This window comes from Pseudoliparis swirei, chromosome 19 (assembly GCF_029220125.1).
Source record: "Pseudoliparis swirei isolate HS2019 ecotype Mariana Trench chromosome 19, NWPU_hadal_v1, whole genome shotgun sequence".
NCBI lineage: Eukaryota > Metazoa > Chordata > Actinopteri > Perciformes > Liparidae > Pseudoliparis > Pseudoliparis swirei.
Genome location: NC_079406.1, coordinates 12,126,410 through 12,196,312, shown reverse-complemented (window position 1 = coordinate 12,196,312; position 69,903 = coordinate 12,126,410). Strand labels below are relative to the sequence as shown.

The window sequence follows — 69,903 nt, the reverse complement described above, 5'->3', positions numbered from 1 at the left end:
TACGATCACAGAGAGGTGTTTTTTGTGCTTTAACTCCGTTTCGTCAGAGAGCTATTGAGCCGGGAAGTCCGAATCTGTGAATATCTTTCTAACTTTACTGAACTGGCGCTGTGTTCGCCGTCATCGCAGTGAAATCCCCTCCGAGAGACCCTGTACCAGGTACGCAGGATGGACTACATTCCCAAGTGCCTCCGGATCCAACGTCGGACAAACCAATCACGTTGGCAAATAAGGTTTACAAAGTTTCTACACCATCAGTGCCCACTTTAAATCCTATATTTCCAGTTTGCAATAAGGTGTCACGAAGTGACTCCCAATGTTGGAAAACCCGACTGGCAGAAGACGTGAAACCCCCCGGTGCCCCCCTGGTGAGGCCCCAAAACAAGAGAGATGATGGAAGTACTCAGAGTGCGTCCCCTTGGAGCCTTTAGCTCATGAGTGGCTGGTAAAGTGTGCGGCCGGGCTGTGGGGACACATCTACGGTCTGCTGCTGCAGGACACGCGGTTAGCGCAGAAGAAAGACTTCATGTCAGGTTTCACTGCCCTGCACTGGGCTGCAAAGAACGGCAACAGCGAGATGATACACCTGCTCGTGGATATCTCCAGGAAAAGAGGCACGTATGTTAACATCAACAGCAAAGCGCATGGAGGATACACGCCTTTGCACGTCGCAGCCATGCACGGGCAAAGTGACGTAATGGTTTTGCTCGTGCAACGTTATGGAGCAAATGTAAATGAGAGAGATCATGACGGCAAGAAGGCCCTCCATTACCTTGGCGATGGTGTGTCAGCTGAGGTCAGAGCACTTATGGGAGGACTGCAGCAGAGCAAGTACGGGGAGAAGACAGAAGATGATGAATACAGAGAGCACTCAAAGGGCTTCAACAACATTAGTAAACTGTTCCAGCCTCACAAGAAGCAAAAGACAACTACATTTGCTCATGAAGGGTGAGAATCACAAAAGCTGCGATGAACAATATTACAATTGTGGTATAATACTATAATATAAGTCTTATTAGTTGTATTATAATAATATAGAACAACATAAACCATTGTTTATCTTTTAGCCATTTAAAGTATATCATTTAATTACTTATTCAGTACTTATTGTACCTCTCTTTTGCAGAGTTTCACTGGATGTACGATTGCTGAATGTTATTTATAATCTAATCATCTTTTCTTTCTTTAATTGAATTCCATGTATTGGCAATGAATATGTTACTTTGATCTAGTTTAATGTAATTAACAACACAAACAATCAGTAATATTCACACATATCTTCCTGACTTTACATCTTGATTAGTAACTTCAAAGTTAAGGAAATATAAAAACAGACCACACCTATAGGAGACAGTTGCTATTAACACTCATGTGAATCATGTGAATCGATGTGTGTTCCTGTGCAGAGCAGATCATGGGTTTATGGTATTCTGATCCTCACAATCAAAGTTATCAGGCAAGGGCTGGATATTTGGGAAGAAAAAAATAGTGGAAACATTTCGAAAAATCTATACTTCTCAAAATAAAGGCAAAAGAGAGCTTTGTGGGGGCTACTTATGCAAAGCAGGCCAGCAGCATGGGTGGTGGAATGTCTCCTCGTCAATCTCTTTGTGAACTTGAATGAGAAAGGCCTCCCTTTGTGGGACAACATGGTTTCATTCTGTGGGCTAATGTGGTAAATAAAAAATATAGAAATAGGTCATTGTAATCAATCATATATGCATTGATGAGACAATATACTGCCAAATATTTGTTATTAAATGAATTCCCATTAACTGAAAAATAGAAGCCAAAGATTAAATGTAAACCCTTGAAGCACATTGTATTGGTCATGTTGTCATTAATGAATGCATGGTGTTTCTCCCACATCAAAAACAGAAATCTGCTTTTGTTTGTATTGTGTGTCCTTAACTGACCCAGTGACAAACAGTCCCTGATGACATGAAAAGTGTTGGAGCTCAGACAATGAAGCCATAAGCAACACTGCCAGAACAAAGTCCTTTGTCTTGTTATCTGGAAAAGATGCTGCTAACTTACATAACGATCCTGACAAAGGACAGCTTCACTCATACCAACAAATCAACAAAGTAGACTGCATTGTGTTAAATCCCACCACACAACTTATCAATGTAACTTAAATATCATGAATGTGTATCTATGTCTTCCTATTGTTTCTTCTTTAATATTTCAGACCAAAATGTCAAGCTTTTAAGACAACAATACTGTGGAGAGGGCCAAGTCTGTATCGACTACTTGAGGAATATGTAGATTTGTATATCTTTTAGTAGGAGTACATGGTTTGGAACTGAGACACAGCTACAAGCTAAGTTTAAAGCCCAGCTGAAAGTCCCAAGAGGGTACAATGAACTTTCTGAAAGTGTTGGACGGCACAACAATATTTTTTTAGAACCCTGCAAGTAGTGAGGCTAAATATTTTAAACCTATTCTGTGGATGGCATCACAGGAAAAAAATGTTTTTATTCATCCTCTCAAATCAATCAACATATCAAAGGTAATCCTATCGCAAACAATGTGCTGATAGCATGATAATGGAACTTCACTGGTGTTTGAAAAAACAAGTAAGGCAGCAAAGTCATGATAAACATAAACACTATGTCTGTGTCTAACCACACTGAGGGCCATGCAGCTATTTCCACCACATAACATGATCATTGCTTTAGCTGACAAAATGTATTCATCACATGTCTTCATTTTAAGTATTTAATTTGTTACATTACATGTTATATATATATATTAAATGATGGCCAATGTTGTCTCTTTATTTGTTCTTCATATTTCAGGCCAGTAGAGGGCAGGGCTTGCTAATATTATCATCCACAGTTCAAATGGTCACTGAAGTAGGTAGTTAAATGTGATTTTCATACAATTTAAAATACTTTTGCATAAGGTAAGAAAGCCTATATTGGTAACCTTAATTCTTAATCCTTGCCCATATTAAAAAGGTAAACGTGTTATAAGATTGCGAAATGCAAACGTTAACAGTATAAGTAAGATTATGTGTAATATGAGTTTGAGAAAAAAATTGTGAATTTAACCTGTCTTTACAGTAGCTATAAGTTTCTTTCATTTTTCAGGAATGAACATTGTTTCGTAAATTTGTGATCCAATCTTAATATCTCAAATTTTCCTTAATTCAATTCAATTCAGTTTATTTGTATCGCCCAATTTCACAAATTACAAATTTGTCTCGGAGTGCTTTACGATCTGTACACATAGACATCCCTACCCCAAAACCTCACATCGGACCAGGAAAAACTCCCAAATAACCCTTCAGGGGGGAAAAAAGGGAAGAAACCTTCAGGAGAGCAACAGAGGAGGATCCCTCTCCAGGATGGACAGGTGCAATAGATGTAATGTGTACAGAAGGACAGAGCAATAATAGATGCACACATCTATTATCCATAAACTGTAAGTTAATACTGTAAAATAATTGGATACATTAATGTTAACGTTGAACAGCATGGCAACAGTAATGCCCCTTAGCGTTAAATGTTAACATTGCTCTTACAGGTGTCCATTTTCAAATTAGTTAACGTTCATTTATATTGGCATACTATTATACCAACCCTGTATCACAAAAATTACGTTCCCCCAGACCTAAAATGCAATTTGCAGTTACGTTTGACTGAAACATATTTCTCTCCAAATTACGTTTGACTGAAACGTATTTCTCTCCAGATTACGTTTGTATTTGACGTATTATAATAACAAATACGTCTCTGATCAACGTATGTTTGCCGTTTGTTATCTCTCTTTTCTACAATGCTGTTATGAATTGTAAAAAGCGTCCTCTTGTCTTATTTATTATTATGTTATATATGTTGTTTCGCCTGCGTATTCTGACAGCAATAAGCGTTGTCGGATCATATGAATTGGCGTGAAGACTTGCTGCTGGTGACTCTCCTTTATTTTCTTTTTTTAGGTGACAATACATTAATTAAAACTCGTAAACTATCACCACCTCATCACCACCTTAACAGAGTCAGTCCCATACGGGTCAAATCAACTATTAAACTTGTTATAAAATGCGCATCTGTCCGTAATCTATACCATAAAGTTCGCATTTTAACCTAAAAAAAGTGCGCTTCCTTGTTACCTTTCAAAATAAAAGTCCGATTTGTCTGTTAAGCGGAAGTAGTATAAAACGTCTATATTTATTCAAACAATACAATATAAAAGGCATACATCAAAATCAATAAGGAAAATGCTGAACAGTCAAACAACTCAAAACAATAAACCCTTCATGGGGTTATTTACAGGGCGTGTTTACTTCTCATCAAACAAAAAGAGCAGGTATCTGGAAAAATCTGGGAAATAATTTGGGAATTGTTAATAAAACATGATTTACCCTTCAACTTCCACTGATATGCATGCAAACTAATACATCGCTTCACACACACACACACACACACACTGACAGAAACACATAGACACTCACATACGTACACACACACACACAGGCAGAGACACACACATACTCACACACAGACACACACTCACACGCACACACACACACACACACACAGACACACACACACACACACACACAGAATGACAGACACACACTCACACACAGACACACACTCAGACACTCACATACATACAAACACAGGCAGAATCACACACACGCACACACACACAAATACACATGCACACACACGCATACTCTGCAGACTGACCTTTGACCTACCAATTGTCTCTCAGATATAACCCTACTGCTATATATTAAATATATTATATTTACCTAACTGTAAGACTTTGAGGTCGTGAGGGAATCCCCTCCAAAAGATTCACAAGAGAAAATTGTCACCGTGCCAATAACCCTTGTACGATCCTTAAAACCAGTCTTTTAGTTAATTTTTCATACTTTCAATCAACTTAAAGATCTGGATTCTTTTCAGATGAATACCCTACAGTTTTGGATCGATAGCTCTGAGCTAAGGGCCCCAAAAACAGGTCCAAAGGGTCAAATTGGGTAAACATGTCAGAGCTTAGCTTTCTTTTCCAGGTTGTAGCCACTCCCAAATGGGGTAGAATACAATTAAAATTGTTCATATAGTACAAACATTTGAGGAGTTGTTAACCTTTGAAGGAAGGAATTTTGTTTTTTTCCGGGTTTTTAAACCCTTCCCAAGCAGGGATGCTAAGTGCTATATGTGGCCAGCCTACATGGTTGGGACCCATTTGGGAGGGGCTACAACCTGCAAAAGAAAGCTAAACTCTGACATGTTTAGAAGAAGAAAAAAGCTAAAATCAGCCCAAACTCACAACAGGGTCTCAGATTTGTTAAACCACACACCCTCTTCAAGTTCTGGATTTCAGACAGCCAATTAACTCTTGTGGGTGTTTCGGAGGAAATTTCACCCCATCACCTCATTGTAGGCTCTGTCCTGAGTGTCTGTGTTCAATTTGGGATTTCCAGGACTAATATTTAGGAGATTATGGCCATTTTTGCACTTGTCAAAAAATATGCCAATTTAAGAGAATAAGGCCCAATTTGACCCTTTAGACCTGTTTTTGGGGCCCTTAGCTCAGTGCTATCGGTCCAAAACTGTAGGGTATATCATATTCAGATGCCCTTCTTTGAATCTGAAAAGAATCCAGATCTTTAAGTTGATTGAAAGTGTGCAAAATTAACTAAAAGACTGGTTTTAAGGATCGTACAAGGTTATTGTACGGTGACAATTTTCTCTTGTGAATCTTTTGGAGGGGATTCCCCCACGACCTCAAAGTCTTATATTTAGGTAAATATAATATATTTAATATATAGCAGAAGGGTTATATCTGAGAGACAATTGGGAGGTCAAAGGTCAGTCTGCAGAGTATTTGTGTGTGTGTGGGTGTGTGTGGGTGTGTGTGTGATTCTGCCTGTGTTTGTATGTGAGTGTCTGTATGTGTGTGTCTGAGTGTGTGTCTGTGTGTGAGAGTGTGTGTCTGTGTGTGTGTGTGTGTGTGTGTGTCTGTCATTCTGTGTGTGTGTGTGTGTTTGAGTGTGTGTCTGTGTGTGTGTGTGTGTGTGTAAGAGTGTGTGTGTGTGCGTGTGAGTGTGTGTCTGTGTGTGTGAGTATGTGTGTGTCTCTGCCTGTGTGTGTGTGTGTGTGTACGTATGTGAGTGTCCATGTGTTTCTGTCAGTGTGTGTGTGTGTGTGTGTGTGTGTGTGTGTGTGTGTGTGTGTGTGTGTGTGTGAAGCGATGTATTAGTTTGCATGCATATCAGTGGAAGTTAGATAGATAGATAGATAGATATATACTTTATTAATCCCCAAGGGGAAATTTGTCGAGCCAGTAGCAGCAACACACAAGAATAAAAATAAAAATAAAAAACACAAATATAAGAAGGGTTAGGGTGATCTGGCAAGAGGTGAACTGTTGTAGAGCCTCATAGCCGTCGGCAGGAATGTTCTCCTGTATCTCTCCTTGTGGCAGCGGAGCGTGAGGAGGTAAATCATGTTTTATTAACAATTCCCAAATTATTTCCCAGATTTTTCCAGATACCTGCTCTTTTTGTTTGATGAGAAGTAAACACGCCCTGTAAATAACCCCATGAAGGGTTTATTGTTTTGAGTTGTTTGACTGTTCAGCATTTTCCTTATTGATTTTGATGTATGCCTTTTATATTGTATTGTTTGAATAAATATAGACGTTTTATACTACTTCCGCTTAACAGACAAATCAGACTTTTATTTTGAAAGGTAACAAGGAAGTGCACTTTTTTTTAGGTTAAAATGCGAACTTTATGGTATAGATTACGGACAGATGCGCATTTTATAACAAGTTTAATAGTTGATTTGACCCGTATGGGACTGACTCTGTTAAGGTGGTGATGAGGTGGTGATAGTTTACGAGTTTTAATTAATGTATTGTCACCTAAAAAGAAAATAAAGGAGAGTCACCAGCAGCAAGTCTTCACGCCAATTCATATGATCCGACAACGCTTATTGCTGTCAGAATACGCAGGCGAAACAACATATATAACATAATAATAAATAAGACTAGAGGACGCTTTTTACAATTCATAACAGCATTGTAGAAAAGAGAGATAACAAACGGCAAAGATACGTTGATCAGAGACGTATTTGTTATTATAATACGTCAAATACAAATGTAATCTGGAGAGAAATACGTTTCAGTCAAACGTAATTTGGAGAGAAATACGTTTCAGTCAAACGTAACTGCAAATTGCATTTTAGGTCTGGGGGAACGTAATTTTTGTGATACAGGGTTGTATTATACATATTGGCTTCTTTGAGTGGAGTAACACAAAACTCACTTACATTAGTCACACTAAAGAAATAAAATAGAATATAAATATAAAATAGAATATGTATCCCTAAATATATAATATGAGTGATAGATTATGTCAGTGATGTTAAAGTTGAGCTATTATTACATTAAAATAGTCACGTTAATTTTTTTAATGGAGCAGTTAGCTAATGCCAACCAGGCATGCACAGATATACCCCTAGTGGTGCTCAAGAACCAGCCCTTTTGCCCTGAATGAGAAAAGTGCCCTTTTTGCTGGAGCCACATTTTTTCATTCATCAGTATTTAAGATTAAAAGTCACTCTCTCTGTCATCAATTCCCCCCAAATGTGTTTTGATATCTGGCAGGGCATTTATTTGAGTTCTTGTGAGAATTTCCCCGGACATGGTCCGCGACGCTCACAGTACGGATCCGTATCAGGCCGGCGAGGAGGGCGATCGTGGCTGGCATGACGACCCATTAGCCAATCAGAATGCTTGTACTGTTGTTGCCATATACTAATTCATTTTATTCATAAAGAAAATGTAAGCTAGCTGTCTAATCCTGCCCAGAGGAAATGCAGGTCGAGGACAGTTTCACTAGTGTATTGCTGCTTATACTTCAACTCTGTCCGAATTTTTTTTATTGGCAATGGGTGCCCTTTTTTGGGGTTTGAGCACCTGCCCCCCAAAATGTCTGTGCACGTGCCTGATGCCAACAATCCCAAACTCACTTCTTTTCCACCAATATGTTTATATTTCTAAACGTTATCTCCAAAATAACAGGTTTCTTTTAAATAATTGGCTTGGTGCTTGGAAAAAAATATGTGTCTAAAAGTAACTTTTTGGTCTTTAATTGCATTATTATTGTAACCAAGCGTTATGGGTTTGTGTATCTGGTGCACTTATCACATGTTTATTTCGAGTGTTGCATTAAAATGCCAACATGCGTTAAATATCTGATAATATTCTTGGATCCAGGATCGGCTACTACACAGTTTAATTCAACTAAATTAAGCTATCATTTAAAACTAGCCTCTTGTTGAATATGACATCGGGACTGAATCTGAACAAGTTATAAATGCTGTCCCTTTACCCGAGAAAGGAATATGAGCGATAGCGTTGATTGCAAACACCTGCGTCTGTTCCTCAGCAGCAGCACGTGCTTGTAGTCCTGTTTACCTCGAGCTCTCAGCAAGAGCCTCTATACGCTTGTCCTGGTTTTGTTATTTATCATGGAAAAACAAACGCTTATGTCAGCTGTCCTCGGTTGTCTCCGCACTGTTTTCTTCCTGCTGCTGCTCGCCTGCAGCGGCCCGCTGTTGGGAAACTCTCTGGCTGCCTCTAATGCGCTGCACGAACTGGATCACTTTACCTACCCGTACGGCAGTATCTTCTCCCCGCTGCTCAAGGCCCTTTCGGAGCACGGAGGGTCGAGGTGGAACCCAGGACTGAAGAGAAAGATAAAACCCGAGCACAGGTACATGCGATACCTCACGGAGGTTTACAAGAAGTCCTCCAGAGTGCAAAGGAGTTTGGACGGGAATACCGTCTACAACACAGTCCGACTGATCAAGCCACAGGATGAATGTCTTGCGCAAAGTAATGCAGGTGAGCAAAGCGCACCACTGACCTCGCACACATTTTAATGCACACAAACATAATCTACAGGGTTGAGGCATGACGGCACAGTTTTATTGTAGGATAAACTTTGTCAATCTTGGTTTAAAAATAAAAACATAATTATATCCAATCTTTTTGTTGCCATAAATAAAAGTAAAGTGTAACTAAGGATGGTGTGTGTCTTTCTCCCAAAGTTCTATTACCTACTGATCAAGGGTCTCAGACCTTCACTGTGCTTTGACTGGTTTGGTCATACAATTAACTGCATATGTCTTAGGTCCATTGCACCATTTAAGGACAATATGAACTACGAATGGGCCTGCATTCTTAACTATGTGGCTCTTTGCAAAATGGCCTCTCTCAAACAATTTCCACAAACTTGGCATTCAGAAAATCTGGTGATACTCCAGTGTGTAGAGAAGTATGTGATGAAGCTACAATCTGAGGTCTGATTTTCTCTGTGCTTAAGCATGGATGCTACAGAGATGGAAGGAGGCTCAACAGGGACACAATGGTTTTAATGCTGTCATGTCACTTTAACTAAAACAAACGTCACATGTAACATACACTTTTAACTTAAACACACATCACTTGAAACACACACCTAAACACTTTAACATTATTTGTTGTCCGAGCACTTTATCTTTATCTTATCTTATACTTAAGTTCACTGTTGCTGTCGCGTTGATTGTTGTTTGTCATGTCTAAATGTTGCACCTTCCGCCAAAAAAAATCCTCGTTTGTGTAAACATTCTTGGCAATAAAACTGTTTCTGATTCTGATTGGGCCATAAGAACAGATATTGTTAAAGTGCCAGTCTGAAATTTATTCAGACTGGCACATTTATTTCAGACAATACACCATTCAAAGCAAAAGCTGCTTGTCTTTTGGTCCTTTTTAATGTGTTTGAGTAATGCAGACAAAAACATTACAGTTGGATTAAGAGGATGCTATTTTCAACTCTATGGCAAGAGTAACAGTTTTTGTTTTATGACTGATATCTAATATTTCATAATTTCAGAAATAAAGCTTTTGAAGCTTAATAGAAATTTGATCACGGTTAGCATTTTTACCTGTGGCGCCTCCCTTAAAACTCATGCGTCCTGTTGTAAAGGCATCAGTGACATTGTGCACATAAACAGTATTATGTATCAAATAGTCCTGTTTATTCTGGATTTTTAATATTTTGTGTATTCATGAACATGACATTTGTGGGACTGACTTTAATGGTGACACCGTGTCTTTGTTTCCTCATTTTCTTCAGGGAATTTTATGCAGGATCTTTCCTACAGCCTTGATCAAGTAAGAAGAAAAGAACAGCTTCTGAAGTCTGCCCTGCTGTACAATTTTGACCATGCAGCACCTGTTGACTCAGTATGCTACCTGAGTCTTGGGGAGCAGGAGCACTCCAACCAGTGTCAGCTGTGCCCTGGGGTCCATCACGCTCTGAACTTCACAGTCAGCACGAATCCAAAGAGCAAGAGGAACTGGGTGGAGGTTGACGTCACCTCGTTTCTCGAGCCTCTAGTAAAGTTTCAGAAGAAGAATGTACACCTGCTCGTCAATGTCACCTGTCCAGAGGCACAAAGGGCCAGTGGTGATTGGCGCAAAGCCCCACTGAAGTTCACCCTGCGATCTCCTCTTCTGCTGCTTTATCTCTATGTAACCAGCAAAACCGCCCACCAGAAGTTTCTAGTCGATGCCAAAGCAGGTCAAAGGCCAGCCACTCCGGCAAACACTATTCATAAGCAGATGGTCTCCAAATCAGAGCAGAGGATTGGCCTGAAGAGGAGATGGAAGCGGGAAACTCCAAAGAGCAAGCGTGGTGCTAAAGGTCTAGATGGCCACCTGCCGGAGCTTCTTTCAACCTCTGTATTCCCAACAAGCGACTGTGCCTTGTACGATTTCAAGGTGCGATTCAGCCAACTCAAACTGGATCAATGGATTGTTTTCCCACCAAAGTACAACCCCAGGTACTGCAGAGGCGTCTGCCCGAGGACCATAAGCTTCATCTACGGCTCTCCTGTCCATACCATGGTGCAGAACATCATCTATGAGAAGCTGGACTCATCTGTGCCCAGGCCCTCGTGCATTCCCTCCCATTACAGCCCCCTGAGTGTCATGATCTTTGAAGAGGATGGCTCCTATGTCTACAAGGAGTTTGAAGACATGGTTGCCACCAGATGTACATGCCGCTAAGCCAGCTACCAACATGGCTGTGCTTTCCCCCCCTTCCTTCTTTCTTACAGGCTGACTAGAACATCACCACAAACCTCCTCAACAGTCACCACATGTGGACTCTATCCTAGTATTGGATATTCTGACCAGGCTCAGTGATTTTACATATTGTTTTATTCTAGGAGATTAGAGACAACTGTCTAAATGGCAGCTGCCTTCATAATGTCCAGAATGAAAGTTGTCATGGTTTCAGTGTGTATTTATTACTTCTGGTGACTGGAAAGATATGAATTGAGTGCATACTTATGAATTTGTAATGGTTGAATGGGAATAAATGCCTGCCATGTAAATTGAATGAATTCACTGTCTGCTCCACTCTGCGGTATTTAAAATAGTAAACGCATCTAGCCTGTAAAGTTGGAAAATAGAAATAGCACGCATTAATCTGGTCTGTACAGCTGGCTTAATTGAAACTAGGGGACAATTCTGCACAAAGAAAAAAAAATATTTTCTTGCAATGTTGTGTTGAGTCTAAATGCTCCTGCTAAATACACACTATTAGAAAACTAAGTATCTCAAAATAAAAGCCAAATATTCGGACAAGATGCTTAGTAGGCTATATGAACCAAGTAGTGAAGCTCCGTAAAAGCCTCATTCCCCTCGGCTTCCTGTGGCCTCTACCTTTTTTTTACCTCTGATGTCAACCTCTGATTGTGGTTCCATAAAATGGTCATTGGCATAGGCTAATGATGATCAACAGGAACCATAATTATTGTCGATTAAACGGGTCTCCAGGATATGTAAAGACCTGTAAATAAATCCTAGGTGGCGCCATTATGATCTTTAGCGTAACGCAACGTCAGTCCTCCAGGAGGCAATAAAGCCCTCAGTGTTGGCAACCGTCCGACGCCTGAATAAAACGGAAGGACACCGGAAGTGTGCAAAGAGACTGTTTTGAGACTACACGGTAAGCTCCAATGTCACGAATAAGGTTGTAGTTGTTCCTCCATTAGCGTTTATTGTCGTCATATGTGAGATTTCTTTGGTTTATAATAAGTTTCACATCATTTTGTGTTGCTCGTTCGGCTAAACGACAACGTTAACCTGCCAGACCCGGAAGAGTGTCAAGGACTTTAGCAGCTAACCGGAGCTATCCCGGTGTGGGGTACGGGCTCTAACAGATGCAGCTCGTTTTGGATTGTGGATTTGCAATCATGTATTTAGATAATCTAGCGCCTGAATCGGGCTTTCCCATTACTATCTATCCAAAGAAGCTTTAATGAGCAATGTACGTTTTCAGGAACGTTGCGGATTCGCTCTTATGTTTACTGTAAAATCTGTAAAAACATCTTTTAATTTGCTTCGTACAACTTTATATTAAAAAACGCATACACTTCACATCATAACCTGCAAAGAGAAGTACCACCCCAAAGATCATTTAAAAGTCAATGTCAAAGAAAGTCGTACTCGCACCCCGTGGTGACGTTAGATAAATTAGCTCGTGTTTTATTGCCTGAATTATTACAGCTGATAAGTTCTGGGTGGAAACGGACTGAGCAAACGGTGAACCCCATGCTTGTATTCTAAAGTTGTTTATCAGCCCTAATAGTTCAGCTGTAAATGAAGTGTTTTTTATTAAACAGCCACACATACTGAGACCCACTGAACATAATTGTGCCATGAGTGTCGATGCATTTTCCAACTATTTAATTCTAGAATTCAAAGAATGTATTGTCATTATGCATTGGAAGACCTTTTGCATTTAGTACAATGTTAACTAAATGTCTTATCATTTCAGGTCAACTCTCTTGTAAACATGGGCCACCACTTTGGAGACTTGGCCAGGATCAGGCATATAATTACATATAGTCTGTCCCCCTTTGAGCAGAAGGCCTTCCCCAACTACTTCTCCAAGGGAATCCCCAATGTGTGGAGAAGGATCACAAGCTCTTTCTTCAAAGTTGCCCCCCGTGAGTTTGAAACTTCTATTCAGTATTTTACATGCAGTGGCATTAGTGATAGACTTCAGAATTGTTTGTTGAAATATTTCAACAAGACACTTGTTATAAACTAGATATCTCAAGCATACTTTTGTTTCATATTCTTGTAATATTTAGATTAAATTAAATGGCAAGAACTATGCATAACGCCCTGTATCACATTGTAGGCAGTGAAAATGGTTTTTTTTGCCTAAACTGTCTCTAAATGTTAGGATTATTTTTGAACTGACATATTTCATAGTAGTTAAAATTTTGCTAAACTACTTAACATGTCGGACTAAAAGGGGGTTGTATACATCGAATTGCAAACTTAATTTGGGGTTTCAGATAAAATGTGGGTGTGAATAATATGGATGCAATCCATGTGTTATGCTGTGTATTCACATACAACTTGTCTTTATTGTTGACTTGACATTTTTCTCATGTAGATAATGTGTCTGTTTTGGATAAGGGATTGAATTGCATTATATTTTCAGGATCTGTGCATGGATTATATTTAATAATTGGTATTCATATTGTACTGCCTGGTCTTTCTTGCATGGTGTGGCTAAACTCAATACATATTGAGATTCTCCTGGTGTTCATTTGTTTTATACTCTTTCTGTTGCAGCAATGACCCTCATGTACCTGACATACACCTGGGGCAACAGTACCCACGCGCAGAGCAAGAAGAAGAATCCAGCTGACTTTGAGAATGATAAATGAACTCCAGCCACCTTTAAGAAAGCTACCCTCTGTTATTAATTCCAGCTGTATGTTTCACCAATAAAGAAAACAAATATTTATGTGAAATCAGTCTTGATTTATTTAATTCAGCCATCTCTCTTTTATTGGATTAATATGGGTGTCAAATAATTACATTTTGTGTACACTTAATAGTACATATTCAGTGCTAGTCAATCATCATTAAGAAGATGACCGTTTTGATAATTGCCAATTCATTTATCAAGCAAAAATGCCAATAAGTGGTAGTTCTAACATCTCCGATGTGGTGATTTGCTTTTCTAATGTTTATTTTTGTGAATTTAATATTTTCCGATATTGGACAGTGGATGAAATAAATTAGGAGAACACCTTGGAATTTCGGGAAGTGTGATGAGGATTTCCATTTATTTTCTGATATCTCAAAGACTAAGAGATACATTAATGTGAGGACATATTTTAACGGTGAGAGACTGGGTATCCAATACATCTAATTTCATTTAAGCAATACGCATTTGCAATTATCGTGGTTAGAATGATCGTTGTGGTTGAAATGTATATAGCAACTTTGTACGAGTGCAGATTTAAAGCTGCTATTGTATTTCCCCGCCACTAGGGGGCGCGTCGTCGCAGGGTCTCGAGCTCCGCAGTCGGACGCTATTGGTCAGTGGGACGTACAAAATTCCTGAACGCTCTCACGCATCAGCCGGCGCACCGCATGCTGCTAACCAGCTTCATGGAACAAGAACACGGGTGTCTCACCGTCCGCTGACTGAAAACCCACCGTAGCTGCTGCTGCTGTCACCGGTTTCACACCCTGTTGCCGTTCTCCAGTGTAACTACTGTACTTTACGCTGGTCCATTAGAGCGTCAAGATGTCGGTCGTCGGGTTTGACGTCGGGTTCCTGAACTGCTATGTCGCGGTAGCCAGAGCCGGGGGGATCGAAACGGTCGCTAATGAATACAGCGATCGGTGTACACCGTAAGTACGATAGGAAACATTGTTGTGGTTAGTTTGTGTTGTATTGTCTGCGGATAAGAATGTGAAATTAGCACATCTTTCCCCTCCATCAAAATATGTGGTTTAGCTACTATGCTACGTAGCTAGCTAACCGATTTCGAAACAGGAAACGGCATGTTAGTGCTAAAGCTAACGCTAGCTGAGACGGGACCTTTGTGGGTTAAAATAAACAAGTGTACCACGTTATGGGACCGTTATTGTGGTTTATTATTTCAATAATGTAATGGGAGGTCATAGGAAGAAGATAAATTGACCTGCTCAGTCATGTGGTGATGTTTTTTGTGTGCCCCATGCATGAATGAGCGCGTGATTGGAGGAGGCCGGATCGTCCTTGTCAAACGGCTCGATCGATCCATTGTGCTTTCATATTCAGAACCTTAACTCACAGAATAAACCAATACAGAAACATAGAATACCTATTTTTCAACATGAATTGCATCATGACGCGAACTCGTCATCACAGTCAAGTGCCATTTTGTTATTGGGTGAACCATCCTTTTACGAAGCTGCATCTTTCTGAGATTTTTTTTTGGTGTTTTCTGTTTTTAGAGCATGCGTTTCTTTCGGACCCCGGAATCGATCCATCGGTGCGGCTGCTAAAAGCCAGGTATGTTTCTATGGGAATACATTATTATCAGATATCCATTGTCCTCCACACTGGATATTTGATAATTAACCTGTAAAAAATAACCAGTTATTTCCTTTGACTTGAGCATGAACAACTGGAAGCATATCACAGCACATCAAAGTAGCTCCAAGAGGGGAACAGTTTTTAAGTCAGAAATGCATAATTTGTTTGCACATATTTTATTTAACTAAGAATGGCCTTTTTTTTAATCTCCAACAGATAGTCACAAACTGCAAGAACACAGTCCAAGGGTTCAAGAGGCTTCATGGCAGGGTGTTTTCGGATCCCTTTGTGCAGCGCCTCAAAAATAGTTTTGTGTATGATATTGCAGAACTGCCCACAGGAACGACTGGCATCAAGGTAAGGGAAGAACCATGGACATTCACAGTTAAATGTATGCGATAGAATGTTTAGTAATGGCCCAGAAACACGCAATATATTTCCAATAGTCCTTGTAAATTTCTATATTGAGGATAAGAGACCTGTAATGATTCCTGTCTTTTTATCATTGGGCCAGGTAATTTTCAACCTGCCAAATAAATTTTTGGAGAAAAGAAACACTCCTCAGGCACTCTATAAGCAATGAGACAAGTCTTTATTGGTTTATAACAATAACTCATTTCTACTTTGACAGTGACTCGATGAAGCAGAGATAATAATCGCTTTTTTTCTGATCTTGTAGATGATCAACACATTATTGCACCCATGAAGTTACGAAATGGCTGTCACTAGCTGACCTAAAGTTTTATATGTAGCCTTGATGATTCATTGGAAATATAATGAGTTCATTGGTATTTTGGGCCCATCATTCAGGCACTTTATGTAAAGAACACTTAGTTTGAGTCGACATTCTAGGAATCATCTGGAGCAATGTATTAATGTCCTCATGTCTGACCATTTTTAAAGGTGAATTACATGGAGGAAGAGAAGGTGTTCAGCATTGAACAGGTCACCGCCATGCTGCTGACCAAGCTGAAGGAGACTGCAGAGCATGCACTCAAGAAGCCTGTGGCTGACTGTGTTGTGTCTGTAAGTGTTGCATATTAAGGCATAGTTTTGGATGCTTACTGTAAGCGAAGTGGGTGTGTGCGCAGGAATAAGTCAGTCCAAGCCATTCTGGGTTTTACTCATAACTTTAGTTATCACTCCACTTCCATCTGTACCGCCAAGTCCCCTCCTCTCTTCTTCTCTGCCTCTACCCTCACCCCTGCTGCCGCCTGAACAGCGCTGACTAGTGGTCATAACTCCTACATGTAATTAGGTTTATATCATAGAATCTACTCTTACACATCCCCCCCCCCCTTACAAAAGACCAACCTATACTAAATATGAATATAAACCGGTGATGGTAATAAACAGGAGTAACAGTGAGTACTCTAACAAGTAGTAGAACAGCATACTTTCCCCATTCATGTTAAAATGCTCGTTAATCCAACAGAAGAAAAAAACAACAGTTAAGACAACAGTTCCATAGCGTACTGGGGGACGCACACAGCGGCCAGACTTGGTCCTGACTCCATCAAAAACTGTATACAGTTCACCGGCAGCTCCTGTGGCAGCACTGTGTCCTACAGGTGTTAGGGTAGTGGCAGCCCCTTGCGTTGGAGGACAACCATTAGTCTGACCCCTATCTGGAGGCACAGAGCATCTTGGTGTGGCTGGGCTCCTGTGAACATACGGCCTGGAGCCTGGGAGTGCAGTAGGCCGTGAGGCAGCTGGACTGTTTGTTGTTGCAGCGCCTCCCACAGGTAAAGGCGGATCTTTTCCAGTTGACCAGGCAGAGCGATAAGGTTTCAGGCGGTTGTAGTGAATGACCTTAGGCTTTGCTCTCGGATCCCGCTGGTCCAGCAGTTTATAGTCCACTCCGATGTCACCCCCGTCTGAGCCTAACCGTTTCAGTATTTTGAACGGGCCCAACCACTTTGGTGACAACTTTTGTCGAGCAAAGGCTGGAAGGTCAACCCACACCAAGTCACCTGGCTCATAGGCTGTGTGTTTCATCCGACGATCGTAGTAGTGCTTTTGTTGAGCACCTGCTGCTTCAATGTTTTGTGCAACAGAGTGAAACGCACCACACAGTCTCCTTAATACAGAATTGGCATATTCACTCGGCGTACCTCGAGTGGCATTTGAAACTGTTGGGGAGTCTCCAAGTAGGACATCAGCAGGTAGACTGGCTTCTCTACCATGTGCCAGGGAGAACGGTGTGTGTTTGGTGGACGAGTGAACACTTGTGTTATATGCAAATTCAACCTGTCTCAGGTGGTCGTCCCATTCACCTCTAGTGTACAGGTATTTTGCCAACTGGTCCTTGATGGTCCTGTTTGCCCGTTCCACCATGCCATCTGACATAGCATGACAGGGGGATGTCCGTGTCTTGTGTATTCCCAAGCGGGAACATAGGTCTTTGACAAGATCCGAGTCAAACTGACGGCCTTGGTCAGTATGCAAACTTTGAGGGACACCGTGGTGGCTGATGTAATCTTCAAACAAACATTTAGCTACAGTGGTTGCTCGTTGATCAGGAAGTGCATACAAGTTGAGGTACTTAGTAAAATAGTCCATTACCACAAGCACATAGCGATTATTACTAGGGCTGCAACTAACGATTATTTTGATAATCGATGAATCGGTTGTAGTCGACACAAAACCGCCATGTACCATCCTTTTTCCTGACCATAACCACAGGTGCTGCCCAGGGGCTGTGACTCATTTCCACGATTCCTTTTTCCAACATCTCATCGACATGTGATTGAATCACTGTTTGCATTTTTGGAGAAGTACGATATGCACGCTTCCTAACTGGGGGTGCACCAGTGCTGGTTTTACTGAAGACATCATGGTAAGACGAGAGCAAGTTGTGTAGGTCGGAACTCTCTGCTTTTGTCAGATTTCCACACTTGACATCAATAGGCAGCTTGGTCGACTGGATGACATTAGTTGGCAGACTGGATGACTGTACTGGGCAGGTGGACACATTACATACAGGAGCTGCATCCTCACTTACGTCAGTGTCTGACACTGGAGTAAAATGTCCCAACTGTAAACCTGAATGCAGTACCATAGGAGTGTGTGTGGGGTTGATGATACGTGCAACAGTACATCCATTTTCAGCAGTAGACAGCATTCGGGCAACCGCCATACCATCCATCTCTGGTTGCCGGGGTTCAAGGCAGCCGCTGTAACTGCCTGGGATGCCTGCATTGATTACAGGGGGAATCAGGGCCACTTTACAAATCATTTCACAGCGTGGGGGGACAGTCATGTTCTCCATTATTTGTGCTGTACACCTAGCAGGTGCTAGATCACTTTTTCTAAGAAGGGGCAGGACCTCATCACTTATATAGCACAGCCCCCTCCCCATATCTAAAATAACACTGAGGAATGAGAAAGTCACACCCTAATATGAAGCCTTGATTTACATTTCTGATGACTTGTACTTCATGTTGCAGAGTTTGTGACCCTAGCCTAAAGGTGACATCTACCATACCTAATGTATCCAAGCTTTGGCCAGTCACAGCTTGTGACCTGATGAATTAATTTTTTATGGGTCTTCTTGCCAGAGAAGGTATTGACATTTTGGTCTGCTCACTTATAAATGAGATTGTAGAGCCTGTATCCAGCATGATGTGCATATCAGTGCCCTCAACAATGCCATTTACATAGGAGGTGACATCTTTACTTACAGTCGCGTAATTATTCTCCATTTCAGCCGGGGGAATTTTCGTATCTGTAACACCACTAGGGGTTGTCTGTTGTCGGACGTTGTATGTTATTTCAGTGAGGCCAACCTCTGGGGCTTCCAGGGGAGTAGCTGATGGTTGCCCCGCTTCATCAGCTACTGTCCGTTTCCCTGTTCAAATCTGCCACGATCTTTGTACTCGGCGTTGGTGGGGCTCCGCCGACCTTTGTCCTCATACTCTTGGAATGACACATGTTTGGGACTTGGGCTTCGGTGACGCGAATCATAGCGGTGTCTTCTGGGAGAAGGTTGTCTCCATCTTCTCTCTTCGTGGGGGTCCCAGGCATGGGCTGAGTAGCGAGTATCTTTGTAAGGCTGTCGGTACCCGTCAGATTCTCTGTGGGTGAAATCCTCATGGTGGTGCTTTACATGAGGGAAGCGTTCTGGAGAAAAATTATGGGAACGTGAATATCTGGATGGGGAATGCCCATAACCTGAGCTCCATGCCTTTGTGGGTCTATCTGGACTCCTCCCATGAGGTGAGGGAGATCGACCAGGACGCACCTGCATGCTCCTTTCATAGTGGTGCCCACTACTCTGATCATCAAGCTTCAGTTTCAGAGCACCCTGATCATTACTTAAATATTGTACAGTAGTAGTCAGATTCTGGACAGCTTTTCTGAGTTAAGTCATTTTCCCGTTCTGAATTTACGGACTGTGTCTGATCAACATCTCCGAGAGTGACATTAGCTGGGGACACTGGCATTACCAATCTTGCTGCTTGGGAAGCAACTTCGCAAGCTTCGGTGAAAGTTTTCACTCCTCTTTCATGACACTTCACTTGAAGTTCTTGATCCAGACCAGCAATGAAGCGAGACATTTTCATATATTCAGTAGCGTTATGCTCAAACTCGGGGAATGCTTCTTTGACCAGCCTGCAAACATCAGCAGCATACACTTCCATTGCTTCATGAGGCAATCTTGGATGGGCATTGGGGAATGCTTGAAATGATGCAATTATATCTTTCTGTCCAAAAGCTGTCTGCAAATGTCTTTTTGTTTCAGCATAGGAGCTCTGAGTTTCCCGAGGCAGATTATCCCAAACAATGAACAGTTCTGCTGGTAGTCTAGTGGGTAGCTCCGCTGCTAACGCGGTGCTCAAATTCACACCAGTGTCCTTGTAACGGGCTTCTTGAATTACCTCGTAGCGGCGAACCCACAGTTGAGAAGACTCACGGCCATCGTTGTTGAAGGGCGGCGGCAAAGGAACGCCCCGTGGCGTTCCCGACGCTCTGCTGGGCGGCGGCACAGCTGGCGCTCGAGCTCCACTTGAGGTCGTGCTAGCTCGTGGCTCACCAGTGGAGAGTGACTCATCATCCGACATGTCGAGCTCCCTTCCTCTGAGCTTTTGTATGGAATTAGACGACCGATAAACGATTTCTAAACTCACGTGAAGCTACTACGCGGAGGGAAAAAAAAATTAACCACTGAGAGGTAAAAACTAGCTGACTCACTGTATCTCAAGCTATGCTAAGTTAGCGGGTAGCGCGGCTATCGTTAGCTGTTAGCTTCAGTTAGTCACTAAATTGAGCAGAATCCCAAGCGACGATATTCCACCAGGACACAAATCCCACCGCTGCCACCAGTGTAAGCGATGTGGGTGTGTGCGCAGGAATAAGTCAGTCCAAGCCGCTCTGGGTTTTACTCATAACTTTAGTTATCACTCCACTTCCAACTGTAACCGCCAAGTCCCCTCTTCTCTTCTTCTCTCTCTCTACCCTCACCCCTGCCGGCGCCTGAACAGCGCTGACTAGTGGTCATAACTCCTACATGTAATTAGGTTTATATCATAGAATCTACTCCTACATTACCTTGACCAGTAGAGGGGGCAAAATATGTAGTCCTCGCCAGCATATATTAAATACTCCACGCACACAGGGGTTTTCACATTTGTTTCAGTCCACAGAGGTTGGTGACATCATGTAATTCTGAGGTAAAATCAGGAAGGTTAATTGAAAACACCTACATGTAAAAAATGTTTTTAAAAAGTCTTCCAAATGTTTTTCTATTGTAACCAGGTTCCTTGCTACTACACGGATGCTGAAAGGAGATCAGTAGTAGATGCTGCTCAGATTGCCGGTCTCAACTGCCTGAGGCTCATGAATGAGACCACTGCAGGTCTGTACGAGTTGTTTTGGGGCAGGACATAGGCAAGGATGAGTATCTTACCGATTGTTGACTGCGGCTGCCAGAATGCACACTTTGACAATGATTCCAGTAGACATCATTAATAATTTAACTAATTGTCCTTCCAGTTGCACTGGCGTATGGAATCTATAAACAGGATCTCCCTGCTCCGGAGGAGAAGGCCAGGAATGTGGTTTTTGTGGACTTGGGCCATTCTGGATACCAGACATCAGTGTGTGCCTTTAATAAGGGCAAAGTCAAGGTGTGTGTGTGTGGCAACAAAATAAACATTCATCATCAATCAGAGGTGTTGTCAGATGCCTTAAACTCTTTCTTGGCCTCTCTTCTTGTCTTTCAGGTTCTTTCTACAGCTTGTGACGCAGAGCTGGGAGGAAAGGACTTTGATGAGATGTTGGTGAGGTACTTCTGTGAGGATTTTGGCAAGAAGTACAAGATTGATGTCAACACGAAGCCCAGGGCTTTGGTCAGACTTTACCAGGAGTGTGAAAAACTGAAGAGATTGATGAGCGCCAACTCCTCTGACCTGCCGCTTAACATTGAGTGCTTCATGAATGACATTGATGTTTCTGGAAAACTGAACAGGTAGACCAACTATAAATAATGTTTGGCTTTTTAGTAATGGTATATTTGGTTTTCAACTACGGGGTCTTGTTTTTAAACCAACCGGCTTTAAATGAATGGTCATCTTTTTTGTTACACAAGGGGTCAGTTTGAAGTGATGTGTGCTGATATTCTTACCCGACTTGAGGCTCCACTGCAGAGTCTGCTGGAACAAGCCAGTGAGTATAATGTTCCCCTTTCTTATCCAATCAGTTTTAGAACTTTAATGTGTGCATGTCCTGGTTTGTATGATAATACTGTTTTTGTGTTGAATAAGAACTGAAAAAGGAAGACATCTATGCAGTAGAGATGGTGGGGGGCGCTTCCAGGATCCCATCTGTCAAAGAGAGGATCAGCAAATACTTCGGGAAGGAGTTGAACACCACACTGAATGCTGACGAAGCTGTGGCCAGAGGATGTGCTCTGCAGGTGTGTGATACTTTGGTTTTAAAGCTGGTCTCTGCTATTGTTCACCAGAAAGTTGTCACATCACACTTGAATAAGCATCGATTGGCATATACGGCTACTTTTTGTTTCAGTTGAAAAGAATAAAGATGTTTTGTTATTGAACCTTGGGTGTATCTCCACAGTGTGCCATCCTGTCCCCTGCCTTCAAAGTGCGTGAGTTCTCCATCACAGATGTGGTTACCTATCCCATCTCCTTGAAGTGGCATTCTGCTGCAGAAGAAGGTTTGAGGTAAAGAAAAGAAGCCATATTTTTTTTTATATCCAACATCATCTTTCCCTTCTTCTGTCCCTGGTCTTAATTATTTTAATTTTATTCTTATAAAATATTCATTTGTTCCAGTGATTGCGAGGTATTTCCTATGAACCACGCGGCACCGTTCTCCAAAGTGCTGACCTTTTACCGGAAAGAGCCATTTTCTTTGGAGGCCTACTACAATAGGACTAATGAGCTGCCCTACCCTGAGCCTACTATTGGTAAGCAGCTAAAGCGTCTGAAGTGATGTCTGAAAGGGGAAAGAAAGACTCTAAAACAGGGGTGCTCACACTTTTTCAGCATGCGAGCTACTTATTATGTGACCAAGTCAAGGCGATCGACCGACGGGGGTTGCTAGTGAGTCGCGCGAGCCGAGAAGGATTGTTGACGGGGGTGCTAGTGAGAGTCGCGCGCGAGCCGAGAAGGATTGTTGACGGGGGGTGCTAGTGACTTTTTTTTTGCTCCGTCCCAATGCGCGCAAACCGGTGTCGGAGCTCTGCAGCGCACGAGACGGCGGGCAGAGGACTTAACGCGACACGTAGAGACAGAAATGACATGCTGCTGCTGTAATGTGGCGCTATAGAGAAAGTGACAGGGGGGCGGGCCAAATTTTTTTTATGTCATGCGATCTACCATACAACGCCGCGATCGACTGGCAGGTCGCCGCGATCGACGTATTGAGCACCCCTGCTCTAAAACAACCAACCTGTCCTGTTTCTGTCCCGTGTTAACTCCTTTTTAAAGCTGGTTTGGGGCACAGCAAGTTAATAAATGTGATCAAACAGATGAGCAAAAGCAAATTACTAACTACAATGGCATCAAGAGAGGCTTTATATTAGTTTTGTCTTGTTAATTTCTGTTACCGTTTTCCTTCCCATCAGGTCAGTTCATGATACAGAAGGTTATCCCGCAGGCATCTGGGGAGAGCTCCAAGGTGAAAGTCAAGGTGCGGGTGAACATCCACGGTATCTTCAGTGTGTCCGGCGCCTCCCTGGTTGAAGTGCAGAAGTCTGATGAGACGGAGGAACCCATGGAAACGGAACAGGCCAATGACAAAGATGGCGAGGTACTTAGTGTATGTGTTTTGGGTTTATTCTTTCTCTTACACCGAGCATTAGATTATAACGTGAACTATTTGTTGTACTTTTTTGAGACAAAACAACATGTCAGGTTTTCTTTTCTTACTCCTCTGCAGAGCAAGATGCAGACCGATCAGGAGGAGCAGCCGGGTCAGGGAGACGTTCAGAAAGAAGCTGAAGAAAAGACCCACGAGAATGAGGAGATGGATGCAAGATGCTCAGCTTTTGCCCTATGGATTGTCTTTACAAAGAGATACAATTGCCCACACATTCTGTCTTTGAGACACTTACAATGTTCAAATTCTTATCCTCACGTGTTTATTTGTGCTAGACATTTGTACAGAAACTACACTTTGTTTTTTAACTGGATTTCATGAAATTGTACGGATATTCTAATAAATGGCTGTCATTACATATCTGGACCCATTTTTAATCCCAATACTATTTCTTTTAACCTTTTTAGATTACAACAGAGGAGGGCAAAGGAGAGAAGAAGTCCGACCAGCCCCCACAAGCCAAAAAGCCCAAAGTCAAAACAAAACTGATTGAGCTTCCGATTGAAAACAGTCCACAGTGGCAGCTAGCTGATGACATGCTCAATCTATTTGTAGAAAATGAGGTAACTAAACTTTCAGGCATCACGTACATTGCAAAATCCACACATGCTTAATTACGAGATATATTTCTGAATTTTTAGCAGTTAAAGTCACTGATTGGAATCTCTTCAGGGTAAGATGATCATGCAGGACAAGCTGGAGAAGGAGAGAAATGACGCGAAGAATTACGTCGAGGAGTATGTGTACGAAATGAGGGAGAAGCTGCATGGGATTCTGGAGAAGTTTGTCGGTGAATCTGTGAGTATGACAATCAGTCCCAATCATTGGAAAGTGGATCTATAGCATCTTTACTATCTTTCATTGACATGGTATGACATTTTATTTTCAGGACCGGGATATCCTGTCATTAATGCTGGAGAATACTGAAAACTGGCTGTATGAGGATGGAGAGGACCAACCCAAACAGGTTTACATTGACAAACTGGCAGAGTTAACGGTAAGTGTTTCTATAGTTTGTTTGTATAATAATGTTAGGTTGACATATCGACTTTTTTAACTGACGTGGGTATTACGTTTGCTGTAGAAACTTGGCCAGCCCATCAAGGAGAGGTATTCCGAGGCTGAAGAGAGACCTAAAGCATCTGAGGAGTTGGGAAAACAAATCCAGCAGTACATGAAATTTGTGGAATCATACAACATGAAGGTAAATAAATATTTTTTCCTGAAAAGAATGTTGGCATTTTTATTTCAAAAAAGTAATGACGAGCGGTAAATATTACTTTTGTAATATCTCTGTACTTCTAGGAGGAGCAGTATGACCATTTGGATGAGGCAGATGTCAAGAAAGTGGACAAACAGACCAGCGAAGCAATGATGTGGATGAACAGCACCATGAACCAGCAAAGCAAACAGAACTTGACGGTGGATCCCTCCGTCAAAGTGAAAGACATTCAAGCAAAGACAAGGGTGAGTGTCTGCTACATCAGAAGAACAGAACACAAAGTACTTGGCAAAGTGACTCGAATGAAAGGTATTTAAAATGTAAAATAAAGATGCAAGTTGCTTAAGACCACTAGATTTGTCCAATACATAGAAATTGGAGCCCCTGTTAAAGCTAAAGTAGACTTATTGGATGGTAAGCTTGACTCATATAGCTCGCATACATTCAGCTGTTATTACTACTTCAGTCATTATGTTTGTGTTGCAACATGAAACCCTGAGGTCAACAATCTACTAGGAATGCATGAGTAGCTCTGGTGTTTCTTTTATTTATTAGGCCAGGACTTTTCACAACTGTAGGGCTAGGGTCCTTTCTTTAAATAAAACCATGACTACATGATGTGCCCTGTGTGTAATTCTCCAGGAGCTGTTCTCCGCTTGCAACTTTATTGTGACCAAGCCCAAGCCCAAGGTAGAGCTTCCCAAGGAGGACACTCCTGCAGAGGAGAATGGGTCTGTCAACGGACAGGAGAACCCCCAGGAAGAATCTGCCGACAAGGGAACGACCGAGAACACGGGCAATCCCAGCTCAGAAGCCACAGGAACCAAGCCTGACATGGACCTTGATTAAAGCAGCCCAACGCCCCGCTAAGCAAAGCTGAACGGGAACTGGTTGTTTCAGATTGAGATGCAGCCTGGGTGTATATCAGAGCAGGTAAAATGTTTCAGAAACTGTACTCAACAGTAAAAGCAGGCAGGGTGATTAGCACACTTAGCCCAGCTCCTGGTGGTAACGCTGTCTGATGACATAGCATGCCCTCTTTCTTTCTGGATAACATAAATCAAAAGCCAGCCGCAATAAGCCTGTTTTGACAATGAGCGCTGTACACATGGTATTTATTTCTGTTGTGTGCCCTGTAAGTGTTCTGGTCTGTCACAATATGGTTTTAATAAAGTTATTGAAAATCACGCGTACCATCTTTCTTACTTTGGCCAAATATTCCAATGCCTTAAAAAAAATGATTATGCCCCACACAGGTCTAGATGGCATGAGCAGAAGTTTAAATTCCACATTAAACACAAATGTGTTTAATGACCAATTCTGATGTATTTTTAGTCTTCACATCTATAACATGTTTGTGCTTTTCAGCAAACTTTGGTAACGTTACAAATCGTGGTTTTCTTCAGTTAAATCAATTCCAATCTGAATTGATTAAAGTAAATGATTTTGAAATGAGTGGATCATGGGCCAAATATGATACGGTGATGAAGTTGAGTTTTCTTCTGTCCTGTGCCAACTACTGTTCATGTTTTGCTCTTGTCTAATTCCCATCATAAAACTCCTTTTGGTTAAATGTCATGCTTGCTCTAATCATACTGAAAAATAATTATTGATTCAACAATTGCAAAAAATACATTTAAACTAACATGCCAAAAATAAATCACAAAGACATAAACGTTTGTATAATTACATATATTATTGGCAACGCATGCTGTTACTGTTCAAGTAGCCTATTTGAACAGCATTTACGAGTTTTTAGATTTCCAACTTTGTAAACGTACACTTCTGAATATCTAATTCGCAAACAAATAATCAATTAATGTATGCTTCACGCCCTTGCCTCAAAATGTCTGTCATAGCTAAATGGTCCAGATATCATATGTTCAGAAAATAATGCAGAATCCTTGTACAAAACATCGCTCATACATTTTGAGACATTTCCCCAAAACTTGCTCTAATCCTACACGAGACGAGTCACTGAAGAAAGACTGAGCTTTAATTTCTCAACTCGAAGGAAATCCTTAACGAACTCGTGAGCTGATGCTCACTCAGTCACCTCCGCAGTGGACGCTCCGCATCCCCCAGCAGGAGTCACACAGAGCTACCAACTCTCACGGTTTCGCCGTGTGACACACGCTTTTGCATGTTTTCACACGCTCTCACGCCACACAACCAATATCTCACGGCAAAATAAATTCTGATTTTGGGCCGAGGCGCGTTGATTTCTTTTCAAACTCCGCGACGATAGATGGCGCTAAGGAGCGCATCTATAAACCTATTCGCTGCATAGACATCCTATTTACCCCAAAGAGTCCCGAAGTTAGCAACAGAAGAAGATTTTCAAACAGACACAACGAGCAGAGACTACGGTGTGTTAATGCAGGGCTTTCAAGTGTCACGCATTGAGTGTGACAGTCACGCATTTCGGTCTTACGTCACGCACTCCCGCCACACATCGTATTTCTCACGCTGAAAACTCTCGGCTATTTAATGTTTTAATGTGCCGCAGCGCGCCAACATGAGCTGGCCGCGCTGCCCTCACCGTGGAGGAATCAAGCGCTCCCCTGGAGTTCTGCTGTGAGGTGCCACTTATCAGCCAATCAAAAAAACGAAATGGGCTACACAATAGCCAATCAGAAAAAAACGTATCTGTTGTATCTGGGTATGATTTAATCCAGCAACCAATGAAAATAAAGCATCCTGGATAGATATGTCACTCTTGCCTGTCTTCAAAACTTAAGAGCCCTGTTAATGACATGTGGTTCAATTAAGTACACACTCTCTTAAACTTTAAATCTTGAAATAATTGGTTGGGTTTGTGCGTGTGATTTTCTGTGGTGATGTAAACTCAGCTGTCATAAGGAGCAGCAGGAGAGCACCGTGTTAACCTCTTGGTATACTGCATGCTCAAAACATCAGAGCATTGTTTGTTAAGGCTGCCCACATAGCATTTATCACTTTATTTGCAGGCCTAGGAAAAGGACCCTCTCAAAAAATGTCCAAACAGCTCTTTGAACAAGTAAGATGTATTATAAAGAATTTAACAAAGACAGGACATTTGTGCAATAGAATTAGGCATGTTTTTGTAAATGAGAGTAGTTATGAAAAAACATTTTAATTATTTAAGGTAGCAAAGATGCCTCGTAAAAGACCTTTGCCAGGCCAGAATGCAGGGTACAACGCCACATTAATTCAAATTTCCTGATATTTGAGCCACCAACGTGTGTGGCTGCGTGCGCGGCAACATTTTGGTCACCCCCGACAAAATCTCACTCCAAGGTTTTTTGAAAAGTTGGCAGCTCTGAGTCACATGATCTGTCCGCTTTCTGCCCGACGCTAGTAAAAGATACAAAGGCTCCAAGGTAAAGTGTAAACCATTATAATGTTCTCATTTTGATGGGGTATTGCTTCAGCACTTAACGTTAACGTTTGTTTTGGTCACAGTCCGCAAAGATGACTTTTCGTCTGCTTGTCAATCAACTGCATTCTCGGTGACTTCCTTTTACTGACCCCGGATGGTATAAATGCCTCGAGGAGTCTAAAGTCCGATTGAGGCGTGTCCTGTCCGGTTTACTTCGAGGTTGAACTCCTTCAGAGGCTGACCGTTCCTCTGCTCTGTGCGTGTCTCTCCAGGACGATGAAGCTGATCATCCTCAACGATTACGACCAGGCCAGCGAGTGGGCTGCGAAGTATATTAGAAACAAGATTTTATCGTTCAGACCTGGCCCGGACAGATATCTCACCCTGGGGCTTCCCACAGGTGAGTTGGACCTGGCCACCCCGCACAACTGGGCTTTTTTGTTCAAGATTGTACTTGGCTTAATCCGTGAATATAAAAATGGAAATGTGTGTACACGTATTATTAAAATGTGTCCTGCAAAAAGTAAAATGTGTGTTGCATGGACCTGTAAGCACGATTTTAAGGTTTTACCTTGTCTTCTTCATGCAAATGTGAAGATTTAAATCAAATAATATATATTATTGTGTGACATTTTGTACATACCCTTTAAATATTGCAAACAGCCAGTAAAGCCAAATTAAACTGGTGAATAACAACATCGAAGTGTAAGAAGAGGAAACTGAAAGGATCAAGTACCCATGCCCACTAAGAACGGTACTTTCCCACTCTGTTGCTATAGTTTTATGAGCTTGTGTCTGTCTTCAGGAAGCACCCCCATGGGTTGTTACAAGAAACTAATTGAGTACTACAAGATGGGCCAAATCTCATTCCAGTACGTCAAAACTTTTAACATGGATGAATATGTAGGTAAGTCTTTATCGTTCTCTCTCTACACATAATGCGTTTGGGGAATTATTTAAAGCTGTGGTCTTGCATAATAAACTGCCAATACATCCTGTGTAGGACTTGCCAGAGATCACCCTGAGAGCTACCACTCCTTCATGTGGAATCACTTCTTCAAGCACATCGACATAAAAGCAGAGAACACCTACATCCTAGATGGCAACGCTGCTGACCTGCAAGTAGAGTGTGTAGCATTTGAGGAAAAGATAACCGCTGCAGGCGGGATCGAGCTTTTTGTCGGAGGTCAGCAGGTCACATGGCGATCATGAATGTTGCAGAAATGCACATTTACAGATTTCATATTCTGGTATTAAGTGGTGACAGAAATTAAAAATGCTCCTCCTGTCCTGTCAGGTATTGGACCAGATGGCCACATTGCCTTCAATGAGCCTGGTTCAAGCCTGGTTTCCCGGACCAGGGTGAAGACCCTGGCAAAGGACACTATCATTGCTAATGCTCGATTCTTTAATGGAGATCTGTCAAAGGTGCCCACCATGTCACTGACTGTGGGAGTGGGCACAGTCATGGACGCAAAAGAGGTTAGAAGCTTAGAAGATTTAAGATACCATTTGTTATCAAAATCAGTATAGTGCATTGCTTAACAACCTTGTTATCTTCTGATGATAAAACACCAATTGCAGGTTGCTCTTGCTCAATCACATAGGCCACAGGTCACATTTAAAATGTCTTCTCAGGTCATGATTCTCATCACTGGAGCACACAAGGCATTTGCTTTATACAAAGCTATAGAGGAAGGTGTGAATCACATGTGGACAGTGTCTGCTTTCCAGCAGCACCCGCAGACAATTTTTGTCTGCGATGAAGACGCCACCCTGGAACTGCGGGTCAAAACTGTTAAGTACTTCAAAGGTGAGACTAAATGACAAAGCCACAGTGGGTTGTAATTTATTAAAAGTGATATATAGGAGTTTAAGCAGTTTGCATTAAGCCTGGATATTTGTAATGAAGGCGCTAATCACAGAAAGTATTCTAATTCTTGTTTTTTCCTAGGGATGATGCATGTCCACAACAAGCTGGTGGAGCTACCTCCCTCTCTGTCAAAGAAGAACTGTTAATCCAAACTCTGTTGATTTTATGAGGCATTCTTTTCATAACTTGAAAGGGACAGTTTAGCACAAAATCAAAAGCCATATGTTCCCCCTTATCCCTTAAGTTGTGCTATTTATTAATAGGTCCAACATTAATTATCTTGATTTCTGAAATAAGACTATTTTTGGGGGCGCTTTGAGCACCACAAGCAGAGTGTCATGTAGTGCAAAACTAGCTAACTCACAACAAATCAATGTAAATTGATAAGTAGCACTTTAGGTAATTGAAAATATAGGTTTTTGATTTTGGGAAGTACTGTCCCTGTAACAAAAAATATATATATTCTGATGGAGATGGTGAACATCAAGCAGTGCTTGGAGTTGACTTCAACTAAATCTTGTCGAAATAATCAAGTGCTTATTGTGCAGGATATTCAGGTTTTCATGTGTTTGTTCATACAGCTTTGCTTCTCATTTGCTCTTTTTGGGAATGTGCATTTGATTGTTAATCTTTGGATTTCTGCGATTGTGGATAGTGTGGTATTCAGTCTGTTTCTCATGTCACATGACAATACGGAACAACTAGTGTGGCCTTTAAGTACTCCTTGTTCTTCTTTTTTATTGGAGATGTTGTTGTAATTCTTTCGGCTCTTCAAACACACAGTAATGTAAAATGTTGTTTTTACTCTACAAAAATGATCTGACAGGTAGAGTTCTTGATTACTTGACTGTGAAATATTTTATAAACAAATCGTGTGATCATCTCACACAATATTATGCATTGTTCATAAATGAATTACCTAATAATAAATATATTTCTGCACAAGCTACAGGGAGTTTTTGTTAACGTTTAATACTTGAAGTACATCTCACCTGAAGTAAATTTAACTAATAATAAACATTTTAATATATAAGTTTTACTTGTGAAAGTTATATTGTGGTATTGCAACTTGTATGCGAATATTACGACAGTACATGAAGGCACCATAGGACAAATATGGCGAAAGCATAACGCGCCCTCCTCTGTCTCTGACTGGCTTGCCCCGACATTCTTCCCCTAACCTTGACCAATAACACGCCTCATGCATTCACCTAACCAACAGATGAGGAGTAATTGTTGCTATCCAATCAGAGTTAGAGTGGGGTGGTTTCTGCTTTCGCCATAGTAGAAACCAATCAGAGGCAGAGGAGGGCGGGTCCTGGCTTCGACATAGTAGCAACGTCCGGGCTTCAAGATCGGAGGGGATAAGGAAGGAGATGGCGGACTAAGAGGCAGCCCTACCATTGCTACTGAATAGGCGAGATTCTTTTTACTCACCACATCTTCACAGTTTAAGTTGGAGGAGGACGTTTCAAACATTTTGCTCCTCTTCCACAATGGCAGAACAAAACGGCAACGTTAGATATCAAGAGGTACGTAACAGTTTACTGTCGCGGTAAAATGCAGTTAGCTCGCAGCTAACGCTAGCAGATCCCCTGTTAGCTAACAGTAACATTAGCTAGTCAACATTAGTCACTGAGGAAAACAACCAGCTCAACCGACATTTGTTAAGGGGCGGGCCCGAGTTGGCCATACATATCTTCAGATTATGTTAACCCGTTTCTCACACTGAAATACACTATACCGTGATTAATTTCTACACATATAATGTAAAGTGTTTGACGCTTAGTAAGTTCATATTAATTCATAACGTTAGCAAGTGTTGGCTCGCCCAATCCAAATGTGCAGTTTCACTTTGTCTAGCCTTGATCCGAGACCATATGAACCGATTACTCCACCTGACGGTGTCGTGTTAGTGTAGTCAGGAGCTCATACTCCAAACACGAGTACGGAACCTGCTCATTTATTGACTTGTATGTGCAAATGATGTGTGAGATCAGGCGTGCACAGCTCATAGTTCAATTGAAGCTATGTAGTTCTGTTGATTAAACTGAGATGGACCTTATTCTTTCTATTTGGAGACAATACTTATATTTGCAGATATGTTTATTAAACTACTTGCAGTATCAGTGATATTTCTTACTTTCCTACCCTAGAGCAGTTGGCACAGTTTTAGGATGTTTCCCTAAAGCTCTTGAGTCCTTTTCTTTTGTGCTCGTTCTGTACCAGGTTTAAGTCCACATTTGGTGTGCAATCTATGCACATTGACGAAGAGTTGGACAATATGTATAACACATTCTTGTTAAATTGTTATACAGGCAACTGTAATTGAATATGTCACCGTTTACAGATTAAACAACACAACATTGTTCTTTTATGTCAGAATATATGTAAAAAGAAAAGGAATATCCTCACATTGATGATGTCTAGTCCTTGCCATTTAAGTTTTGTTCTCATTTATCAATATCTTTGTTAACATCCTCAGCTGGTGAATGAGGAGGAACCGTCCCTGCCATCACAGGAGGGTCCTGCCCTGGACGCACCGCCACCATACAGCAGCATTGCTGCAGCAAATGCAGGTTAGGAACCGTCACATCTCTATTACACTGACAATTAACTCAGAACAAACACAATTTAGAAGTGGAAGTAATATTGAGATAAATAAAGACCATTGCCACGACATACTAAAACTCTTTACGTCTTTCATTGAAAAGTAAGTAAATAAGATTGGGGAAGCACTTGCAGTGCAATGGGACTCAGAAGCAAAAGTAAACTCCATAATAGTTCTTACCACAGTCACATTATTTTCATAAAGTAGGAACCTTCTCTGATTGCCATGGCTCGCATTTGAGCAGAACAAAGGCAAATCCTATATGATCACAGCCTCAACTGAATGCAGTATTTTATTGTTAAAGCTGTTTCAACAACTCCAAACAGGGTCTCAACTTATATGAATTCATCATGTGTTTTGCGTCCTGAATCTTGTTGTGCAAAGTAAAACAGCCAACAGATCAATGTACAAACAAGGATATATATATACTGTATTCCCTACTAAAATCTCACAAATGAATTAAGGTACCAATGCTTCATAAATTGTGTACTGAAGTACAGTATTGAATAAATATACATCGTTGGTTCAATCTTCTGCTCTAGCTTGTCCAGAACTGTTAGCCTTGGAATGAATAATGTAGAAGGGGGAAAAGCTTTTGTGCAAGGCCTTTTAGAAAGGCCTGATGGTTGTAATCTCACTTCTTAAGAGAGCATAGGTCAACACATTGCATAAGTGGGTCTAGCTTTGAGCTCTTCTTGGGTGAGTATATTGATCTTGTCCAATGTGGTGTATGTTTGAACAACCCAAAGGAGAAATCTGGAAATCTGCCAAATGACCCAGATAAGTCTTGGCATATGTGACCGAGCATGAATGGTAATGGATACAGATACTAACTCATCCCTGGTCTGGTTTTATAATTCTCTGCTGCTGCTTTTCTTTTTGAAGGAAATTAAACTAGATTATTGTCTGTGAGCAATCAAACAAACCTTCTTAATATCTGTTAACAGTCAATGTTGTATAGTTTCATTTCTGCAGTTATCTGCATTCTTGGATACAAATTTAATTCCATGTTGGAATCAAATCTTCTCACTTAAAATGTTTGATTATCCGTGACTGTTTTTATTTGCGTCTGTCACTTAGTAGAGATAATGGATACAAGTTGGTGATAACTGTTTATTTTGCCTGAATGTGCCAACATTACAAATAATAAACACTTGTTTAATCACTTGCTACTAAAATATGTAATTTTGAATTGATGTTGTTTCTAAACACTATCATTTTGCACTCAACGATGTTCTCAAAACTAAAATAAAAAAATTTAATTGTTGGTTCACACATCACAGTTAACAGGAAAAATGGCATCTAACTGTCATAAATATTGTAATTAGTCATGTACCTTGTCAGTAGGGATGGGTATCGTTTGGGTTTTTTCCGATACCGGTACTTTTAAAACGATACCGGTGCCTAAACGGTGCCTGAACCGATACTTTTTTTTAAACGCACAATGAGGACATTAAAAACCTCTTCGGCCATATTCCCTGTAGAAGCCGTTATCATGGAGCACCGACACACAACGGATATCAGACTGTTAACATACACAATATATGTTCTCCATTATATGATGTGATATGTATTGCCATGTGCAGACCTTATAGGGTTAATCCTGTCACTGTTTTGATGGGCAAAGAGAACAACCAATCAGAGGGTCTGAAGATGACACGTGACAAATAAAGTTTTGCTTCTGACAGCGAGAGTTACACTGAAACAAAGTGATGCCCCACGGTCTTTATTCCTCCGTCATTATATTCCGGGTATACAGCCGGGACCGCTGTACATCAACACATCTGCGAGCAGACTGTCACGCTCGTAGCTAGCGCTAGCTACGAGCTAGCTTAAACATGGTTATAATGGATAATTTATTATTTCTTGTGCTACTTTTATGAATGCAAGACTTGCAATCAACGATACGGTACTAATCTGAGTTCAGGCGGCTCGTCATCATCGGTCTCCACGTGTTCAGGGGGACCGGTGACGGTCTCCCCATCGCGCCCAGCCTGACGCTGGTGTGCTCGACACGGGCTCACGCCGTCACACACGGCGCAGCCTCCGCTGTCAGAGTTAAATATGAGAGGCTCGTAACCTGCTGACAGGGCGGAGTCACCTGAGAAGTTCACAACAATAGTTTTTTTCAATTTCAATCGGCTCAGGCACCGGAAAGAAGCACCGAAATGTGCGTTGCGTTTCGGTCCGGGTAATACCGGTTGTATTGGAACCGGTACCATATTGGCACCGGTTTCCGGTACCCAACCCTACTTGTCAGTTGATGACATTTCCTCTTCATATCGTTCCCAATGAGATGAAACGACTTCACAACAATGTAAAGTGTAAAAAGTTATGGATGTAGCTTAGATGAAAACCCAATCTATAATAAATCAATGCAAAAGATCCTGAAAATGATTTCTCTTGTACATTGTAATGCTCAGGATTTTTATTAATCATATATTTTATTATTTAAACATTGTTTTGATACAAGACCTGTACTTGGGTGTATTGTAATTTGTGTTCCATCCACAGCTTTCTTTGAATACAAGGAAGATGGAGGAAGATTTCCTAATCCTCCATCCTACAGTGTTGCCACCACTCTGCCCTCCTATGATGAAGCTGAGAGAAGCAAAGAAGAAGCCGTCATCCCCCTGGTCGCTGGAAGAGTCACGGTAGGGTGATCATTTTCAAATGTGTATAAATATACTTTTTCATGTTCGAATACAAGCAAAACAAAACAAATTGAAGCTAAAAATGAATTCATGCAATATATCTACACATTTATTGCTGTTTGTGCAGGAGGACGACTTTGTGGCCAGGGATGACTTTGAAGACGCTGACCAGCTGCGAATTGGAAATGACGGCATCTTCATGCTCACTTTCTTCAGTAAGAACTTGTTCAGTGTTTCAGCACTTGACCTGTGGACTGTCTTCTTTCTAAAAGAGTCAACTGACTTTCACTTTCACAGACCCGTCTTGTCGTGAGACTAGTTATGTAGTTATCTGTAGCAATACGGTCACTAAACATGAAATAGATGCAGCCTTTGTTCATTCGTTGTGTCGTTGCTATTGAATAAAGGCTAGAGATGCACCGATCAGGTTTTTGGTGCCGATCACCGATCACTGAAATCAGTATCTACCGATAATACCGATCACTGAAATCAGTACCTAAGGTGAAAACCCCACACTGCCGATCCGATAATACCGATCACGGTGTCGATTGAAGCATTCTATTTATTGTGTAGCATTATTGCCTAGGACTGAGGAAATGCATATATAAAGCACCTCAAACATTAAAGAAATTATCGATTTCTTTAAACATTTAGGACTTTTACTTTGAAAAATTTCCTAATTGATACATTAAAATTGTTTGATTGCTATTGTAGGGGATTTCAGTTATGTATGGAACACATCTGCATCATTCATTTCCTGGAACTCTTGGGGAAATCTATATACAGGACTTTTTTTAACATACAAAAGTCTGACTTATTTTTATAAACTCTTCCTTGGTACAGTAAACATGTTTTAATGTTAGCATAATTTAAGCTAAATCTCAAACGATCTATAAAGATACAAAATCAGTTCATTGTTTACTTTTATATGTTCGTGTATGATTTGTCGACATCTTATTTTGAAAAATGGATGTTTCACGTGGTTCTTTCCGCTAACATTGCAAAACCAGATGTAGTCACTTAAATCCTTCCGCTAACTTTATCAAAACCCTTGCGCGCTCCCGATCGAATGTGTTTACCGTCAACATCAGTCTCTAGGGGGCAGACATGTGAGTGTCGGCTGAGTTGACCCAGTGATTCAACTCGGGGGACGCCGCTCGGTGCGTGAGGATCCCCTCGTGGACCTCTGACCTCTGTCGGCCCTCGCCGGGCGCATCGTCTCCGTTGCGGTGCGCGGCGATTGAAACGTCTCTGATAGTTCTCGCAGATGTTACGTCATCTGATCGGCCGTTTTGAGAACGCCGATCAAAACCGATAATGGGAATATCGGCCGATATGGATCGGCGCCGATCAGATCGGTGCATCCCTAATAAAGGCCCTTGGATAAAGGAAAGTATGACTTCAAAAGACTTGTTGGATTACAGATTCTGTTGGTCATGCTTTGAAAATGATTTGTTTTATTATATTTGAACACAGTGGCATTCCTCTTCAACTGGATCGGCTTCTTCTTGTCGTTCTGTTTGACCACATCAGCCGCCGGTCGATATGGGGCCATCTCTGGCTTTGGTCTGTCCCTCATCAAATGGGTTCTCATTGTCAGGGTAAGAGCTATATACTGGATATTCAGCGAAGACCAGTTTGGCTATTGGCTGTTTGATGTTGTGACAGTGCAGGTATTAATGGTCTCCGATAACTTCCTAGGATCACGTCTTGTGCACAGCTTCTAACTGGTTGTTCATATCTTCCAGTTTTCCACCTACTTCCCTGGTTACTTTGATGGACAGTATTGGTTGTGGTGGGTGTTTCTGGCCGTAGGTAAGTGAGACATTACTTAATTATTATTTCCCACATGATTACCTTTTTAGGCAATTGTATTATGTGGCATAACATCTTTTCTTTGCCCTGCAGGCTTCATGCTGTTCATCCGAGGCATTGTTAACTACTCTCGAGTGCGTAAGATGGCTGATCCCACCTATGCCACTCTTCCCCGAACGAGGGTGCTCTTCATCTATTAGAGGTACTGTGTTTTTGTTTTGTGGCCACACTCATCATTGTTTGTCTTTGGATACGTTAACATACACATGACTCCAGTTCCCGTGAGCGTTGAGATCAAGGCAAAGATGGGATTAAACTGTTTACTTACTACCCACCAAGTACTCTTTCTTCAGTAAATAAACCAGTCGGGCATAAGTCACTCAAATCGCTGATGGAGCATTTGGCCTTTGAGTTGCATTGTGGGTGCCATGGTTTTGAGAAGGAAGAAAAATACATGGAATTTGTAAAATAAGCTAGTTCTGTTTCTGCAGGGTTAATTATTTTTTCTTCAATCCGACGATGTTAAAATGTGGAATTCATCAGTTTGTGGCTCTGTTTCTTACACTGTTATCGATTTTACAAAGAAACATTAAAAAACATGAGTTGGTTGACATTTCTGTAAAAATTATTTTAGCCAAGACTAATAATTCTGAAAAGGAAATCACTCTTTACCGCCCAAGTAGAGACCCTGATGTCATGTGAACTGGGTTTACACATGACATCATCGTGATGATAAATTGAGTAGATTAATACAGCACACAAAATCTGGCTGAAGTTAAAGTATTGCCTTCATCTTGTCTGACTGACAATCTACAGACATCACACATCCTTGAATATTAAAGCAATACTTCTGAAGTCCATTTCTAGACTTGATTTGTTCATTTTCCCTTCACCTAAATCCAGGATATCGGATGTGGCAGAACTGGATGTGACCAACACAAGCAGTAACTCTGTGAAGACTTTCAAATTTGACGTGAAGGCACTTAACCAGAAGTCAGCCAGACCAATTCTAGATGAAGACGTCAATAAGATATTCAGGAAATATATCACTTGTTTTATTTTGAAACTTTATTAATGGAAAATGGTTAACTAATATTCCCTTGATGTACTCATTAGTGGCGAATGTGAAGTGCTATTTACATCTGTCTATATTGTATAAGTATTGCCTTATATCATTTGATGGTAGTGTACGAGCATGCATCTGCCCTTAAGGTCAATACATAGGGAGCGTCTCATGTTGGTGACACGAAGCCAACAGGAGTCAATACGACAGGTAGGTTTGCTTCAGCATGCAACACTCTTTGTAATCTGCACTAATCATAGTTTTATCGTGACTACTATAGGCTGTTTAGATACCACATACACTTAAAAAGCAAGCTTACATTGGGCTGTAAATGCTCTTCTACCACATCTTTCACTCACCTGTTGGCTTTAAGTAGTGTTGCCCTTTCTTTTTTTCCAAAAGGGGGCAGTGTTTGCTGCTTTTATCTTGTGAGAACCGTTCTTAAGGCCACGGTCCTATTAAAACAAACCATGCTTGTGAATCAAACAGTGTCGGTAGAGCACATTAAAATGACATTCATGTATCAGAAATTGTGAATTTCCTGTTTAGATATTTTGTTGTACATTAAATCAGGTAAACTACCATCTCATGAAATGTAAAATAGGTTACAAATATGATTTTAGAGAATCCTGTGTGAGTTTCTCATAATGAACCAGCCAGAAACCAGATGGCCACAAGTGAGAAACGTGGCAGCGTTTTTGGACAGTGACCTCATCAACCAACAGGATTTGTTTCTAGGCGTCTGAGCACATGTTCTGGTTCATGTCCTCAAAAAGCTCCGTTAGATGTAACCGCCTGACCTTTCCATGAGTCATTCATTGTCAGAGGAAAAGCTCTGTGACTCGGCTGTTTCTGCTGTTAATGATCTCACGCAGACATTTGGATCAAATTATCTTAAGAGTATAATATTAACTAAAATTCCATTTTTGGGCAGGTCTGTGCTTTGAGATTTAATTGACAGGCGGGAAAGGGATCTTTGTTTTGCTTGAACATTATTAATAAGGTGTTAGCTATGTTGTGGGAATTAAAACTATATCAAAGAATGTTGCATGCGGGTGCACATTTAGAAACATAGCCATTAAAACCCAGAGGACGATCATCGTTCGAAGTCAGACATAAAACAAGGAGCGACTGACGCAGTGGTTTCTGTTTCTATTGTGGAGGAAACGTTATGTCAGGATTATACAGTTTTTCAGGATTTAACAAATATCAATGGAAGGAGTTCATGTGGAATTTAGTCTTTTGCCTAATCGGTTAACTTCATTCTCCTGCCATGGCTTTGATAAACACCCATTATGCTTATTTCTGTGATGTAGAGCTACAACCTTGAGGTTTTGTGGTTAAGAAGCTGTACAGAAAACATTTAGTGTTAAATAAATGTCACTTTTAATGTTTGAGTTTTTCTGGATTGTACTGCATACAAGATTATATTATTTACAGGTCAGTATTGTGGAGCTAATTTATTTGGTGCGGAAAGGGCATGACAATTAAAGTGTGTGTGTGTCTGGCTCAAGATCCCAATACAGTGGCTGCTTTTATGTCTCTTTAATGGTGCACTGGGGCATTTTACACATTGGTGGAAGCAACGTGGAACTGCTGCTGGCAAGTGAGCAGCTCATGAGCCTTAGTTAATATATTTAATATACAGTGTCTTCTAATCTGCCGAAGCATGACCACCAAAGCGTTGGTTGCAGAACTGTTGAACTAGAGAGGACTTTAAGCACATAACTTCCAACATTCTCAATTAACTGGGTACAATGTAATTTATCACTCGTCAGTTCAATATTTGATGGTCTAGACAACTTTAATAACTATGTAGGTCACTAAACCTGTATAACCTAATCATCCAACATGCCCTGAGAACCACAGACATAATCTTTAAATCAGTGCCTAAGTTTATTATCCGGTTTTGTTTTTTTTCTTCTGTGCAACAAGAAGAGCTTCCAGCCAAACTGGGACGCTGTGTTAGTGGACGAAAACATGACACTTGTTTTTGTAGCTCTGATGGAAGCGGGTCCTCGCCCTGATGAGTACACTTTAGATGAACATAAAGACTGCAGTTTCTCCTCTTCGTAACCAGTGCCATATCAACTATTTTCACACAACTTCTTCATTGTTTTTTAATTTTATTGATTTATTTGCACAAAAGAAAAACAGTACAAATGTAACATTATTAAAAGACACACAAATGAGTGCAGGTGAGGAAAGAAACCCAAAGGGCTAATACAAGGGTCTCACCTAAAGTAAAGCACTTGAGTAATAAACAAGAATAAAGCTAAATGGGGAAAATCATACATAAGACACGATAAAGAAGTAACATATCGATAACAATACATGTCATCAACAAATACAAAACACTATGTACATGATGGCTCAGTGTTGATTCACCAGGCTGGGCCTTAGTATATGTTTGAAGATGCTGCGTGAAGATGAGGAGTTAGCAATACGAATTTTGAAATGGTGAAAGAGAATCCATTCAGATTGAGGTTTCGCTGTGCGATGAGCCGCTCGTCTTCACTCTCTGGAGTCACCGAGCCGTCGGGGCAGAAAGAAGATGGCCTTCTGTCCGATGTGAGTTCTTGAACCCAGTTTAGGTCTCCCGTTCTTTTTCAGCGCTACATACCAGTTCCTCGTCTGATATTTCTGACTTGCATATGTGTTGTAGTGGTTCTCCTCCAGCTTCTCCAGAAAGTAACATTCATCGGTCACTGTGGGCTGAGATGTGAACACACACACAACATAATACAATATAAGAACAGCTGATGGCTTTTTTGGGCGGTGTTAGTGGTTTAAGATATAACAAAAAGTTGAAAGAATTGTCACCAAAGAGTGCTGAATCATTAACAACATATTTCATGGAGCATTCATCAACATTTGCCTGCATCGTTGGGTTCAGTTTACTGCTTTACTGTCATAACATCTCCAGGTCTGATACTCACTGAACTGTACAATCGGCCCTCGTCACTCATGGCCAAATATCGCCCGGCTTCTGTTCCTTGGACGACCACGACACCTCTATCCACAGCCTTGAGCTTTAACACAGCTGGAAGAAGAACATGTGACAATTAATAACACCGCAACTCCCTTTACAAATATAACAAATGGCAGCTAAACTGTTGAGACGTCTGTTAGTTTCCTTATAGCATTGGTGAGCTGACGGGTGAACAGACATTTAAACTATTTAAATCCTTTTTCTTGAGCTGAACGGCCAAAAGAATGATAGCCAGTGCACCATCTCATAATAATGGTGCAGAAATACATTTGAGAGAAGATGATAAGAGCTATGTTTTTAGAGTCTAACCAGGCAGTTACCATCACCATGGTAACCTGTAAGTGATGCCAGACAGACACATGTGACTGAGATGAGCTAATTAGGGAATTGACATGTACATTTTCAGGCTTCTGTCTTATACTGTCAGCAAAACACTTAAAAAAAATACATTAACAGTATTTTTGTTTTAACTTTAAAGCCAGCAACAGTACTACATGTCTTCAAATGGTTTGGATAGAACATTTGAGCATATAGGTCCTTTTCCCAGCAGCCATTTTGATGTGTCACAGGGTCGTCGTGGATGTAATCGACTAGATTAATTATGGTCCCATCCTATAGAGGGTGTGACAGGCATGCCAGTGAGCCAGCATGCACAATGCCAACAATTAATGTTTTCAATTACACCTGTGGTTCCTGTGCAATGACCTGCTGGGAGAAAGGCCAGTTACACCAGTTTTAGCTTCCCTTCATTGTGCTGCAGTAATGAGTCCTAAAACACCAAAAATGATTCAGCATGTTTGCCCTTCCAGTTCTCTCATCTCAAAGTCAATGTTTGTAATAAATCAAAGCCTTTTTTCTGCCAGGCTTTGGCCTTTTGTTGAGGGAACCTGTGCAACGCTTACTTCTGTGGATAGTATAAAACTGGTTCTCAAATAGGGGAGGTGAGATTTAAAAAATATATATTTAAAATCAGCTTTTATTCCAAAATCCTTTAAACATATTTCACAGGGGATACATTACTGAAAAAAGGTTGAGAACCACTGATCTAAATGCATCATACCTGCAGCCGTCTAGTGATTCTGTCTTTCTACTGTGCCCCCTGTAATGGAATAACCTCCTCACGATGAGTCTAGTTCTGTCGGTTTCTACTTAATTTAAGCTTCAAATGGGTCACATGGTCATTTTCCTCTTCTGTACATTGTACTACCTCTGCATTTTTCCAGCTAAAGAACACATTGTGCTTTTTTCTACCTGTTAAAGTACAATGCATGTCATCTTTTAGTGTTTTCCCTTCATTCATTTTAAACTTTTCACCATTCGAAAGTTTTACAGTTTAGCCTCTAGCTGTTCTGTATTCAGCTCTTAGCGGTTTGAGGTAATGCAGTTCACCAATGAATTTTTCCAGTTTTAGTTCAGTCCAGTGCAACGTCTTTGCACTTTAATACTTCTGTATTTTCAGCTCACAAAATGTACACACATGTTCTGCTGTAAATTTATTGTCCAGTTTTATTTTATTTGTTTATTTGACAATGAAAAATGAACTGCTAATAAGCCAGAGTAACCCTAAAAAGCTCATTAACCATCTGTTGACCAGATGATAAAAAACCTCAATTAAATATCTCAAAATTCATATACAAAAGCTAATAGAGTTTCACAAAATATTAGTAAATAATGAAAATTTTAAGATTTATCATTCAGTTCATTTTATATAGCCCAGTATCACAAATTACAAATGTGCTTTACAATCTGTACACATATGACATCCCTGACCTTTGACCTCACATCTGATCAAGAAAAACTCTCAAAAAATAGGAAAAAAACTTGGGATGCTCCGATCTGATCGCCGCCGATCCATATCGGCCGATATTCCCATTATCGGTTTTGATCGGCGTTCTCAAAACGGCCGATCAAACTTGGCCGATCAGATGACATAAAATCTGCTAGAACTATCAGACGTTTCAATCGCGGCGCATCGCAACGGAGAAAATGCGCCCGGCGAGGGCCGGCAGAGGTCAGAGGTCCACGAGGGGATCCTCAAGCACCGAGCGGCGTCCCTGTCCCGCCGAAATGCGGTCAACTCAGCCTCGGATCTCCGTGGTCAACTCAGCCGACAAATAATGTCTGTGCCCCGATAGACTGATGTTCACCGTACATGCATTTGATCAGGAGCGCGCGAGGGTTTTGATAAAGTTAGCGGAAGGATTCACGTGACAACATCCGGTTTTGCAAAGTTAGTGGAAATAACCACGTGAAAAAACATCCGTTTTTCAAAATAAGATGTCGACAAATCATACACTAACAAATAAAAGTAAACCATGAACTGATTTTGTATCTTTATCAGTGGTGGGCCGTCAGGGCCAGCAAGGCCTTCTCTGCTGGCCTAAACATCATCAGAATATATATTTTTTTCTAAATATATTTTCCCACAAATATGTATACAATTATTTCCCAGAGTAAGAGTTATTCTCTTAATTTCATAGCTTTCCTCTTGGTTGCACTGCTGCCAGCCCCAGGTTGAGATTTGGAGGGCTGGTCTTTATGTTAGATCTTTTATCCAATCATATTCAGCCATCGTGTGTTGCCAGGGGGCTAACATCTGCCCGTAGGCCTGCAGAATCAACATTGCGGGCGTTGGTAGCTTAAAGTGAATGGGAATGAACATTTTGTGTCAACCAATCAGCTTTAGAGTTGGCTCCTCTAGGCCTTCTAGCTGGCCCCGGAACCGGCACAGGAGCCAGCTAGCAGGCGTAGTGCTGCACGTCTTTTGATTGGATTACCAATATTGAGAGGCGGGGCCTATGGGCAGGTATATGCAGAACCTCAGAACTAGGAAACTGAATTTGATAAACGAAATAATTCGCGTACTACTAAGCTGTTTGTTCAACCCACAATGGCGGAAGGAGGAGAAGATATCGATTTGGTCGAGGATATAATTATAAGGCCATTCTCAACGAACTTTAAGACCGACGCCGACGCTACAAAGCCCGTCACAGGCGGGACAGGGGCTCGCTCGCCACTTTCAAAGTTCCAACTACGAGCGCTACCAACGGCTCACAGGCTCCGAGAAGCTCTGCACACCGGACTGCTGGGAATGCCTGTTGCAAGTGATCGATTTGGTGTTTGGAGCCACACTGGCTTTGCAAACTTGAGTTGTCTAACCAAGGCAGCAACGAGACACCAAAGTACGGCTCGGCACCTACAAGCAATGGTGCTTTGAAAACTTTTGGGGACACGGAGCGGATCTACAGATCAACGAACAAGCACGCAGGGCAACGGAGCTGCACAACGAAAAGGTGAAGAACAAGAGGGACATATTGAAAAGACTCATTAATTGTGTCATGTGTTTGGGTAAACAGGAACTTTCATCTTCATCATCACGGTGAAACTGCTCTGGTGACAATGCGCTGTTTAGTGAACACACCGTAAAAAGAAGTTGGACTTAAAGCTAAAAGTTTGTGGACCAGAAATGGATAGAAGAAGAATATTAATATAACTCTGTTGCACTCGACTATGTTCTTGCCTATTAGTTGAACTGTACTGTATTGTACTCTTCCCCTGCAATTCTCTGAATAAAAATGTCAATTTCAAGGTGACGTAACGCCTGGTTATACTGCGTCTCTGTCTAACTGTATCGTGTCTAGAGCCATGGCATCATAATGATAGTAATGAGAGGTGGATTAATTCGGGTGGGACTGTGGAGGACCTCACTGAAGGCCCAGGCCCACGGCACGCCACTGATCTTTATAGATCGTTTCTGAGATTTAGCTTAAATTATGCTAAAATTAAAACATTTTTACTGTCTGAAATCCCCTACACTGGCAATCAAACAATTTTAATGTACTACATTTTAATTTTAATTGTAAATACTTAAAATACAAAACCAATGTTGTTAAGAATAATTCATTTCATAAATAATGCTACACAATAAATAGAATGCTTCAATCGAGACAGTGATCGGTATTATCGGATCGGCAGATACTGATTTCAGTGATCGGTGATCGGCACCAAAAAACCTGATCGGAGCATCTAAAAAAAAAAACTTTCATGGGGGAAAAATGGAAGAAACCTTCAGGATCCCTCTCCCCGGATGGACAGAAGCAATAGATGTTATGTGTACAGAATGAACAGCATTACAGAGTTACAACACATTCAATGAATATTACAGAAATGTATAAATAATTATAGTAGGCATGGACCACGATCCAGACCTCCACAATCCATGAAACAGAAGGAGGTAGAGAGGACTGACAAAGTAAGACAACTAATTTGTTCATGTTTGTTGCATGACCTTTAATATATCATATAAAGGTCATTCCACAAACACATTATTGAGAAGGCCCATATTTTGATATCTTATAATCACAGTGATCTCCCCTTTTTTCTGGACTAATTACCAATCAAGAGCGGAACAATTGGCCTTCTAGAAAATACATATTCTCAAATGGGCCATATACCTCTGAGTTAGAGAGCACCATGTGTCCTAGATCTGTATATAATGTGTGTTATACCATTGTAGTTTTTACGTGCATAGCTCATTTAGCTTTCAGTCCCAGTTGATCGCAGGTCTCTGCTACCAAATGATATTTAGCATTTTATTCACTGAGTTCATTAAACATGATTTAAAACAGAACTTATCTTTTCAAAGCTTAAAATGAGCTGCATATACATTTATAATGTCAGTAACATAGCTTCCCTATCCCCCCCCCCCCCCCCCCAAGAATGACTAAAGGCCTGAAGGAAGTGAGCGCGTCATGCCGCAGCCTTACTGTGAGCGTCCCGGTCCTCCCTCTGGCCCTGCACCGTCCCGTCGGGGAGCATCTGGAGGTGATGTCCGCCATTCATGCAGTATAGGCGAGTCCGCCGCCTAAAGTCGCCCAGCGGGCCGCTGTCCACCGCCTGCTCCTGCTCGGACGCGAACACCTCCTCGTCCGTCATCCCGCTCGGAGGACGCACAGCTGTGTAATCAACGGGAAGGTTTCTGGAAGACTTTTATATTTCGTATGCGGAGAGTCAGCGGCCTCGGTCCCCTGCAGTGGTCAGGTGTCTCCATGCTCGTGAACGAGCGCAGAGATCACACATGCCGATGGATGCGCGTCCCCGACTCCTGGACTCAACCTCCATGGGACAATGACACGAAGACCACTGATCATCACATGCCTCAGTCCTGTTGTATGATTGTAGTTTGTTTCCTTTATCTAATAGCTCCTGAGTCATAAGAACAGACCGTTATAATCATATATAGGGCTTATACACTTATACTTTTAGAGGTGGAGAAAGTACTCTGATGCTGTTCTAATACTGTGAATATGGCTGTGTAGTTGCATCTATAAAAATGCATATTATATAAACAATTCGACACAAAATACTTTAAACTTAAAATAAACTACATTTGTCAGATAAAGGAAGTTGTGCACCTCTCGTAGTGATGGGACCTGATGCCAGATGTGCTTCAACACATTGAACATAAAGGTCATAAAATTCCAAGTCTTCTTCAACAGTCAATGAACCTGCGGTCATCATGGAAAAGCATATTTATTTGATAAACACATGCTTGCTATAATGATGAAAAGTGTCACACAACAAGCTTACCGTAGTTCACTATCATCGATCAAGACAAACATCAACATACAGAAGTACCACACGAAGACATACAGTTTGACCTTTAATCAATGAGGTGAAGATCAACAGGACAACACTACAGGAGAATATAACACCGAGGGCTAGGTATAGAAAAACTTATTTGGAGACAAATACACCACATTTTCTTTACAATGGATTATATATACACGTATTAGAATTTTTTCAAAACCTTTTGTTTGTTTGTTGAGAAAGCATATACCAGTACATGATCTGCCCTTGATAATTCTGAAAAAATTAATGTCTGCATATGCTTTATACAAAATAGATTTTCAAACAATATTTGGGTAGTGCAAATCTTTTTTAGATTCAAGCTGGTTGATTACTTTCACAAACAGTTTGTGTGTGAAAAAGACTGACTCCTATCCTATTTACAGTATTAAACAATTTGACCAAAGCAGTCACGTTACAGTAAAAAAATGTGTCTCAAATAAAAATAAAGAACTGTAAATTTTTCTTCCAGGAGCTACTTAGTTTACGCTCACGCACGTTTCACTTGTCTGTGCTTGCTTTGGTCACCTTGTTGTCAAACATAAAATAGGCTTTTTCTGTGCAGTCTATGGAGACTGATTACTGATGAAGTGTTTCTTGTCCTGAAAATCTGGCCTGCAGAGATATGCCAAGTGTGAATCTCCTGTATGCAAATAGCTTATTCTGGAAAAAGACTGAAAAAAGGAAGCTACCACATCCTGTTATGTGATGGTGACAGATAATCTGTCGTTCCTATTGCATATTCAGTTGTCCTCCTCAAAAATATACAAGTAAGCAAGGATACATTTTTGAGCGAGAAGAGGCAAGTGTGTGTATGTGTGTGTATATATATATATATATACACATGTTTAATTGAACAGCAGCAGATATTTGGAAACACTGAATGTGAAAGTAACCCATGTGTAACCCCTCTGCAGTTAATAAGGATGGTTTTCAACTCTTTTAAATGAACATTTAAAAACAAAAGAAGAGGGTAAAATGTTTCTGAGCCTGGGTTACAATGAATGACGACGGTGGCAGCACATTAATAAAAGGCTTCTAATCCCGACAAAAAAATACACCATAAATCACAGAAGCAGACACATTCTGGGAATCCAAACTGACTGTTTTGGGGGGTTCTTTAAAATTCAGGACATGTACTGTGTGAATCAGACATTACATTTCAACAACCTAAACATGGGAAGCGGTTCAATGTATGAGTTTTTATATTGGTAGTTAGGATAGTTTAGCAGGAGAAAAACAATTTGGCATTTTCCATATTTAAATGAGTACTTTGTAGTCGCTCACTTGACATATTTATCCAATTATATTAAACTGGCAGGGCATCATCTTTAATCTGTCAAAAGCATTTTAATTTTAATTCAATTAATTGGTTAACATTCACATCAAAACACATGCATCATGACAAACAGAGCTGACAACTGATGAAAATGTTGCGTCATATTTCAAATCCCCACTTGTACAACACACAAAGAGGGATCCCGACAGACCTCCATGATTCTGTGTGATGACACAACACATCTGTGAGTGCCTTGTGTTACAGCTCATTAATAATGACCTCAATCCAGCGGACAGAAGCTCAGATAATTGGACACATTTAGAAGCTTCAATACTGGAACTAGTTTCCCTCGACTGATGCAAACACTGATCAACTTTCAGCATCACTGAAAACAGACAAGACTGGAGTTTGGCACTGAAATAGTTCCCAGAGAATAAAAGGATCCATTTTGCCTGCCTTCCTAGTCAGAGACGCTAATCTTTCATGGTGACATGACTCCATGAGGTGACTGATGCGAAGTGCTTCCAAACATCGGGGCGTGACTCCCTTACAGACAGGTAACTGTACTGAAGACAGCCATTTGGACAAGGTCCCTACAGGGCGTTAAAAGAGCAGAAGGCTTAAGATGAGGGTCAAAGGTTATCAGCAGCTGTGGGAGGTTTACAGGGTAATTTATCTGCCAACGTCTGAACCAAAAAATTGTCTATCATAAAAATCGTTAATTGTAGAAGGAAAGATATTCTGGAAAACGTGTGTCAGTTAGATTAGCATACCTTACAAGAAGTAAATGCATTTCCCAGAATGATAAACGATTAACAAATACCGCAAAGCAACTATGCAAAGGCTTCAAATTATAAAACAATCTAAAGTGAAATGCTTATTGCGACCTTTTACTGTTGATAAAAGGATCATCAGTGGCAGAATGACGACTGCATGTTTGTTAGTTTAAAACTGTAAAAATAACTTTAAAATGAAGGATGGCTATTTTCAAACCAACTTGAGCAATGTTACAAACACAGAAACTTGTCTTCCGGATTAATTAAACATAATATAATCTTGCAAACATAACAAAAGATGCCCTCTCTGATTGGTAGACACAGGTATCTAACATTATTAGACTATTTGGGGCAGGAGTGGGGGCTGAAATAAATATAAACGCCAGCTATTTCCTATAGAAAAGTTTTTTTTTGTTACTTCCATCTAAAGGAATTGAACAAAAGACTGATACAGCATAACAGTCTCTCTTCAGTCCTTTAAAGCCTTTAGCAGGGTACAAAGTGCTCTAATCGCAATTAAGGAGTCGAGTGTGCGGTATCGCATAAAAGAGGGCAGACTTCGAGTATTCACCGCTTCTCCACATCGAGGATGGGCCGAGCTGCCGCTCGAACCGATAAACACAGTAACATAAAAAGTACAATCAACATACGATGAAGGTATCCCGTGGTGGGTTTAAGAGCGCACGCCTTGAGCAGGAAGGAAGAAATGGCTAAGATGAATTATGAAGCAAAAAAGGCACATATTCTTTTCCCTTTTCTATTAGACTTGTGTGAACCTGTAAGAGGTCAGCTTGTGTGAGAAATCGTCCTTTTAACAAAGCAAGTCCAATAATAATTCAACAGAATGGTTTTGATTGACAGAAGAGTCCCTCCCGCCTCCACCCCTCCCATATGACTTATTTCTTACAATCTCCTATGAAAACGAAATGAGCCACATACAGTCTAAAAGCCTACTTATGAGCATATTAATGAAGCTTTGTTACCATCCCAGGTAACAACGACCTGGAAAATTGTATAAACTGTTACAATTTGAAAATGTAGAAAATACTATCAGAACCTGTATATAGAGATTTGTTTATCTATCTTAGATATTGTTCTGGATTTGAAGGTAAGAAACCTGAGACACCGTGGATGTTAGCCTATATCTCTTTGTGATTATCTTTTATCTTACAAACATTTCCTCCTTGTTATACGCATCCTAAACTGCTCAACAAAACAAAACCTCTGTGCTCGCGGTCTTGTTTCTACACAAACATCTCCAGTCTCTCCCTCCAGACCCGTGAGCCATTACACAAAGTTGCATACTCGCGCTCACAAACATCATTCGCTCCTCTCCTCGCGTCCTCATTCCTTTCATCGTTGCTCCTCGAGGTGGGTGGGGTGGGGGCCGGGGGGGTTGGTGGGGTGATTTGGTGGGATTTTAAGGCATTGTGTCTCTTACAGTCATCTCTGGTGGAAGAGCAGAGGTTTGACGCTCCCAGCCTTGAATTTTGGTAACTGGTTGCTGATGATCTCCGCCAGCATCTCGGGGAACTCGACACTCAGGGACTTGTTCACAAAGGTGTAGAAGCAGAAGCTGAGCAGTCCCCCGACCATCTGCCGACAGAGAGGAACGTATTAGTGGATAATTATACACAAAACACACATTCAGAGAAAATAATTCTCGATATTGGTACACAAAATATCTGATGAAAGTGAGATGGTACCGTACATATTTTTTAAACTAAAACTGTCATTTAGAGCAGCGGTCCCCGGCGCGGTACCGGGCCGCAGAAAAAAAGTGAATACGTGACAAACACACGTCGGTGTCGTTGTCTCAGCTCGTTGCAGATAAACAAGCGCAGGGCTCACACTAATTCAGCGTAATGATGAGTTGTATTTTTGCACTTTATGTGGGTCGTATATTTTTATTACATCATATGTATTACGTCAGATTTATGACGTCATATTTATATTGTCGGTGCGTGAAAATAATTTCTGACACGGAACCGGTCCGTGGTTTAAAAATGGTTGAGGACCGCTGATTTAGAGCCTTTAGCGAATCCAATAAATAATAATATATATAATAATAATTCTGGTGACAGAAGGCGTGGTTTCACAAAATAAGATCAGGGCAGATTGGTTACAATACCATTTGTTAGAACATTTTTAAATACTACACTTTGAATTAAAGGGGGAAAACAACTTTTAACTTTCTGGTGGAACCCTGTACCTCATGCATGGAGTCGAGCAGCTTGGTGAGCTGATAGAAACGCTGCCAGTTCTGGCTGGAGTTCTCCTCGCGCTTCACGATGGCTTTCCCTAGCTCCTTGATGTACGACATCCGAATATCATCGAACACCGCCTGGCTCTTCAGGCCGTCCTTTGGCACTGCGGGAGAAACTAAAGGTCAACATCTGGGACAGAGATTTGGATAATGTACTATAAATTACAAAAGGAGGAGGGACATCCGTTACATTTTTAATGACCACGTCCAGACAGTGAAGGGCAAAAAAGGTCAACTGATTAATGTACATCAGGCCATTTTCAGGGTGCACTCCCGGTAATATTTAGCAGCACAGAGCAATTACGTGTGCAAGAACAAAGCTACACACCTAAAAGGTGTTTAATTATGGAGTCTTTGTTTACATCTTCAATTGTCCTACACTCGATTACCTTACAGATAACATGAAGCGGAGTTATGTTCTCATGGTGAAATTGTATGCGTGTATTTTTCTGTATCAAACCAGAAAGTCCTGTGAAAACTTATTTAGAATAACTGCATGTCAGTTGGTGAGTTGGTAAGGTGCCGTCACGTATTGTATACATCAATATCATCTTTCAGCCACTGTAGACAGTGTTGGATTGGAGTAAGAGCTTTGGCAATGATTGCTTTAACACATCACTACAGGCAACATGTGATGGTTCAGCTGCGACAAAGGAAGAAGTCTGACCTGTGCTGAGCAGCAGCAGGACCTTCATGCACAAATACTCGTCATGGGAAACCTGCAGCCGGACGAACTCGCTGGAAATCTTCAGCATTTGCTCACACTGGTCGGCCATGTAGGGCAGCTTCATCCGATCCCTGGTGGAATAAGACAGTAACGGTTCAATAGTGCGGCACCTGCAGCCATAAGTGATTTATAAGGACGGTTTGAGTAACCTCAGTCCAGGAGATGGAGCAGCTCTCTGTCAATATCCTTGTCGATTGAAGTGTTCAAGGTCTTCCTACAAACAATTTGGTGGATTCCATTTTGAATCATTCTTCCAGAAGGTTGAGAATGCATATTTCAGATGAGTGAGTGCGGCGTCAGTGATGAAGTCATATTTTGTGTGAAAGAGAAATTGGGGACAAACTTGTGCAAAATGCCTTGAAATGTACACTCCCGTTAAAAAGTTTGGGATCACCCAGACAATTTCGTGTCTTCCATGAAAAATCACACTTTTATTTATCAAATGAATATAAAATATAGTCAAGACATTGACAAGGTTAGAAATAATGATTAATATTTGAAGTATTAATTTTGTTCTACAAACTTCAAGCTCAAAGGTAGGCCAGTTGTATAGCTTATACTACCAGCATAACTGTTTTCAGCTGTGCTAACATAATTGCACGGGTTTTCTAATCAGACATTAGTCTTCTAAGGCGATTAGCAAACACAATGTACCATTAGAACACTGGAGTGATCGTTGATGGAAAAGGGCCTCTATACACCTATGGAGATATTTCATTAGAAACCAGATGTTTCCACCTAGAATAGTCATTTACCACATTAACAATGTAGAGAGTGTATTTCTGATTAATTTAATGTTATCTTTATTGAAAAACAGTGCTTTTCTTTGAAAAATAAAGTCATTTCTAAGTGATCCCAAACTTTTGAACGGTAGTGTATGCTGAGGGGTTTCTTTTTCATTTCATCCAATCTGAGTCACAACGGAAAATCCATTTATACATGTGCATCACTAAACAAGCATTAATCATTCAGATGAAACCACCGCAACATGAAATTATCAAAAGGCTTTCACTAAACTGAGAAAGATTATAATGCAAATATAACAATCTAGAAAGTTGAATTTTGTTTGAGAACAAAATATCATCAGATATTAATTATGATCATATTGATTTTCAGCTTCCGATTATGAAAAAAAACGAATCAAAAGGCCTGATACAGCCGTAAGCATGGCCTGCTCACTACACTGAGCGCTGTTTATGAACGGAGTCATCAAATCTATAAGAGGGATGTAACACTGATGAGTGATGACAGCTGACAGACGATGTTTGATCCTCTGGAGATACGACACACAGCAGAGAGCTGCACTGATATACGTAAACAAACAGAAGTATGCGGTAAAAAAAATCATAGGCTTGAAAATATCTTTTCAGAGCTCGATTTATGTACGGTTCAATTAAAGAATCCATTCACCAAACCAGCGTGTTATGTATTCTTACTTTCACCGTTCATAATACTAAAATACTGGCAATAGGCACACATTTAATCTAAATATGTTCCTGTGGTTGGACTAATACAGAGACTGAAGATGGACTGGTACATACTCGTTGATGACAAGGTCAGGCGCAAAGCAGAGCATGTTGCCGTTGCACTGCTGGTAAGATCTCCAGCCCAGGCCGAAAGACATGAGGAAGAGCCAGGAGCACTGCAGCAGAGTCATCTGGTCGTCCAGGTGCAGGTTCCTAAAACCTGAGTGGAGGGACGTGGAAATACGTCAACCGACTGCCAGTGTTAAGAAGGTGAAAGTGACGATGACGAGTAACCAAATAAAATGTACTGACCTGGCAGAGCCTTGGCCCACTTGACAGCTGAGATGACCTGCCGGCCACCCAGCCTGTTGAGGGTGGTCATGAGGCGGGTGGAGGTGTCGGGCAGGGTGCTGTCGTAGCCGGCGTAGATGGTGTTCGGCTCGATGGCCTTCAGCAGGGAGAGCATCGTGGGAATGAGTTGAGGCATGCACTTGGGTAAAAGAGAGCGAGCCTCAATTGGTGGAGGAGGAGTCAGCTCGGGCGGGTTGTTCGGGTTTGAACGCTTCAACTTCTTGGTTTTGCGCGCTACAGAGGAGAAAACCGGGATGAACACGCAGAAGAGTGAAGTGCAATGAAGAGAAATGGTGACGAGGAGACAGGAGCAATTTAACCAACTAAAGGGTACACCGTTTAGGTGTTATTGGTGTGGTTAATGCATACCTTCCAGGTTCATGCCTGCCATTAGACACTTGCGGAAGCGGCAGGCTGGGCAGTTCTTCCTCCTGATCTTGTCTATTATGCAGTCGTTCCTCCCAGCACACAGGTAATTATGCTGCCCTGAGGCACATAGAGGAAGATTAATCTGTTATTTACCATCACTGCTGTGGCAACACACCAGGGGGGAAACTAATTAGCTGTATCCCAGTCCTTTACTTTGCAACGATCATGCCTCCAGTTTTAAGTCAGAATGACTCCAGCATTTAAATAAACTTATGTGAAAAGTCTGAGGTATGAATAAATCAGTGATGAAATAACCATGTCTCATAGATTTGTACCTTCCACTGCTCTCTTGAAGAAGACCTTGCAGCTGCCACAGGTGAGAACGCCGTAGTGGCAGCCTGAAGCCTCGTCAGAGCACACCAGGCAGATTTTACGAGTCCCGTTCTTTCCCTGTGTTGAGGATGTGGCTGTGATCACTTCCTGTCTGGAGTTAGCACTGGAGGGAGAAGGTGGAGACAGAGAAGAGAAATGTAAAGGAGAGGCAATCACTCTGAAAAGTTCCCTGCTGAGCTTTTGACCTCTAGCGATGCTATAGAGCTGTTTTTCTATGATTCTGTTTATTGGTCTTGTGCACAACAATGGAAAGGCACGTCTAGGTGGTGAACCGTACACATTCCTGCCAGTGGTGTCACTTTATTCTACTGATCTACAAGTAGCGGTGATCCCAGCGACGCCAAACTGCTTTGGCTCCCTAGTAATTATGGATTAATGCAATGCGGCTTTTAAACTGTAGAGGAAAACTTTATAAGTGTTTTATCAGAATGCAAAAGCATTCATTATGTTTGTTAGACTACAATAATACACAGTAATGAGTTTTGGTGAGCAACACACAATTGTAACATAACTTGTTTGCAAGAAAACCCCACAAATAAACTTTAACTATAAAAAAGATAGGGTATATTTTACCCAGAGAACAAACATGAGCTATAATCTTAAATTCCACTGTCTGAGAACATGTGAAATTATCTAAGTATCACAAAATAGTTGCACAGAAATTTAGCACCAATCTATTCTAACAAATACTGTTAAATAATGTCAACAGTATGCCAATTATACTGCCCACTCCTGAAAGCATTCTCCTAGTTTTGAGAGTTCAACTGTAGTCATTTACGACTCTGTACCAAAACTTTGAATAGATAAACTATACAGATATATTACACATATTCCCATCAGAATCAATGCAGTCCTTGTGCTTGTTTTTCCTCAACTTCGCCTCCGTTGCCAACATTATGGGCAAGGCTCAGACCCATTGAGCCCGTTTGGGCCTTTAAAGCCTAAATGATCTGACTGCTCACATCCTAAATTCAGTGGTTGTCATTAAAACAGCTCCTCTTCTTTTGATTGAACCTCAAAACGTTTCTGAACCCAGTCAACAGCGGTTTGAAAATGCACCGTTTCAAAACCACCACTAGAAGTCAGGCTTTACAGCATCCATGCAGAGGACATCCACACCCCCGTTCTAACACAGCGGCCACCGCAAATACAACGGCCACACCGAGGAGAGGGAGTCGGAACAACAACTGTGTCGGTCCGTCTGTGTGTCAACAACTGTTCTATTTAATATGGACTGCTCGGAGCTGTCCTGGCACAGTAACACATGTATGATTTGATGCGTGGAGCAAGGTTCACCCGTAGTTATACAACATGAGGGTATTAGCATGGAAGCAGGGCAGGCCCCAGCAGTCAGTGAGCGTCGAGGGGTGGAAAACCTGAATGAAACATCAAAGCATCAAGTCCAGAATCATTCAGCAGCCTAGATTTTTATTAGATTTAAAAAAAAGTTTAATTACAGTTTGGTACACCCAAGACGCATTACGCAGAAGCAGTAAACAAATCATATCTGTATTATGCTCTATATTTAGTGAATGTATCATTGTTTGAAGTGGAAAGAGCAGAAGGAACATTATAATAAATATTTAGAGTTTTAGTGAAAATGAAAGAACTGCTTTTTAGTCTTGGAAATAGGATTCTTCATTCTAACAAAATAAAAGCCAAACCTGCACGGGTACAGATAGAAAGCACATCCATTTGTAAAAAAGGTGGGAATATGAAACATAAAGTGTACGCATATCCAAATCCAACCAATCCGATACACTACAGGTGAACCGATTAACATGCTTTTTTTAAGTTGCCTTGATCAGTGTTTCCTAGCATAGCGTCTTCTTTGATCTGAAAAATTTGTTATAGGATGGTCCGAAATTTGATAAATAAAGTTGCTCGAATAACCACAGCAGGTAAAATGAATATTAAGAACACAATTTGCTATGGACAGGACCTAAATCAATATTACAAAAGGTCACCTGTCATCTAACCAATGATAACAAAAACAATATTTAAAACAATTATTTACTCTGATTTTAAGCATACGATGGTTTATTCTTAAAGAAATTATCATTAATTAGGAATTAAATATATTTTAAAAATGACAATATACAGCCTTGCTTACAGTATTGCAATATATTGAATCATAAGCCCAGTATCATAATTTGCATCATCATGTCACCAGATCATTGCAAATACACGGCCCGAGTCTGAATTCCTGCTGTTTGGGTTACAGCCAACTCTCATCTAGAAATTATGATGTCAGAGGGTATGAAGGGGTAACCAGTTTATCCTTCATTGGCCCACTGGGATGGAACCATCAAGACAGCTTTACCAGAAGGCTGTAGGCTACTGGTTCACATCCAATTACTGCAGCGTCTCTATGTTTCCAACAGCAAAGTAAGCTTGAAGTGATGACACTGATTTTCAGCATTTTCTCTGAACTCAATTTGGAATCGGTCGATGACATTCAACGAACCCATAAAACAAGTTAGAAATCAGTTGTCAGACGTTAACCAATCAACAGTGTGGGGAGACCACATTTCCTCTTTCTGAAACCATCTGTGGAACTGAGTGCATGCCGTTGACAGGAAGTTCTCGCATTCCCTCAAAGGTTACTGTCGGCCAGAGCTCAGTGACAGCTCAAAGGCAGACACCCGGAGAAAGGGCCTCGACTTCAACAAGCGCAGCGCCGAGAAAGTTAACCGCTTACATCTGTAAGGAGTGAGATCAATCAGCCTGGGTTTAAATGAGGCAAGCGACTTTAACGCACTTACAATACTGCCAGTGGCCCAGTGCCCTGCTTAACTATTCATAATCTCCTTTTAGCCTCGAGTGTCAGGAGGACCGTGGCAGATTCCTGCTCTATACCCGTCTCTTTGTCAGTTCAGACGCAAAGGGGTTAGATCTATATCAGTACAATGGCCAGCCCCTTCTTTTTACGAGAGGTAGATAATGTTGCGTTTGTGCCTTTACTCTATCCCACACATTAGTCCTCATAATCCTACTCGATTTAATGCAGGCCCAGACACTTCTATGGAGTTATTTCAGAGAAAAATATAAACTATCTGAAAAATTGGACTGGATTTAAAACCTTATTTGTGAGTTACTGTGAAGATTATCACCGCTACTGATGTGGTTGAACATTGCACAAACATCTCATCTTCATCAAATCTCTGTGAGCATGAAGAGAGCAGAAGGAAGTCCTCCTTCCCCGAGTTGAGAGCCACCAAAATAGAACGGGAACTGGTCGATACGCGCTAAATCATTCTCGCATGCAGAACAACAACACAGCTTCTATGTGGGAGTGGAGGGACTGGGTTTGATTGGTCAAAGACTGGACTTCTCTCAAATATCTGCCTCCTGTATCCTCAAATATAAACAGACATTATGTCTTTAGAAGCACTTGACATAGTTCAACATATTCATTTCACCATGCTGCCACAGAAATGTCATCAAGTGTTTTTATTCAATTTAATTCAGTTTATTTTTACTAGCCCAATATCACAAACAAAAAATGTGCCTCAAAAGGCTTTACAATCTGTACACATACGACATCCCTGTCCCAGGACCTCAATAATGACCATTGCTTTGGTTCCTGAAACAAGCCATTGGTGAGATATTCTTACACTATTGGGAGTCACTGCCTGCATGTTGTATTGAACACACCTTTCCATAAAAGCTTCATTTTGTAGCCAAATGCAGCAAAGACTGTTTGGCTTTAAGCATCAACATCAATCTGGCTGAGCACAAGAAAAACAACCCTGAGGGATTTGAGTTTCCATATTACTTTCCATAATTGGAGCTGTAAATGACTATTTGTGTAGGTGGGAGGTGGCTTCTTAGCCTGTAAAATGAATTTGAGGCTTGCTGCCATTATGTGCATAACCATAATACCTTTTGCTGGATACTGCTGGATGTGGGAGGAACCCACTCCGAAGTTTGGCTTTGCTGACTCGACAACTGCACACCAAAGTAAGAAGAAGGGAACAAACAACTCACAGACTTAGCTACATCCTCTAAACCTCAATATAGAGACTTTCTATATGCCTATTCAGTGCCAGAGCACTACAAAAACTAAATACAGAAAACTGTGGTAACAGGAGAATGCAGCAATAACACTAAAGTGACTGGAATGGTTGGCATTTGATGTGCTGCGTTAACTCGGCGCCATCTGTGGGCAGGGCAGAGAGAAAGTAGGTCAGAAGAGTGAGAGCTTCGCGGCAGTCCTCTGTGGTCCGCACGCACACGCACACACACACACCAGCAACATCATAAAAGGTGATTTACAGTAGCTGAAAGCTTCTGCTGACAGTCAAAGTCCCTGCCCTTGGTTGCAGGAAGCAAAGACATGGGATGGAGGTGGTGGGGGAGGGGGAGAGAGTGTAAGAGAAAAGGAGAGAGAGAAAGGGGGGAAAGAGAGAGAGAGGACAGGCGAGTGAGGGGTGTGCCAGATCAACACTGTGTACTGCATAGCAACTCTGACCAAAGCTTACTCTCAAAACATAGAGACCAAAGTAGTGAAACTACTAGGCTTTTTTATTTATATACATAATACATATATATATACATATATATGTGTGTGTGTGTATATATATATATATGTATAATACATATATATATATTAGGGCTGTCAGCGTTAACGCGTTAATCGATGCGATTTATTTGGCCGCGTTAACGCACTAAAATATTTTAACGTAATTAACGCAACTTTGTTTACTTCCGGTGTACCTCTGAGTGTACGGTTTAACACTGTTTCCGCTTTTAAAACAATTATTTCTCCGCGAAAATAAGGAGCAGAAATCAGTTTAAACTCGTGGATGAATCAGTCGGGTTTCCTCCTGCTCCTCCTTCCTCCCGTCTCCCCCTCTGATACACAGAGGAACAGAGGGGCGACGTGTCGGGTGACGTGGCGCGGAAATAACTCGTCACACGAAACCTTCAACGTGATTTGTCAATCCGTTTGTCTGTCAACATTTTGCGAAAAAAACAACCAATGAACACTCAGTAAATCACAAAGGACCTCCCACCTCACAGATGAGGCTCATTAGCAGCCTGTCAGTCAGAGAAGACAGAGAACACGGCACGAGGACAATGTGCCTCAATATATATAGAGAGCTGAGATTGTTCTGGAATGTTTGATGTATAACACATGGGTATGTGTCACATTAAAACGCCTTTAAAAGGTGAATTTAAATTTTTAACATAATTGAATGTCAGTCAGTTTACCAAGGCCACTGGTTCTGCTGTTCAGTGTTAAAGATGACAGGACCAATGGGGTCTCAAATTTTTTTTTTTACTAATCTGGATGTTTCACTGAAGAAACAATTTATCATCCACAATATTAAATACCTCGCTGGCACTTTATAGGTAGGAGCCTCTTTGAAAACACAGCTCTGTGTGAAGTTTTGTCTTTAAAAAGAAGAAAACAAAACTTGTAATCGCGATTAATGAATTTCAAAATGTGCGATTAATTAGTTAATTTTTTGTAATCGATTGACAGCCCTAATATATATATATATTAGGGCTGTGAAACGATAACAAATTTTAATCGGGTTAATCACAGGTTTTTGTGGATTAATCATGATTAATCACATATTACCGATATTCTCGGTATATTTTGTGAGAACATAGAGATTTATGACAAAAGACGGATATATACATTTATACATTCTTCTATACAATGGTGCTGCAACTCAGCAGTTATTTAGCAGTTTTCTTCCATATGGAACATTAATACATCTTCATCCTAAACAGAATGTTTAACCCTCCTGTTACCTTCGGGTCAATTTGACCCCATTCAATGTTTAATGTCGGTGTTTTTGGGGTCAATTTGACCCCAGGCTGTTTTTCACTGTGTCAAACATATAAGAAATATCAACTTTTTTATTTATTTAAAGGGCTATTTAGGTAGTCAACAAACAAACATAAAGTACCTCACACTTAAACTTGGGAAGCAATATTAATTCTAATAATTTTCTGGAGGTTTTAATTGCTGGGGTCAAATTGACCCCGAGGGTAAAATATGTTAGTAAATGTAAAGGTAACAGGAGGGTTAAACAGAGCATTTGTCTCTTGTTTGTCAACCATTAACTCCACCATGATACAATCTAAAGGCCTCTAGTCTTCCTCTAGCAGCTGCTGAGGCAAACTGACTGTGGGTTTTCTTCATGAACTGGGCCGTGATGAAAGGGACGGCGGGGACACCGCTGCAAAGCTGAAACCTCACCGACACGGACAGGTGGACAGATTGACAAGTGACTTTTTTTTTGCTAGGTCCCGATGCGCGCGCACGCGAGACGGAGATCGATAAGTGTTAACGCAACGCGAAGAGACAGAAATGACATGCTGCTGTGGAGATACGATCAACAACAGACGTTTAGTTTAATAAAAGAACAAAGACGTGCTATAGAGAACATGTCAGGGGGCGGGCCAATCTTTTTAATGTCATGCGATCTACCAACACTACGCCGCGATCGACTGGCAGGTCGCGATCGACGTGTTGAGACCCCTGATCTACAGGAAGTAAAAGTCGTAACAAGGTTTCCGTCGGTGAACCTGCGGAAGGATCATTACGATGAACAGACCGTCTGCATGAGAGCGGACAGAGTTCAGATTGAAGTGGTGTATTTGGAAGCTCATTTTGCAAGTGACTTTTTTTTCGTCCCGACGACCAACAACAGACGGATTGGAAGCTCATTCTGCGCATGCGTTAAATGCGTTAAAAAAAAAAAAACTAGTTAAACCTGTAATTGAATTAACGCGTTATTTTTCACAGCACTAATATATATATATACACACACACACATATATATATATATTTATATATATACACATACACAAAGTTGACACGTCTCTATATTCTGAGACAGAATATTTATCTGATAAATACCAAGCTCTACTCCTGAGCTTGTCCTGTCCTGAAAATGCTATTCACAGGTCGTCAAAGTCCTGCAGGCACAGTAGCTGCCAAACAAAGCCTCACAGGAAGGATTCACACCTACTTTAGGAGGCATTACAGAGACTTTTGCAACTCTTCAAGTAAGGAAAATGTCAGTGCCTGAGAAGGTGTTCGCAGGTTAGGAGATACAATGGTGGAAAAGGGTATTTACTTAATAAATAAAAAATTTAAAACTTTTCCAACACTCGTTCCTGCATTGGCTTCTAAAAACTGTACACAAATATACAATTTCCAAACTAGTCAAAAGGATTGCAAGGTCATATGAAAATTAAACGGTTAGTCTATTAAAAAATCACAGCCTTGCATTTCAAGTATGCTAGTTGTATCTCATGTAGGATGCAAGAAACCAACATGGGTAAAGAGTACAAGTGTTTGTTGTGTTAAAGAAGTCAGAAAACTGCTTTAACAAAAGTGTTAAATGTTTTCCCCCCCGAGCTCCATTCAGCAGCGAGTTAGTCATTTCCCAAAGTTGACTCGATGTTCCCACATGTGAAATTCTCTGGAGTTTTACAACCTTAGCACAGACATTGTCGGATGTGCTCCTCAACCAATCCAGGCCCTGCTTCAGTCACCCCGAAAGATCAACAGTCTAAAATCATTATTATAATTTTTCATACATTTCTGTCATATTCATTGAATGTGTTGTAACTCTGTAATGCTGTTCATCTGCACACATGAGAACTATTGCTTCTGTCCATCCGGGGAGAGGGATCCTCTGTTGCTCAGAAACCCTTTCAATGGGAAAAGGGGGAGAAACCTTTCTTCATTTATTTCCCCGTAAACGTTTTTTTTTCTATTTTTTGGGAGTTTTTCCTGATCAGATATGAGGTTCTGGGATAGGAATGTCGTATGTGTACAGATTGTAAAGCTCTCTGAGGCAAATTTGTAAGTTGTGATATTGGGCTATATAAAATAAACTTACTACATTTAATTAATACCTAAATATATTATCTTTTCCGTGACATAGGAAAAGCTGCAGACCTCACATTCAAAAAGCTGCTAGTTACTGATTGATCATTCATTATTCCAGCTCTCTGTAATATTCAGCAGACAAAAATAAAATGAGCGAATGGGAAACTGAACCGAGGTTATGAATCTTTCAGCATGCATGACTTTAGTGAACGCTTGAAAGAATGTAAATCTGCAGCAAACATGCACATAAAAGAGAACACAAACAACATTGCTCTGTCTAAATGTGAGAGCCGCTCTATTCAGTGAGTGAGTTGTCGTACTCCTGCAAACAACTTCCTCAATTACGCACAATCGAGCCAAAAGTCTCCAAGAAATTTATAAATAACGTAACCTAGTCAGGAGCAGGATTAATGGCTCAGTCATGACATGTAACCCCCAAAAAGAGCTCCCTTTATGGGCTGGGCAATCTTAGGAGTAGGAGGTAATAAAAACTACAGAACACAAGCCTACTAAATGGGCTCTGATTATCTGTCAGAGGAATTATATTTCTGAATGTTTTTCGAGTCCAACCAGAAATTAATTAACCCTTGTGTTGCCTTAGGGTCATTTTGACCCGAATCAATATTACACCCTCCCCCCGCCTATGGGTCATTTTGACCCGATTCAATGTTTCACCCTCCTGTTACCTTTATATTTACTAACATATTTTACCCTTTGGGTTCAATTTGACGCCAGCAATTAAAACCTCCAGAAAATTATTAAAATTAATATTGTTTTCCAAGTTTAAGTGTGAGGCACTTTATGTTTGTTTGTTGACTACCGAAAGAACAACGACATTAAACATTGAATGGGGTCAAATTAATCCTAAGGCGGGGGGAGGGTGTAATATTGATTCGGGTCAAAATGACCCTAAGGCAACACAAGGGTTAAGGTTATGCTTCATTAAAACCAATCATCATATCATGAGGGTGTGTATTTCCAAAAATAATAACTATCCTGTAGCATTACTCAAGGTGAAGCATTCTTCATTGCGTGAGAACCGGTTGTTTATGAGTCAGACCGAGTCAGATCGTAAAACTGTTGGGCCTAAAATGAACCGCCAAGTTATGAGAAATGTAAGCGCTGGTGACCTAGTCATGTGGGAGACTTATGGTAATGTTACGAGTCCCAGCTGACCTGCACAGTGCAGAGCAGCAAACTGAGGAGCCACTGCAGCCAGGTGCTCTGTGCCATGCCACAGCCTCAGCAGGAAGTAGCAGCACCACTGCGTGAGAAGCTGGAGGAGATGGTGACCTGATGCCAACAGCCTGACCACAGAGCCTCTGTAGCCACGTTCAGCTAATATCAATCCACTAAATGTCACAACGGTTGTGGCCAACAGGCACAGCACAACAACAACAACAACAAACTCCCACTCTCTGCAAAGACCTACATATAGAAATGCTACGCTTTCAAGCAGAAGCGCCACACACAAACACACAATTATCTGGGCTCACATGCATGCAAAGCCATAATCCGATGCTTAAACACGCACACACCTCTACAGAACAAAAAGACAGGGCAATTAAAGCCAGGTGTGAAAGGAAGATGAGGTGTCTTGTGTCTCTGTTCTGGATCACAGGCATGAGGAGGACTGTTAGACAGTCGTGAAGAGGTTACCAATATTGATGTAACAGACCACTGTTGACCCTTGGTCTGTACGGTCAGCATATCGGTATTCATTGATAATGTTAGATTGTAAACAACAGGAGAGCTGGGACCTGTGGTAAAGTCAGTCAAAGAAGGTTCTTTTTGGTTACATTATGATGTGTTCAGGCTCTGTTCAGTGGAAATGAGAATTGGGAGAAGGTCAAATATAACGTTATCATGATGTGCTCACATGTAATGATGTAAGATGTAGTATAGGTGAGAAACTTGAATAAATCCAGTTGTTTTAAGGAGATAGTGTAAAGAGATACAAAAATATTACCTCATTCAAACTATTAGTATCAGCGGCAGATCTCTAAAAGTTATATTTGCTCCCTTTTTTATTTTGTGCTTATCCGATACGTGATCTAATCCAACCAATAGGTTTTCTGATCCGTTGTACTACGCATAAATCACAAAACAACACATTGTTGCCCTGGTTGACATGGCGTAAATCAGATGGCGTGAATGTAAGAGACACACAAACAAACGAGCCTTTAGGACACGTGACTGCCACTTTACTGTTGGTGAAGAATTTCTATTCAGCCGCTTTACAACTGGATCTCAAAGACACATTCACAGCTTAACCCATTAAATTATGTTGGGCGATAGAGTAATAACTGTACAAAAGGCACTTTGTTGGGCTGCGTAGAGACAAAATACTGCGACTCTTTATTATATTCGTCTAAATGTGAACTCACTGGAAAATAAATGCATTAAGATTAAGCAAAATCACATGAGCAAGTCAGTGGATTCATGCAATGTTCTTTCACTTTTCTCTGCTACAGAATTCCCTTTTTACTGTTGAGACCTGACCAGTCTGAAAAGGCCACAACTCATTCATCACTAATGTTGAATGAATTGTCAGCGCTGTTACTTGGGGACACATTGGGTTCCAGTGACATTGCACATCTCGTGGGCTTTTTCTGCAAAAAAAACTGAAGGATCAAAGAGATCTGCCCAAAATAAACCCATGAACCCGATGAATGGATACGTCTGTGAGTAACAGAGTAAATAAATTAAAAAAATTCTGGTTTAAAAGGAGAAATAGTCACAGATTGCAAGTAGGATTTGCCCTAAACACATACTGATACACAGTATTGTCCAGTAAGAGAAAGAAAAAGACACATATCTGACTTTATGGAAGTCCCCTTGCTTTTTAACAGCACATCCTTTCAATAGATCTCGGTGCTTAATGCTGCAGCCACGTCCTGTAGAGTATGTGAGCCTGTCTCACAAAGCAGGATTAGTGAGGTAAATAACTAATTTAGGGGTTAACGCAGGCATTTCTGTCTCAGGACAATGGCTCAATTTGGAAACAATCTATGTTGCTATGGTAACTAACCCCGCAAACCAAACCTGTAAGGAGACAATTTTGTTTAGGCTCATCAAAAAATAGTCCACCTCCTCATTCATCAACTGAGAGGGAAAAAAGGAAGTGTTTCACTTTGGCTATTAAACTATGTAGATCGCTACAGATGCTTCTACCAGAAAAAATATTAAATTAGCTGCTATTGTTACGTACTAACTGTTCTGAAAATACTGTATAATATGACTCGCAGTGCTCTAACAAAGTGCACCAATCTACCTTTGAATTCCAATAGAGAAGTGAATCTTCACACCAACAAGTAGCTACATTATGTGCACTACAAGTGGGTGATATACACCATATTTTCTTAAAGCCTCTATATTTACACATTGCTGTCATTTCCTTTACTCTGTTCTAAATGAAACTTGGTATAAGAAAATGCTGAGCCCTTTATACTGCTGGTATTTAATGACTTTTATTCTTACTATTTCTTGTTCTAGTCATTCAAATGTATAGATTTTGTTGTGTTTACTTTTTTTAAATTGCAATGTCCCAATTATCAATAATCCTTACATGTGTTCGATACCTTGTGTTTTATCTGATGATGCTGCATGTGACTGGCTGTTTGCTAGAAAGCTGAAACTCCCAAAGTGGAAAATCCTGATCTAACACCACTAGCTGATAACCGCCTCTGTGAGATATGTAAGCCAGAATCACCAATGTTTCATTGTGAAAAATTGTATAACAAAGCATGCCTCATTTGAACTGTAAACAATACTTTTGTCAATGGCATAATGTGCTTTGTGCATATGTATTAAGGGTGAGGGAATTTTTATATTTTTAGAAGACATATTCAACATTAAAGGACTAACTTGATATTAGGGCCAAAACAACTTGCAACAAGCTTGTTTAGGGTGTCCTAAATTTAAATGGTTGTGTTGCCTGACCAACACTTAAAAAGGCCAAAGTAATATGAGGATTGAATAGATACTCACATGTGAGGAGCAGTAACCAGCAACTATTTTGACATTATTCCGATTAACGATCTGTAACCCACATCGTCATGAAATAATATTTTCCTGAACAACTAAATAAATAATTGAATAAAAAGGCTAATAATTTCAGCACAGGGATTTGAGGGGGCCACAACTCTGGTCATTGAGCAAAGAATATTAGATGTCCGGGCGATGATGCAGGGTAGGATAAAATAAGATAACTGGGATTACCGACATAAATATGTTATCTCAAGTTAGTTAATAAGACCAAAACAAAAGGTTGTGTCAGACAACACTATCTACAGTTCTTACCTAGCAAAGCAGGTGGGGTAAGAGGGAGAGCTTGAGAACGCCTCACTGGCCCGGAGCATTGCAGAGTTGTTCCCGACACCTTGGTTTCTGTTCCAGGCCCTGCTGATTGTTGTCACTGGGAGAAACAGGCTTGACACTGGCTTCTGATCCTTCTGCTGAGCTTCATTGCTGCTGGTGTTGACCCCAAAGTGGTAGCTCGGTCCTCCGGAAGTGCTGACCCCACAGATGGACATGGGGCTGGAGCTGGGCACATCTGTAGCAGATGTGCTGCTCATTTGGCAATAGCTCTGGCCTGCAGATGTGTTCTCCTGTTTGATCACACCTTGGGTGCAGAGCTGAATGAAGCCAGAATATTTTTCTTTCTTTACCAATGCAGACAAAGTGATTGTAGGAATTAAGGAGGCAGTGCATATGCTAGCACTGGACTGTTCAGGACTTGTCATGATGCTGCCATTGAGAGCTACAGAGACTGTCCCGGTGCTGTTGATGCTCTCAACCACAACAGGCTTAACGTCGATCTCTGAGCCAACGTCCCCAAGCAGAGAATCATCTGTCAGAGTGGAGAGAAACGCATCATCCCCAACATAAAAATCTGAGGGGGACCCGGTGAGCTCGAAGTCTTGGAGGAGATCCAAAGTGTTGTCACTGAAAAATTTCTGGTTCACATCCACATCTTTCCCAATGTGATCAAAGGCGTTATCAAGGTCAATGGGATCCTGCTCTCCTTTATCCATGGAGGAATCCTCTGTTTTCATGTGGAAGAAATTGGGATCTGATCCCCCAATAAGTGAATCCATGCAGGACTGTGAAATATCTGCTATACTTGCCTCCAACTGAGGCAAATTTTCCCTGAAAGTTTGACGACCAAACGTAGTCTGCGTCTGGAGCAACTGCTGCTGCTGAAGCTTCTTGTCTTTGCTCAGAAACCTGAACTCTCTGTCTTCCCACAAGGGGCTGGCGGTGGCAGTGACGGATGTGAGCTCCTCTGGAAGGGGGCTGTTGCTGAGGCCGTTGGTCACCTGTCCTGGCTGCATCAACGGGCTGGATGGAAGGACGACAGAAGGGATGGACAGCGCACTGTGAGGAGCCACTTTCAACAGACCTCCCTCCTCAGGGCTTTCAGTGTAGACTAACTTGCTCAAATGATCATCTCTTCTATACGTTATCTTCTTCACACCACCATTGTCCATCTTGTTTTGATTGGGTTTTTTTTTTGGGGGGGGGGGGGGGGGGCAACAGACATAGCGTTAACAGTGCATTGCAACCACGTACAAACACAGTAATATTGTCTGACGCGCACAATACTGCTCAACTGTATTTTGTAACGTCAAATGACTTCAGGTCGTGCACATGCAGAGAGAAAGTAACGGACGCGAGGTCAAATTAAGACTGGAGAAAGTTGTCTAGCATGCCCCCCGCCCCCCGCGCGCCCTTGGTAGCTAACGAAGCTACCAACTGCGTTAGCTGGTCCCATTAAAACACGTCAGCACGAGCGCAGAGGCAGCCCCGTCCCCCTCACTCACACCGGACTGAGACTCTCAGACATTTGTCCGACCACGAAGAAGACGAAGCAGACGGACACGACGTTGCCCTCAGTGTGAGGTATGCCAGCTGCTAGCTCCCCGCTGACTATAGCAATGAGCTAACCGCCTCTCCCCCGTTGACAGCCACGTTAGCCTGCTGTCTTCAACAGACCCCTGAACTGCACATTAGCGTCAACAATGAACGCACTGCGGCTCCACGTTTGTCTGAAGCTGGTATAGGTCAACACAAATGAGAACAAAGCTCATATTTACCGTGCAGATGACCGGTTGTTGTTGTTGTTGTGTGTCCACAGGTCGTCTGTCAACATTTTTTTGGTTGAAAGTCTCCACAACGCGCAACACTGACTCAATGTTTGTGAGCGTTAACTGTTCCTCTCCTCGCGTATCGACACGTGACTTGATCAAACGAACACGAGCGATACGAGCTGGGTGTGTTTGTGGGAGTTTGCGATCTTCCTGTTCGACCTTAGCTGTTAATTGTCATGCAAACTGCGTTGAAGTGACCGAGCTGTGGAGAGTCGCAGCTAGCCATTAGGAAAGTGGGCGCTAACCTCCAAGAAAAACATACAAAATGGAGCGAGGCAACCCCATGACCTGTGTCCAACAGGCAGCGCCACCTGCTGCCCGTGCAGGGTAACTGCAGCTTGTTATGCGCTGCAGCTCGAGCACAAACTCTCAGGACGACTTTGATGATTAAAAATAAAAAAACGAAAATGAACTCCAGTTGCATTCAATAACGCTATATGTCTTACACGGAGGTACCAAGACCCAGGCAACGAAGTAGTCTCTCCAATAGAGGGATTGAAGTGCAAAGACAACCCATGGGCATTGGCGGTGAAGGTGCTCATCAAAACGTCCCATTTTGTTCTCCTCTTATATGATGGTCCACGCAGTTGCCCCCCGAGGGCCCACTGTCTTGCAGCTGTTAATGGAGCAGACAGAGAGACAGACAGGCAGACACACGGACATATGAGGCAGAAGACAGTGACAGCAATTCCGAAAGGACATTGTTGTGACGATAATCCGAAGATGAACTGACATGTTTCACCCTGTATTTCTGCCACGTTAAAAATAGTTTTTATTGGACGCAAGATCCACAAATAACAATGTCTTGAGAGAATAATGGTGAGGTCTGAATGCACTGCTGGGTATCTTAACACAGACACCACTTCCCTATGAACTTATTACAATTTCTAGTCTCTATAAATTTGACTGTTTGCCTGTTGCCGATTAATTGTAGTCCAGAGGCTCAAGAGGACTCGCAATATCACTAAAATTGCTGCATGCATCAGTACATACTGAACCACTTTTTGATAATTATTAATCAGTAAGTTCTAATGGTCTTACCTTATATGATAAAGGAAATATAAAAATAAGCTATAGAGTTTTGTTTTAAAGTTGTCACTTTCATTTAGATTTGGGCCAGAAAACCGTGTAATTCATTTTGTTATCAAGACATGCCAGTTCATACTTATGCCTCTTTCATCTGGAAGTATGAGTGGTTGAAAAGTGCCCGGAAGAGGAAGTAGGGTAAGGCTATTCAGCCTGCATAGGGATAATAACTCTGCAGAGTGGTTTGGGCCCATGTT

The 69,903-nt window shown here is 41.2% G+C and overlaps 7 protein-coding genes across 9 annotated transcripts; 5 read left to right on the top strand and 2 right to left on the bottom strand.

The window, feature by feature from the left end:
• The first annotated feature begins 8,498 nt into the window (after positions 1–8,498).
• On the top strand, positions 8,499–11,085 carry gdf9 (growth differentiation factor 9). The gene is made up of 2 exons (XM_056439041.1): positions 8,499–8,874; positions 10,151–11,085. The coding sequence occupies exons 1-2, from the start codon at positions 8,499–8,501 to the stop codon at positions 11,083–11,085; spliced, it is 1,311 nt and encodes a 436-aa protein (XP_056295016.1).
• Positions 11,086–11,968: 883 nt separating this feature from the next.
• Positions 11,969–13,856, top strand: LOC130209411 (cytochrome b-c1 complex subunit 8). The gene is made up of 3 exons (XM_056439042.1): positions 11,969–12,031; positions 12,863–13,034; positions 13,675–13,856. The coding sequence occupies exons 2-3, from the start codon at positions 12,881–12,883 to the stop codon at positions 13,767–13,769; spliced, it is 249 nt and encodes an 82-aa protein (XP_056295017.1). The 5' UTR covers positions 11,969–12,031; positions 12,863–12,880; the 3' UTR covers positions 13,770–13,856.
• A 589-nt stretch (positions 13,857–14,445) lies between these two features.
• Positions 14,446–26,170, top strand: hspa4b (heat shock protein 4b). Of its 2 annotated transcripts, none has more exons than XM_056439039.1 (19): positions 14,446–14,748; positions 15,337–15,394; positions 15,635–15,775; positions 16,322–16,444; positions 21,176–21,275; positions 21,413–21,546; positions 21,643–21,887; positions 22,008–22,084; positions 22,183–22,334; positions 22,496–22,602; positions 22,714–22,847; positions 23,508–23,692; positions 23,822–23,914; positions 24,169–24,324; positions 24,434–24,559; positions 24,651–24,758; positions 24,846–24,965; positions 25,067–25,228; positions 25,626–26,170. In XM_056439039.1, exons 1-19 carry the CDS (start codon positions 14,642–14,644, stop codon positions 25,830–25,832), a joined length of 2,535 nt encoding a protein of 844 aa, XP_056295014.1. In that variant the 5' UTR covers positions 14,446–14,641; the 3' UTR covers positions 25,833–26,170. The 2 variants fall into 2 exon arrangements, with proteins under 2 accessions (XP_056295014.1, XP_056295013.1); XM_056439038.1 differs by having other exon boundaries at positions 23,508–23,701.
• Positions 26,171–28,565: 2,395 nt separating this feature from the next.
• On the top strand, positions 28,566–31,166 carry gnpda1 (glucosamine-6-phosphate deaminase 1). Its single transcript, XM_056439341.1, has 6 exons — positions 28,566–28,744; positions 29,150–29,251; positions 29,348–29,530; positions 29,642–29,826; positions 29,983–30,157; positions 30,299–31,166. The coding sequence occupies exons 1-6, from the start codon at positions 28,621–28,623 to the stop codon at positions 30,361–30,363; spliced, it is 834 nt and encodes a 277-aa protein (XP_056295316.1). The 5' UTR covers positions 28,566–28,620; the 3' UTR covers positions 30,364–31,166.
• Positions 31,167–31,580: 414 nt separating this feature from the next.
• Positions 31,581–39,754, top strand: ndfip1 (Nedd4 family interacting protein 1). Its single transcript, XM_056440231.1, has 8 exons — positions 31,581–31,749; positions 32,703–32,796; positions 35,343–35,482; positions 35,610–35,697; positions 36,959–37,083; positions 37,231–37,297; positions 37,391–37,499; positions 38,201–39,754. The coding sequence occupies exons 1-7, from the start codon at positions 31,714–31,716 to the stop codon at positions 37,495–37,497; spliced, it is 657 nt and encodes a 218-aa protein (XP_056296206.1). The 5' UTR covers positions 31,581–31,713; the 3' UTR covers positions 37,498–37,499; positions 38,201–39,754.
• Positions 39,755–40,473: 719 nt separating this feature from the next.
• fgf1a (fibroblast growth factor 1a) lies at positions 40,474–46,897 on the bottom strand. Its single transcript, XM_056440232.1, has 3 exons — positions 46,119–46,897; positions 41,300–41,403; positions 40,474–41,075 (listed from the first exon to the last, which is right to left on the bottom strand). The coding sequence occupies exons 1-3, from the start codon at positions 46,285–46,287 to the stop codon at positions 40,875–40,877; spliced, it is 474 nt and encodes a 157-aa protein (XP_056296207.1). The 5' UTR covers positions 46,288–46,897; the 3' UTR covers positions 40,474–40,874.
• A 104-nt stretch (positions 46,898–47,001) lies between these two features.
• Positions 47,002–68,843, bottom strand: nr3c1 (nuclear receptor subfamily 3, group C, member 1 (glucocorticoid receptor)). 2 transcript variants are annotated; one of them, XM_056440229.1, is made up of 9 exons: positions 68,567–68,843; positions 66,771–67,960; positions 54,550–54,710; positions 54,215–54,331; positions 53,807–54,079; positions 53,570–53,714; positions 51,969–52,099; positions 51,248–51,405; positions 47,002–50,631 (listed from the first exon to the last, which is right to left on the bottom strand). In XM_056440229.1, the coding sequence occupies exons 2-9, from the start codon at positions 67,958–67,960 to the stop codon at positions 50,479–50,481; spliced, it is 2,328 nt and encodes a 775-aa protein (XP_056296204.1). In that variant the 5' UTR covers positions 68,567–68,843; the 3' UTR covers positions 47,002–50,478. The 2 variants fall into 2 exon arrangements, with proteins under 2 accessions (XP_056296204.1, XP_056296205.1); XM_056440230.1 differs by having other exon boundaries at positions 66,771–67,811.
• Between the last annotated feature and the right edge of the window lie 1,060 nt (positions 68,844–69,903).

Excerpts from the sequence above, each read along its gene's own strand:
- gdf9 (XM_056439041.1), top strand. The coding sequence starts at position 8,499 with ATGGAAAAACAAACGCTTATGTCAGCTGTCCTCGGTTGTCTCCGCACT. Across the intron at positions 8,875-10,150 it reads TCTTGCGCAAAGTAATGCAG|GGAATTTTATGCAGGATCTT; the intron begins GTGAGCAAAGCG and ends CATTTTCTTCAG.
- LOC130209411 (XM_056439042.1), top strand. The coding sequence starts at position 12,881 with ATGGGCCACCACTTTGGAGACTTGGCCAGGATCAGGCATATAATTACA. Across the intron at positions 13,035-13,674 it reads TTTCTTCAAAGTTGCCCCCC|CAATGACCCTCATGTACCTG; the intron begins GTGAGTTTGAAA and ends TTTCTGTTGCAG.
- hspa4b (XM_056439038.1), top strand. The coding sequence starts at position 14,642 with ATGTCGGTCGTCGGGTTTGACGTCGGGTTCCTGAACTGCTATGTCGCG. Across the intron at positions 23,915-24,168 it reads ACGAGAATGAGGAGATGGAT|ATTACAACAGAGGAGGGCAA; the intron begins GCAAGATGCTCA and ends TAACCTTTTTAG. Across the intron at positions 24,325-24,433 it reads ATCTATTTGTAGAAAATGAG|GGTAAGATGATCATGCAGGA; the intron begins GTAACTAAACTT and ends GAATCTCTTCAG.
- gnpda1 (XM_056439341.1), top strand. The coding sequence starts at position 28,621 with ATGAAGCTGATCATCCTCAACGATTACGACCAGGCCAGCGAGTGGGCT. Across the intron at positions 29,531-29,641 it reads GATCGAGCTTTTTGTCGGAG|GTATTGGACCAGATGGCCAC; the intron begins GTCAGCAGGTCA and ends CTGTCCTGTCAG. Across the intron at positions 29,827-29,982 it reads CAGTCATGGACGCAAAAGAG|GTCATGATTCTCATCACTGG; the intron begins GTTAGAAGCTTA and ends ATGTCTTCTCAG.
- ndfip1 (XM_056440231.1), top strand. The coding sequence starts at position 31,714 with ATGGCAGAACAAAACGGCAACGTTAGATATCAAGAG. Across the intron at positions 32,797-35,342 it reads CATTGCTGCAGCAAATGCAG|CTTTCTTTGAATACAAGGAA; the intron begins GTTAGGAACCGT and ends TTCCATCCACAG. Across the intron at positions 37,084-37,230 it reads AATGGGTTCTCATTGTCAGG|TTTTCCACCTACTTCCCTGG; the intron begins GTAAGAGCTATA and ends CATATCTTCCAG.
- fgf1a (XM_056440232.1), bottom strand. The coding sequence starts at position 46,287 with ATGACGGACGAGGAGGTGTTCGCGTCCGAGCAGGAGCAGGCGGTGGAC. Across the intron at positions 41,404-46,118 it reads GGAGGACCGGGACGCTCACA|CTGTGTTAAAGCTCAAGGCT; the intron begins GTAAGGCTGCGG and ends TTCTTCTTCCAG. Across the intron at positions 41,076-41,299 it reads AGGGCCGATTGTACAGTTCA|CCCACAGTGACCGATGAATG; the intron begins GTGAGTATCAGA and ends TTCACATCTCAG.
- nr3c1 (XM_056440229.1), bottom strand. The coding sequence starts at position 67,960 with ATGGACAATGGTGGTGTGAAGAAGATAACGTATAGAAGAGATGATCAT. Across the intron at positions 54,080-54,214 it reads GGCAGGCATGAACCTGGAAG|CGCGCAAAACCAAGAAGTTG; the intron begins GTATGCATTAAC and ends TCTCCTCTGTAG. Across the intron at positions 51,406-51,968 it reads CCTGCTGCTGCTCAGCACAG|TGCCAAAGGACGGCCTGAAG; the intron begins GTCAGACTTCTT and ends TTTCTCCCGCAG.